The sequence below is a fragment of the Silurus aristotelis genome (assembly GCF_946808225.1).
Source record: "Silurus aristotelis genome assembly, chromosome: 12".
NCBI lineage: Eukaryota > Metazoa > Chordata > Actinopteri > Siluriformes > Siluridae > Silurus > Silurus aristotelis.
Window position 1 is genome coordinate 10,244,372 of NC_139585.1, and position 59,661 is coordinate 10,304,032.

The 59,661-nt window shown below is 37.7% G+C and overlaps 2 protein-coding genes across 3 annotated transcripts in view; both read right to left on the reverse strand.

The window, feature by feature from the left end:
• Window positions 1–11,896, reverse strand: part of six3b (SIX homeobox 3b) — a 34,516-nt gene extending 22,620 nt beyond the window's left edge. Inside the window, exons 1-2 of the mRNA XM_083555842.1 lie at window positions 10,431–11,896; window positions 9,802–10,337 (exon numbers count right to left, since the gene is read on the reverse strand). The gene's annotated coding sequence lies outside the window, so the exon portion shown is untranslated. The remainder of the gene's footprint in view (window positions 1–9,801; window positions 10,338–10,430) is intronic.
• Window positions 11,897–21,642: 9,746 nt separating this feature from the next.
• ppm1bb (protein phosphatase, Mg2+/Mn2+ dependent, 1Bb) lies at window positions 21,643–41,125 on the reverse strand. 2 transcript variants are annotated; one of them, XM_083555846.1, is made up of 6 exons: window positions 40,757–41,125; window positions 28,347–29,191; window positions 26,981–27,098; window positions 26,304–26,415; window positions 26,085–26,142; window positions 21,643–22,943 (listed from the first exon to the last, which is right to left on the reverse strand). In XM_083555846.1, exons 2-6 carry the CDS (start codon window positions 29,175–29,177, stop codon window positions 22,914–22,916), a joined length of 1,149 nt encoding a protein of 382 aa, XP_083411972.1. In that variant the 5' UTR covers window positions 29,178–29,191; window positions 40,757–41,125; the 3' UTR covers window positions 21,643–22,913. The 2 variants fall into 2 exon arrangements, with proteins under 2 accessions (XP_083411972.1, XP_083411971.1); XM_083555845.1 differs by lacking the exon at window positions 21,643–22,943 and adding an exon at window positions 23,719–25,473.
• Between the last annotated feature and the right edge of the window lie 18,536 nt (window positions 41,126–59,661).

A 59,661-nucleotide genomic window follows, 5' to 3' on the forward strand; every position in this document is an offset into this window, starting at 1 on the left:
GCTAACTGGCTCCCAGCTTACAGCTAATGAAATACACTAAAGGCTTTAAATAAATGGTATTGAAACAGCAATGCATATGATGTTGGGGCAGAAGCAGGTGCTAAATATATATAAAGTCAGAGAACTATGAATTGACGGAGAGCATTGCTTTAGGGAAATACGTTTCCCTATAAATGTAGAACTGCTCTTGACAAATAATAATATATGCACTAAATACCTGTAAGATGTGTAACTAATAGGATCATTAAGAGATTAAGAGTTGTTAGGTTACAGGGAAGGTTAGGGCTTAACAAAATGCATTTAAAAATTTTTTTAAACCTATAGTAATGAAATTGGCTAATGGTTTCTTTTAACCTGAAGCGATCAGATTTGATGTTGCTTTTGTAGGTCAGGCAAATTTTCTAACAGCTGCTGAGAGATGATTTTATTTTTTATTTTTTGTTATCATGTAATCACTCCAAAAATGGCATTTCAAGCAAATAAAAATATTTTGAATAAAGTCAGATTTTTCTAGTATTTCCAATCTAAGATCATAACCCAAATATAAGATTAGATAACCTATTTTTTTTTTTAGACATTTTTATAACTAAATTTAAGTTTTAACATTTTCCTAATTACATGGTCGGATTTTGCATCTTTCTAGAAATGCATGCATAAAATTAGAAGTGATCTGGCAAAAAGACAAGATTATTTATTCAATCTTACAAATAGCATCAATAATCATATACTGTTTTATTCTAATGTTAAAATTGAAAATACTAGTTATATTTGATTGAAGATATTTTGATAAATATATCTTTGCAGTGTTTTCAGGGCAAACAGAATCAGCTTCATCTTAACAGGCTTAACATTGCACTCAACAACGTCTAAAGGAAGATAAGGGGAACGATTCAATCAGAGACTAATCCTCACCTGCCCATTCCAGTCCACCCATATACATATGCATACCAAACCTCAGACCTTCTACATGTTCTACTTCCTGCTGCTAAGGATTTAGTTTTCTTTTTTGTAAGAAATGAATGGATGGAGTGAGTAAAGTGATGAATATGTTTGCAAGTATGTGAAAAGAGATGGACAGAGAGGTGTGACAGCTTGACTAAGACCACTAGCTGACCGATGCATGACCTGAGCACAGCTTCTCAAATCTGGAGTGGAGAGCAGGTAACTCTACCTGGGCACTTAATCCTACACTTTAATTTTGCCCGAAACTCGACCTGCTTGCCTGATCCTAGCCCTTAATTGGAGGGTAACTCCACCTGACTTACTGATCCTGTATTCTAATTGGAGGGTAACCCTAGCTGGCCAGTTAATCTGGAGTTTTTTGATGCAACCTAAGTGCCACAAATTGTGCCAAGTGTCACAAAAATATCTATCAGTACTGTGCTTGATGGTATTTAGTTTCAGCCTATTCAGAACTGATGATTTGAACACAGACTCTCTCACAACTCTTGCATGCCCCTGCCTGCACTTTCTCCTCCCTCCATTGTATTGCCAAATCTTGTACTGCCGCTTACTTTGAAAAGAGAGAAGTGATCAGGAATGAGAGGCAGTTGAGGATCAGCTCACTCAAAAGGTGGTGGATTTTTTTTTGTGTTTGTGAGGTGTAGAAATACATTAGATTTTCTTCATCAAACATTCAAAACACAGTGCAACTATCAGCAAAAACTAAACATTTTCAAACGATGGCTAAAGGAATCATACTCTCTCTCTCACACACTTATACATATAATACAGCAAACTCCAATAATAAAAAAAGATTATAGTAAAGTATAATTCAAGCATGATGACAAGAAAGGTTCATGAATGCATATATAATTGTTACATAATTGTAATACTTGCACTGGGCAATAAATTGCACAGAAAAAAAAAAACTTTTACTGGGGTTTTCTGAGTGCACAGTTATTAAAGATAATGGCAAGGTCTGGGAGAAGATATACAAAGAAAAAAATGAGTCATAGCATAGAAAAAAAGCCTCATGCCAACATAATAATAATAATAATAATAATAATAATAATAATAATAATAATAATAATAATAATAATACAAAATCAATGTCTGTTTAGAAAAGATTGGGGGAATTTATATTGACTGCAAATAAAAGTCATATACTCATAACCAATGTAATATACTCTGAATTAATAAAATGTTCCTTGTTAAATAAAATGCATGATATAAGCTCAAATGTCTTATTTAATTTTTGGATATATTAATGCAATCAATAAAACATTTCTTTCTTTCTTTCTTTCTTTCTTTCTTTATTTATTCATTCATTCATTCATTCATTCATTTATTCATTCATTCATTCAAATCTGGGCCAATCAAGGACAGATCCAAAGCTCAACTATTAAGAGGATTAGCCTAAAGTACCACATTTACCATATTCTAATACTGTTATTATTGCTGTTTTTAATTAAAAAGTGACAAACACAGAGAGCACCAACATTACAAAAATATTAAACATCTGGCTCCTGTGCAATACCACAGCTGTTTCTCATGCCCTTTATATTAGTTAGTCATACAGCCTTTCATCATTTTCACAAAACCCAGGCCATCAGACCGGGTCTTTGTTATACCCGTAATATCCTCTGGACTGGAAACAGGTTTCCTATCTAATGCTTTCTACATAGATTTCCATAATAAACATGCACACATTGAATCCTGAAACATATGAAGGACACAGCCTTTTCTCCAGAACACCCTCGCAAATATATTCAATATATGAACCTAATTTCAAGGTGGAAAAAAATGACTAGGTAAATGAGGATGGAGTCTCTTGCTCCTCCTATTTCCTATCTTAGTAAATGTGTGTGCATGTGTGTGTTTCTGCTTGCAGCCAACCATCTCTGAAAAAAGGTTACAAATGAGCCACATCCCCCCAGAGAGTATTCAATTTGCTCCTTATTTTCGCAGTCAAACGTGTCTCTTTATCAAAGTGAATAGTCCGACCCTGTGCAGATAAACAATAATCTCATTCAGTGGTTAATGTTTTCCCCCTGCTCTGCACTAAGCACAGCCATGCCTTATCTTTCAGCCTGGGAGCTGAGGGGGCTCTGCTTAGATTAGCCAAAGGCATCAGACTGATAAGGACAATAAATCCAAATTGCATATGAAAAATATTAAAGCATTATTATGCTTTATTAATCTGGTCATTGCATTATTTACACTAATCAAGGGTTTGACTTTTTGGGTAGCAAACAAGGCAGGCATCATGTTTAAAAAAATAAAAAATAAAACCTGTCGTGTGACAGAACAGCTTGCGGAATTTAAAGACCGAAATAAAGTTATTTAATTTAGCAACAAACAAAAAACTTCATTTTGCTGTCTTCTTATGACTGTAAAATATATGTTTTATAACAATACTGACTAGACTTCATAGCCCATGCTTTAAAAAAAAATATATATTTGCATTTTATATATTTTAATAATAATAATATATATATATATATATATATATATATATATATATATATATATAGCTAATATATAATTTTTCTTTATTATATTTTTTTTCTTCCTATGAAGTCTAGTGTGTGTGTGTGTGTGTATGTATATATATATATATATATATATATATATATATATATATTGTACATTTATTTATATAGGGTGCAGCTACATGAAATCTCTTCATTCACAAATATATATATATATACACATATACATACATCTCAAAAGGTAGATGTTTTAAGATTTAAAGCTAGTCATTAAAAGAACACCATACTGAAGGTGCAGCATGGTGGTGGCAGCATCATGTTTTTAAACTGCTTTTCTGTAGCCACAACTGGGGCTTTTATCAACCTAGAGGGAATCATGAATAGATACAAATACCAGTCAATTTCAGCGCAAAATCTTCAGGTGTGTGCCAGTAAGCAGATGATGAAAAGGATTTTCACCTTTCAGCATGACAATGACCCAAAGCATACATCCAAATCGACAAAGGAATAGCTTAACCAAAAGAAGATCAATGTTTTTGATTGACCTAGCCAGATACCAGAACTAAATCCTACTAGGAATCTGTAGGGTGACCTGAACTCAGAAGATGCCCTTACAAACTGATGGATATAGAAGGTTTTTTAAAAACAAAAGTGGAGAAATATTGCCAAGTCAAGAAGTGCTATGATGATAGACTCTTACACGAAAACAGAATGGTGTATAAAAGTAAAAAAAAAGAAATAAAAGATGGTTTGAAAAAAGTATTAGTTTAGTGGTGCTTTTTCTTTCCTTTTTCCCCCCTGTAGATACATTTCTCCTGGGACATTCTTGAAGAACTGTTTGTTGGGGTCTTGATAAAATAAGGGCAGATATACTGTAGGTGCCAAGTCATCTTCATCCAACACATTGACCTCATATCTCATTATAATCTGCTTAAACCTCACCCATGTTCACCTCATTTGGACAATGAAACCAAAGTGATAGTCTGCAAAATTGGGAGAGCACTACATTTGCTAAATTACTCCGCTAAAATCATATGGTGTCGCTTAGAGATGCTTATCCTAATCACTCCTTACTTGGCGATTAAATATTTAGTGGTATGTGTGTCCATGTGGAAGTGATTGGGAGGGCGGGTGGGGGGTCCGAGTACCTATTTTGTTGTTTATTTATTACATTGAATACAGTTTACCAATTTATTGTGTGTTTTAAGGTAAGGTAAATTAAGGAACACTTATACTACTGCACATTGCACATGGACATGTGATTAGGTTACAGGTGAGTCAGAATAAATTCATTCTGGAGATGACCTATTTAACAGATTAATGCATGCATAATGCAAATAGATCATTCTCATATATGTATGTCCTATTTTAAAGTTATTAGTGGATTAAAATGTAATGCCTATTATTAAACAGTAAAAATAAATAAATAAATTCATAAAGAGTTGCGTTCATGTAATATACACAGTATTAAAAAGTCAATATAAATATTTTCCATATTATTCAAAAGGTTTTGCAATAAAATGTCAAAAATGTAATATTTCTTCTTTTAATTGCTACTGAGTTTTAAAGAATGGCATACAAATATCAATATAAGTTCTCCACTGTAGTCAAAATGGCATGCATAAAACATGCATAAGTATTATCATTTTCTGTACACTTCAAGATATGTATCAGTAAAAGAGTTTTTATATCAATATCAGGATTTGTTTGTTCGTGCATATATGTGCTTTCCAAGTGGTAACAAGATAAAGGATGCAGGATGATGGGTACAAATACAGTACAATCACAAGTGAATAAATATTACAAAATTTTATAAATATGTAAAATCTGATAAATACAAAAAAACGTATCAAAATTAACCAATTTTTTCATTTGAATTAATGCAGGATGTATGGAAAGTGTGTGGGTGTGTGGGTGTATAGGTAAATATAAATATATTAAACTCTACATTATTAAATAATAATACATGTTATAAGGAGATCAAATAAAAGTAAGATAACTGCCATCAACATGCCACCCAGATTACAGATTTTTGCAGTCCTTGGCATCATGCAAATCGAGAGACATAAAACCATTCAACACATCCCAGTCTTCACTTTTTCCTAATCTCCATTTCCATTATAATTATTTTCCTTTTTTCCCCTCTGCCATACTGTATTTCTTTTTATCCGTTGCACAGTGATGCAAAAAAAGATGTTGAATGCTGTGCATCAAGCCAAAGTGATGTGATACAATATCCTGTGTGGCAGGGACCATCTGATCCACATCTTTCCTCAGGGATGGAAGCTAAAAGAGGTGGCAGATGGCCCGAGATGGCACTTCAGTCCTGACCTTTAGCACTAGCCACTCACTATTTCTGAAATCCAAAATATATCTATTTTCCCAGAATGCTTTATTGAGTTATATAGGAGTTATATAGTCAAGTATGTATATATGGGAGTTATATAGTCAAGTATGAAATCCCTGATCTCCGAGTGAAGAGGCCGTGCTCACACTGGCAGGCTCTGATTAATAATCACTCATTATTCACACCCACTACACTAAAATTACTCCTGAGGGGGAAACAGTATTTGTTCCCCCGGCAGGGTGCCCAATCCAGTCTCCCCCCCCACTCACCCCCTATAGCCAATCACGAAGCAGAGCCCAACCCCTTCCAACTACACGCTGGGAAGGTGCTTCTAATCTACAAAGAAAACAATGGAGACTAAATAACACGTTTATGTCTGCAATCTCGTCTCTGAGTGTAAATACACCACAAGGAGGCACGGCAGGAAGGACAAGGGGTGTTCCAACAGTCCAATGTCAAAAGCACTCAAAAGGACACTAATGAGTACACTTATCTTCAAAGACATACCTGGACCTTGAATTAAAGTTATAGTTAATAACTATTTGAATGTAAAAACTAAATAAATCCAGTGTGCCAGGGTCTAGAGCAAAAACGTCACGCACAAAAAAAATTACATATTTAAAAATTTGCATATACCTCATAGTCTTTCCATAGTTCTTCCCTTTTGTTGTTTTTCCTCATTCTAATCATTAACTCGGATCAGTCAATAGCTTTATTATCTGGTAGCCTGGGAGCCTCTATCTTGCTATCGCCCTGTAGAGTAATTGCATTGTGACAGGGGATGATGGGGCCTGAAGAGCCTTTTATTTGCAGGTTAGCATTTATCAGTCAGAGCCATCACGCAGCTCTGTCACTCTGCCATGGGCTTACTTGTCATGTTTACCTCATGTCCTTCATATAACTTTGTGCTATGGCATTTTCACATTTTGGCCTCTTAAATATCACCATGAATCTCCATGATCATGGAATATAAAAAAAGGCAACCCTAGCAAATACAAAGCAAATAATAATGTTTGAAAAGTTATCAGACATCTCAAATAGTCAAGGCACATATTCACTAAGCATCCACTTTCACAATGTTAAAAAACATTGTCTTTCCTATTCAGTTTGAAACCTAGCTGCTTACAATCCTTAGTGATTGAGGATCAGTGAAACAGGGGTATAACTCGGTACAGCTTGTGTGTGAATGAGGCACTGTGACTTATTTGACATTAACACTACTAAATAAGCATCCAAAACCTTCTCAAAATGCTTGAATTGCAAGTATAGAATTCTGAAGTAAATGGACTATACACTGGCATCTGGTTGACACACATTGCTGGAAATGCCTGGATTCAATTAAAACTCAATGACATTATATAGACTGGATTTCCCCTTCTTTTACTCTGTTCCTGGGAGAAGGACAATATGTAGCCACAAGTGCAAGTGAAAAGATTTGATTTTGTGGGATTCAATCTTTTGACAGTAGTTAATTCTAGGGCTTATGAAGAGAAGTAATTGATTTCCGGACTTCCACCTGTGTGCATCTTTCCCTTCTGTGAATCCCTTCGATAGCCTACACTTCTTTTTTGTATTAGTGCCCTTTAACTGTGCCAGGGTTCAAAAGAATTAACCTTGATTGGGATAATTGAGCCCAGGCCAGAGTGGATTGATTATGTTTTATAAACCTATTCTTGTCCTGTCAGCACCCTCCCCTTGCCCATCCTCAGCCTTTCTCTCCATCTCTCCCCTGCCGACAGTTTCACTGCCCCCCTCTTCCACGGTCATCAATGTTCCTTACATTTCGGCTCCTTTCTTTTTCTTTGCATACAGTTGGAACAATTCAGTGGCAACTGCAGCAGTTGTAAAAGAAGACATCACTGTTAATATGGATCAGGCTCCTGGTTAGGGTTAGGGTTACAGGTATCCACTTGATTTAACGGTAAGGATAATATCAATACTGTAGAATAACACCTCCAACACAAGCCGAATTACCAAAGTGCTCAGCTGACTGCCAGCTGATAGCATTAATCAATAGTCAATGCAGTTCACTTGACGCCATAAGAGAAGAGAGCAAGCTCTCTCAACCCTCTTAACTTCGAGGCACTCTGTCGAAGGGTTGGGGGGGACAGATTGCCTCATGAGGAAGGTTTTAAGGGTGTGTGTGTGTGTGTGTGTGTGTGTGTGTGTGTGTGTGTGCACCCATCAGCAGCTGAGCCACACTGAAAAGGAGAGGAGGCAAGCAGTCAATATCATAAGCGGCTTACAAGGAGGCGTCCACTGCTTCTCACAACAGATAGAGACTGACTTGTATAGCAGCCCTCTCTGTCAGCTCAAGATTAGCTGCAGCGAGAGGGATTTCATCACCTTTATTCAGAGCGGAAAAAGGACGGGAAGATTGCCACTCGGGAAATGTGCATGCACAAGCTACTGTAACACCCGAGAAAAACTGCAGGCTTTTCAACACTCTGGCCCTATCCTTCCTCCACAGAAGCTGATGATTGCTCCACACTCCACTGGACTCGGTGTGTGTGTTAAAGCCGACGGCACAATAACCTCCAGCAGATACATTAAAGGCCCTCTAACATGGCACAGGTGACTGCCGGATGAGTCTCTGATAGCAGAGAGAGGAAATGGGTGAAGACAACTTTACTGCATATATGTGATTACGACACTCGCCGCCTACCTCAGACACACTTACAAAGCTTCGAGAGGTCTGGAGTGATTTGGATTACAGATGGCGTCGAGGCACAGTTATAAACAGTATCCACGACACACAACATTAAAATCAAGGTCAACAAAAAGAGAGGGTGGTCAGCTTTATAAAATATAAGTAGCATAAAAATGTAAATGTTTTTTTTTTTTGCCTGGTTGAGGGGGAAGAAAAAAAAAACTTAGCCTTTGAAAAACTTCATCCAGTCTGCTTGGCAAAGCACATCCTCAAACACTGGCAGCTGAAATCATTTCAGCTTTGATAAGCTACACACTTGCACGCATGCAAACACACACACACACACACACACACACACACACACACACACACATCACAACTGAGAGAAGCCAAAGGGATTGTTCACATCAGCTTGGGTTAAAGCAGCGAGGTGTGAGTGTGTGAGGCCTGGAGCTCTCTGTGCTAAACACAGACACGTCCCTAAGTGTACTAGAGCTGACGGCCACCATGTGCACAGCTGCCCCCGTCTTCTCAAGCCTCCACTTTCACCGTCTTCACAACAACACACTCTAATCTACACTAAGTTCCCCAGCCCTGCAGGTTCCAATTTCTACCAACCGCTTTGTCCACTCATTTAACAGTGCTAATCTTCTTAAAAGGTTAAAATGGCGAAACATTTTATAACACGTTACCGGATCGCACAGAACACAATCTCTATCCGAAGGGGAAAAAAATGAGAGAAAAAATAATTATAATAAAAAAAATAATAATAATTTCTTGGACCTCTGCGGTTGGACCATGCCCTGATATTCCGAACATTTGAAGGCAAAGGGGCAAAGATCAGCATATTCAAATGGGATACGTTCTATTCATAAACCCAGTCATGTCCTGTCTCCTCCATTCTCTTCTTTTCCATTCAGGTTAATTTCTTGTTAACCCTCCACTTACTGTAATTACTGTCCCCAATTACCTTTTAAAAACAGTGTAGGGTAATTTGGCGAGAACATCTTTTGCGTTTATTCTCCACTTTTGACTTTTGTCTGACAAACGTTGCCACACAGCTCATAGCACACTGGCAGCTTAATTTTTGTGGTAAAATAGTTATTAAAAGCTGCATATTAAAAAACGATTCACAGCTGGACATTCAGTGAAGGATATTCTTCATGGTTTAAACAAAAGAAACAATACATATTACTAGTAATCCACATTATTCTATGGCTACACTAGTTATATACTACAGTCTATAATAAAAGTATGGATTATGTATACATATGTTTCAAGATTCAATATGCTTTTTAAAAAACTTCCAGGCAATACTACAGTATGTACAATACAATACAAAACCCTCATGTTCATGTGTGCTGCATCACCTGACTCGATTTGTTCTTTACTGTAGGTACACCTCGATGTGGCCTTGATGTCTTTCTGTGCTTTTTATAATAAAGCAAAACTCAAAGCAGAAGGCAGGAGCACTAAGGGAAAAAATGAGAGCTGTGGTATTAAAAACATCATCATGTGAAGCCGCGTTGAGACCAGAGAACATATAAACACACATGCATACAGACAGACACATATAGACTGTAAACTAAAACAAAAATATGCTCTTTTTTGTATTATTTGTAAAACTACTATAAAATGAGAGACCCCGAAGCACTTTACCCTATCCTCGCCACTATTCCCTACAGACTCCTGCCACTTCTGTTTGACAGCACCAACTATTACAATCTCCCACCCACATTATTTCAAATTATTGCAGAAAAAAAAACATTAAAAAGCCTTAAAGGAATAGTCTAGCAATTGTTTTAAACAGAATTTAAGTTGACTGAATCTTAAGCACACTGGACATGCAATTACTACAGACCATAACTTGACACATTTTGGCATTCTTTGAAAAGAACAAAAATACCTGCTTTCTCCAAAGTAGTTGTTGAACATTGTCAATAAGATATATAGATATATATATATTTTATAACTTCATTGGTCAATGAAATTTTGAAACTATCATCTTTCCTTTTTGTGACTACTTGTGGTTATTGAGTACAGTTTAAAAGTTCTAGTAGTATGGATTTGCTATTTTTATATTGTATAATGTGCATTCATGGATTTAACAGCTGCCCCTCGACTTCTATCATAAGTAATTTACCAGTGACGAGATTTGCGACTCTTCTCAATTCAGAGCAATCAAAATGATTGTAATAATACAAATGCTATAAAGTGGTGTACTGACATTACCATGGAAAAAGTTTGAGTCACTGATCTTTTAATTTGTAAAGGTTTATGGCACAACTTAAAGTACAGAATTTATTTAATTTAATTAAACACATTCAGGATATTTTACAGTCTAATGCAGCTGAATTTCATAATTAACACAGTGGACTGTGTGGCATAAATGTAAACTGCCAAACTCTGTCAAATATTGCATGTAAAAAATGTATATACTGCCTGTACAATCATTATTTACATACATAAAAACTTTACTAAAGGAAACACTTCCAGATGTGGTCAAAGAGCAATTTCTTGCGAGGGATTTGTGTTTTCTGATTCTTTCCCATGTTTTTCCCTTTGTTTGGTGTTTATAGCTTTTGTAACAGTTCTTATTGTGTTATTTAATTTATATTTGAAAAATATTATTGACAAGAAATGGATTTGGGATCAGTTTAGGATGTGCTAAAATAGGGGGGAAAAAAAAAATTTCACTCAGGGTTTTGACAAAAACAACTACATCTACGGCTTTCAATCAATTGGGATGCTATATATTTTGCTTTAATCTTATATTTCTAACAGTTATAGTTTATTTGTATAATTTTTTTATTAATAACAGAGTTAAACGTCCCTGACAGTGTCCATTACAGTGCTTCAACATTTATATTTTGTATAGTGTAACACTGCAGAGAACAGGGGCGGCTTGTTTCCTTACATAGCTGTAGAATGTAATTTTTATTCATATTTCCAGGCTGTCTTTATGCCATAGTAAAAAAGATTACAATAAACTGGCTGGACTAAATACCAAAAAGCATTTCTGGTACCAGCCACTGCATGTCATACTCTTTTAGAGTGTATAATGGCCACAGAGGAACAAATCATATTTAACTTGTTCCTTAGTTGAAGATTCTCTATTATTAGATTTTGGATTCATGGCCAAATAGCATTTGCCAATACCTCACACAAGGTTAATGGAGTTGTATTTATCTGACCCTCTTAACAAGACCCTCCTATTGCCAACAGTTTATCAAGTCAACTGCTGATGCAGTTCGGCTTTTACCAGACCAGAGATCTATGTACTCAATAGCCTTCTCCTTTTGGTCTTCGGTGACTTTTAGCTGCCTCAAATTGCTGCCTCTTTATCCATATGCATTTTATGCTGGCAAGAATTGAAAGACTGGTGCTCTCCATCAAATGCATTGCAGTGCTTTTTTTTTTACCCTCAGAGCTGAATGTGTCTAGTGTAAAAATAAAAAAATAAAAGCACTGCGAGAAAAAGAGGCACATTGCTAACAGGTTTCCTTTAATTCCATAGCTGCTTGGTGCGAGTTAGTTCTTCAGACCGAATTCTCAGTCCATGAATACATATCTCTCGTCGTGATAGGAAGAAAAGAAACCCTAAAGCTAGTGAATGACCATATGCACATGTCATCTGTGACACACATGCACACAGATACATACACAGAGACGCACACAAAATCTGCAATCAACATCCAGCAGCTTTGTGTTCCCTCCCTCCCAGTTCAAAAGCAATTGCTCCTGCAGTGGTGAATATGAAAAACAAACAAACACTCAAATCACTTCCAGCAGTAAATTACCTGTGTCCCGATTACATCTGACCCTTAACCCCACCTGTCAGCACTTAATTATAAACCCTCTCATTGCTATGTGTGCTCCTCAGAGATTGGCCGGTAAGCACCAGTCCCCTGGATTTACAAAATGTAAGAGTGTTGCTTGAACAAGGTAGGGACTCCTAGTGCTGGTATCTTCTCAAGCGATCAAAAGAACTGTTCTGACTGAGGCCAATGTATGTGGTGATAAGTCCTACAGCCGGTATTTTAATGCACTCAATGCAATCATATGTCAGTGGTCATATCTACTTTATTACCACTGACTTCATGCGACTTATCAGTAAAACAAAACAATTAACCTCCTCAACATCTCCACCTCCACCCCCCATCACCCTCTGGCACTAAAGTGGTGCATTAATCATCTTAAGTCTCTGGTCAATATTCAGACGGCGAGGAAAGCAGCTCAGCACTCTGCTTATTTAACGGCTCACTGCTTTCGCACCTCTGTGGATTAGAGAACAACCTGCATTTACGTATTTATTCCCTCCGCCGAGACCTGCTCATCCGCCACTCTCCACTATCAGACAGACCGAGACAGAGAGAGAAAGAGAGTGGGAGCGAGAGGAGAGCGACCTCGCTGGTCTTCCGTCTCCACCTGGAAACCATGTCCCCCTTGCTTCAATGCACCTGTGCATGTTTGTATATACACTTCAATTGATACCAATGGAGAAGTCAGTGGATTGAAACCTCGCACTGTATTAAAGTGCTCGGCTATGAAATTGCCGTAAAAAACCCATAAGATGAGCAGCTAAGCAGGAGACATAATAGCAGATTGATGGACAGCACAGCTCTTAAAACATAAGAGGCACTTAAGAGAAATAACCGAGTAATGTCTTCAAGACTTCGTCTTTTTGATGAGCTTCAACTGGCACATCACTTTAACAATGCGGGGAACTTTTTTGCATGACAGCTTCATTTTCTAATTGGATGACACTTTATTACTTTATTGTCCACATTGCAGCAACCAGGAATGATTTCTAAGTGATGAATTTAGAAGATGCCTTAAACTCCACACATAATGATGGTCACATTATGTTTTAAACAGTAGCACATCAGCCATGCTTTAAACCAAAGTGGGCCCGAGTTAGAAATCTTCTCTCAAATCCTAGAATTTTTTTGTGTTCTGAAAAAATAAAATAAATAGACTATACAATGTATACGTGTGGACTGTCACATTCATGTTGGTGCTGGGTCATTGGGAGGTTATAAAATGGGAAGATAAAGGTGTTATTCCAATTGGAGCATAAAAAGGACTGAGGTCAGCTTTCAGACTTGTGGGCTGACCCCCAGAGTTCAATTCCAACCAGGAAAATGGACCAGTTGAGGCAGTGAAGGCCAGAGAAGATAGAGGCTGATGGGTACAATATTGGGCATTGCAAAGAGCTCTAGGCTGAATGGTGGGGTCAGTTACTGGGGCCATTTCTCCAAATAGAGCTGCCATAGAGACTGCCATGAACGGTGAATGGCAGGGGAAAAGCTGGCACAGAAAACCAGATGAGGCACAATCACCAACAAGAATTGACATAAGGTTCTGTCAAGGGCCATTTTAATGATCACAGTCACAATTCCAAGCTTATATGTTCCAGAGAGAAAAGCAGAATAGAATGGACCTGCTAAATTCTTTTCATAAAAGGTCAAGATTTCAATGCAATTTCAATGTTTTTCTTTCTTTTACTTAGTTTGAGTGCCCAGAAAGTACAGGAGCTCAATCAGAAGCTCTAAACAGTCTGGTGAATAATGAACAATATTGGTGCTCTCCAAATTAAAACCCCATTACTTGCATGTAATATTCAGAGGCTCTAATCCAGGCTTTTAGCAAGTGGCTAGATGGCTTTGTACGTTCATGGGGCACCCCAGGCCAGGAGAAATCTGTCAGAGGGAAGACAGAGACAAGCACTACTTTAAATCTATCCCAAGTGTCTAAACGCATCAGCCAGGTGCATAATAATCATCATTCTCGTCATCATTTGTTGTGTTACAACACATACAGAGATGATTATATAAATCATTCTGGTAGCAGGGTCTGTGAACATTGTGTGGAAAAATTGTAAGTTATATATAGTTTAATGGGATGACTTGTATTAAACGTGAACACATACGGTAGTTCACTCTGCCAGTGACCAGAGTTGGAGATTTGCTTAATCCTGCCCCATTAAAATATGAAATTAATCAGAAAAAAGGATGCAATTATATCAGTATAGTCTTTTTGTCATTAAAAGGGGCCACACCTGCTGCAAACCTACCCAGGGTGACCTACGGAAATAGACCAGTCCTTCATCACCAAATTATACTGAAAATAATGGGCGGCAGCAACAATAATAGCATAATCTCTAAATCCACAATACTGATTGAGAACACCTTTCAGTCATGATTGCATTATGATGGACAGGCTGGCAGTAAGCTTATGAAGACATAAGTTTAAATATATCGCCATATAAGGACATTATTTTCCTGGTCAATCTATTCAACCGGGTTTCTACTAACAAATGCGTCTGTCACTAAAGAATGTCTAACATCCTGACCCTTGCCCTCACTGTATGCTTGATTTGTGTCCTTGATCGGACCAAAAAAAAAAAAAACACAGCTAGATACACCCCCCACTTAAATTAAAAGCTACATCCGATCACCAGAAAATCAGGGATAATCCTATAAAACCATACCAACCTAGCCAGGCCTACGATTATACAATGAGGTGGATAGCAAAAGATTTCCGAAGGACCTGAGGTGTTCGAGTTATGAGAAGGTGATGGAAAAAAGGGAAGAGGGAACAGACCCTTTCTTCTGTTTCTATTATCCACAAAGCAGTGGTATAAATAAAGTGTATGAAAAATAGGCCTTGTGTGAGTGCTACTATTCACTTATGCATTAGTTCCCATCTTCTGTGCCACACTCATTACAGTCATTACAGTCATTAATGTCAGACATGAACTACTGCAGAACTACTGCACTCACGTATACACACACATTACATTAATCACATCCACTGCTTCCAGCACGCTCACCTTTCACCTCAAAGTCTTTTGTGTTTGGAGACTCAAGTGCTTCTAAAGCAACTGTTTTTACTTTTGTTCTTTGAACTGATTGCTCTGGATTCAAAGCTACAGGAGACATCGGAGCCGTTCGGTCCATCTAAAATTAGAGTATTGCGTGGTTACACAGCTGAACTTCAGCTTCAAAGGAGTCAAAGGACAAATAGAAGGATGCCACATGAAAAGTGTGGAGATTGCTGCCACCCACTGGCAAGATCCCACTCCACCAAGTTCTGCTTATGTTCCTGCTTGCTTTCCTTCATTAACAAAACGGCTCAGTGGCTTCTCTTCGAGTTGTTGAAAACGTTTCACAGCCACAGAAATTAAAATTATTTTGCATGACTGCTCAGTCAAGATCAAGGTCAGTGGTTGTTTTTCAGTTTTCATTTCAAGGCATTCTATTTAATTTGATATTCGTATAATGTTTTAAACAATTGACACAGTCACAAAAGATTTAGATACCTGATGAACAAGCCAGAAACGGTAGAAAAAGAACTTCCCTCAGATGAATAAAGGAGAAACCTTGGGACCTTACAAATTGTATGGAAAAAGTCCAGCGAGATAAAATACATTAGAAATACACAGATTTAGGTACATGCATATTAGAAAATCATGAAAGAGTCAAATATTTGTGCAACAGAATAAAATGTCAACAATTCAGATTACATGTTAAACAACTTTTAATCTTTCCTTAAACTTAATTAGAAAACCTTTTTATAATCATAAGAATTATAGTCAATCTTTTTTTAATCATATAGAAATATATTTTTTTCCCCTATATCATCCACTACTATTTACCATTAGTTTCAGGTCTATTTAAACCAATATAAAGTTATATCAGTTCTCCACACTTCTCCAGGTAAGAAAACCCTACCAATCACCTTGAATAAGAGCTTACTGATGTCAATGACAACAACAACAACAAGACACATGTAAAAGGAATGCTCGTGACCTTGGAATGAACCTGGCACTTGTACTTGACTTGCTCTGATGCTGGTAAAATTAGTGTTATATAAATGTAAATTTGCATCAAATTTATCCTGTGGTTTACACAGCATCCTTTCCTTTTATATGCAGCCATATCTACAAGGCTCATTGGGTGCATGTCTGCAAGCGTTCAGCAGCAGCTCAAAGAACATCTTGGAGACCCTATAGCATTCTCTCCTAGACCCTCATCTACCACACTCCCAATGACACCAATGCGCTGCTGCAATCTCTCCCTAGACACCCTGCCCCCCCCCCCCCCCACACACACACACACACACTACTATCAACCACCGCTTAAATAAGCTAAACGGCCTTGTCTCGACGCTCGACTGTTGGCGTCTAAATCATACAGCTCACAGAAGATAGGCTGCATTGTGCTTTACAACGACTACCCAAAGGAGCACACATTGAGTCCAGATAATGCACATACACAATTGGGCAATGTGCAATACAACAGTGGATTAGGAGTATTCACAGAAGTGGCCTGAGGGGAGCTCCAGAATTAAATGCTTCACTAGATCTGAATCAAAACTATTCTCATACCCCTGACCTTGTGTTTTTCCTCTCTTCAGCTGGGTGCAATCAAAATGATTTGAGCTCAAGTCATAGCACTTTTGATAAACATGAATATCACACCAAAAACTAATCCCAGAGATCTGTCAGTGGAGATGAACTATTTTAGCCTAAATTCTTCAGGAAGCTTGTGTGTTTGTGTGTGGCAGTGTGTTGTCCTAGGCCACATTGATCCAGTGGTAATCTGCTCCACTCAGCAGAGAGAGAGTGATACAGGGAGAGGTGGCCCCAAGCTGTGATTACTCCACTTAATTCAACAAGGTTTCTGAGGCATGAAACATGCTCAGGCCGTAAATGACTTCTTCCACTCCTCTCCTGCACTTTACTTCACTCTGCCACGTTGCCTGGAGTCTCAGGATCCTGCACCTGATCCCAGCCCACTCACTTTTCTTGCTTACAAAAGAAAAGCTATAATCTGGGGAGAGATATTAGGATAGCACGAGTCTATATGCTCCAGGGAACGCACTTCTGTTAAAGGGAATGTGAATGAGAGAATCTTTATGATCAGGAGCCCATATATAAAACCACCCAACAAAAAACTGCTAAAAGATTCTGAAGTATATAAACATGTCCTTTGGACAAAAAAGTTAAACTACTAAACTTATCGTACTTATTGCATGCATTGGGTTTCATTTGTTCCCCAAAGAATTACAAAAGAACTTATAATTACAACAAAATTGCTGACAAACCTGAAAAGCTAGACATGCTGAGGTACAAAGCCGCATGTTATTAGGCAGGCTTGTAATTGAAGCCTGCTATACATGTAGAGCTTAACCTGAAGTCCTGAACCCCAAAGCCCAGCCATGGCCTCCTGGGGGCTCTGAGGTGTCATGTTCTTAGCCGTTCACACAGACATTCCTGCTCTTTTCACTCGACTTGACAGTGTTTTGTAGTGAATCGCATAATTAACACAAAGATCTCCAGAATTCAGTGACTAAACATAATTACTTCTCCCCTCCTCTCCTCCTTTAATTCCTTCCTGTGTCCAGGCCTTTCGGCCTGGCTGCACAAACACAAAGAGCCATCATGTCAGGACAGCACCGGCTGGTGGGCTGGTGGCTAAGAGGGAGGGGATGTTCAGGGATGACGTCTCGCACAGAGAAATGTGACTTGCACACAATTGCATAATTAAAATGAAGTGTTAATTTAGAGGTCTATAATAGGATTGGGGCTGCAGAACGCAAACAGTTAAATCTGTTCAAATTGAATTTACCTAATGCTCAAAGAAAATGTAAAATATATATAAATCACAAGTTTGCTACAAACCAAATACCACAATTTGAGAATGCATAACTAAGTGCAAATCCTGACCAATGAGAAGAAAAAGTGGGTAGGAAAGCATGCAGGTCAGTTGGTGTTGGTGTTTAATTAGAGATGAATTACCTGACTTTAGGTCCCCTGCTCTGTCCTCTCATTTCCTCCATAATCCTGCCACTCAGGCTGTGCTTAAGCTCTGGCCCCCAGGACGCACAGCCATGCCACCCGTGTGCATTCTTTCAGCAGCTCATTTAATTCTGCAGTGTAACCAAGGTTTTGCAAAGGGGAGTAAATCCCTGCCCCCTGCACAGAATACCTGCTAATCAGACGACAACGACTGCCACTTCCACATTCACTAAAGGAGAGATTTTAAAAACTGTAAAAACTACTCCAAACCAGAAAGTTACACTCTTATGAGTTACATTCATATAGCATTCACTAAAGTTTTCTAAAACAGTTTCAAAAGAAAAATGAATAAGTCGCTTTTACCCACAGATTAAGATTATCTCTTATTTGTTTTAGATAAACAGCTTGTTTCACTGAACATCTGCAGCACATTGTTGAAGTGTTTGCGTCTCTTTTAAAAGCTTTTTCCAAGAGCTTATAGACAGAATGCATAAAGCATCACAAGAGCTGAGATCATTCTTTAAAGCTCAGTGTCAAAATCCAGACAAATCTTACAAAAATAAAGGGCTGATCATTCTTGGTAATGTCATTTACAATAGTGTCCCCTTCAGAAAGTCAATAGAAATTAACGATTAATAGAGTCATGCAGTGGCTATATGGCAATTTTAGGCAATCAGCAAGAATTTATCACACTTCATTATCCTCCTATTTTACAAAGCATTATGCAGTGTTCAAAGTTTATCGATCCAATCCACAAACTTGTGCAATCTGGTCAGTTCCCCCCTACCGTTCCATCCTAAAAAGTGATTATTACTTTAATCCACACATTTGCTATCCTGATCTAAGTAAAATAAGACTGCTAGGACAGAAGGTTTTTTTTTTTTTTTTTTTTTTTTTTAAAGGACAGCTTGGCTTGACCATTAGCAGGATTTGGCCTTTGCTGGGGTGGGGGATCTATAATGAGAAGCAGAAGTCCATATTTATAAAAAAATAAATAAAACAAAAACAAAAAATTACTGGACCTGGATGTACTGGCTCACTAATGTGACGTATAGCAGAACAACCTGATTTTTATTTTTATTTATTTATTATATAAAAAAACCTCCTATCAGATAAGACACATGAACTGTCAATAGGTAATGCACTAATAGAATTACCCATTAAACCAACTAACAGAAAAAAAAAAATAAATAAATAAAATTCTAAAAATCTTGCTCAGATTTACTTTTGCCATTTACTTGCATACCTGAAACATACCACTGAACAGTTGGGTTCCTCAGGCACACACTGAGGAGTTTATGCTAAAGCTTAAACAACTCTCAGTGCAGTTACAGTACCCTCTTGTGTCTCACAACTGACATAACACACTGGAACGTAAGGCCCAAATCTTAAACCTTTTACACTTTGGAATTTGATGGTCATCAATTTTTTAAAACGATAATAAAAAAAATATGTATATCTTTAAAATAATATATACATAAAGTATTTTCAAAAAACAACCCATACAAATCAGACTTAAATTATAAAAACTTTTTAAAACAAAACAAAAAAAATGCAGCCATAGTATTAACAAACCTTTTACAATCCTTTATTGATAACAGATCATGTTCACTGTATCCTAATGTAACACAACATTGTACTGGGGACTATAATTACACGGATGTCAGCAGGTGGATAGAGGGGGTCGGAGAGATGGAGTAAGGGAGGTAGAGAGAATGTGGGAGCAAGAAAGAGTGCACAAGATTAATAGACTGGAGGAAAAAAGAAAAAAATATATATATTATACCAACAGTGAGGCAGCCCTCCACCACAATCTCCAAAACAGATTGGGCCAGCAATCTCCCCCCCTCCCAACTCCTCTCAATCCCTCCTCCCTCTCACAAAGCACATCTCATAAAGCCACATCTGAATAAATAACATCTGTTGCGAGAATCAATCTAGTCAATTATTGTAGATATACAAAAAAAAAAAAAAATAATTAAAAATAAAATTCAGGTGCATGTCCATGAGCACCCATAGCACAAAATATATATCATTTGCCATTTTGCTTTAATTAGCACATTTATTTTCTAGTTTAAACCATCATAAAATTAAACTTTCCAGCATATGGCTATAATTTTTCTGTACCAGTGGGAAATAATTAATATATATCACAAAAATGTATAATAATCTCAAATTGAACAACACACATTTTAAAGCTGCACACCAGATCAGGTGAGGTCAGTTAAAAATCAGTAGGGAGGGGAAAGAAAAGCCTCAAATACAAATTATAGCTTGAGTGGAAAAAACTGAGTTAAAATTAAAGCATATTTTTTTATTATATATATATTATATATTATATATATATATATATATATATATATATATATATATATATATATATATATATATATATATATATATATATATATATAATCAACTGTGCACCAAGATAGCCTGATTATTACACAGAACGGTGACAAATTAAAGGGAAAGCATTTTCAGGCGTGTTGGGCCACCATGATATGCCAAAACACCTTTAATCTGCCTTGGCAAATAATCTCAGTGTCTCTGAAACTGTACTCAAGTGATGATCAACATTCCTACAAAATATAATTACCTCGGTCAGCACTTTGATGATGGTGGTGGTGGTACAGAAGAGTGATGTCTAGCACATGACTCCAGTTTAGATCGGGTTGTGAAAGCCAAGAGCATGAGATTTGCAAAGTTCACGTTCACTCTGATTCTGTGTGCCTTTTAGCTGGGAGCAAAGTCATACCTGAATTAACCACTCCCATTAGAACAGAAATGTTACATCTTTCATGCTAGACTGCCACAGCACAACAGACATACTGATTTCCTTTAAATCCGTCATCTGTGTGTAATATTTTACTATATATAATCAGGCTACTTTGATACTTACATACATGACCGTACATAAGTACATAGGCATGACAGGCATGAGCAACATAAAAGTTGTTCAACACTATACATGCATGTTTGTGTGTATGTGTAAACAAGGGGTACATTCATCCACAGCCAAGTGTCCTGCAAATAAACTCCAAACGCCTAGGATCTTCCAGTCACTCTCACAGGCAGGTTAACATGTCAAACCAAAAATACTGTTAAATTAAAGAACAGTCAACCCAAAGAGAAAAATGCAAGGAAAAAAAAAAGAGGGGTGGAGTAGATTGTGGGGCAATGAAATACCCATGAAACATTTCAGTATGCACTGGAGATCTACTGGAAGATTGTTTGCTTGTCGTTGTCCTGGCAAACATCAAAATATTATATGCATGCATGCAGTTCAGTGTTGTTGCTTTAGAAATACTTTACCAACCATAACCCTCCCTCTCAATTACTTTATTCAAAGTCATGCTATTCCCCTGTAACCAAAACTAACTGCAAATAATAATTACACCACTGATCATAATGAACAAAAAAAGCTTTAATAAAAAAAGCTTTAAAATTCAGAATTGCTTAAAAATTAAGTTAAAATGTTTTGTGTTAAATGGTTTTGTATAGTACACTGTTTTTGAGAAAGAAAAAAAAATATCAGAAGGCAAGCCACAAGTCAGGACAAGAAGAGAAATGAGAAACCGAGCAAAAGGATAAGATCTGGAGGTTTTATAGGATAATTTTTTGAAGCCAGTTCTTCTGGAGCCCCAATTATTCTAGTTTTTCTACTGCACAAAAATAGATTTTACTTATTAAAACAGATTTAAATCAAAGGCTGCAGAATGTGATAAATGCTGAATTCAGCTCAGGGTCCTTTAGAACTGGATTGTGAAGATCTGTTTCATCATGAGCACCACAGGAAGTGGAAGGTCAGCACTCAAGGCCACCTAAAACTCAAAAGCTCACCATATATACACTCCCTACAGAAGTTCATTTTCCCTCAAGATGCTGAATGCACATGTCCTATTTAACGCTTGTTCTAATGAGTGCTACTACTTTTTTTGTTTGACTGCAAACACCAAAACTAGTATCTGACAAAATATAACTGCTAACAAAATGCAAAAGGATATATAAGGATCTTCAAGCAGCAGGATGACAAACGAGAGAAAATCAGAGAAGAGTGTAAATGCAGGGTTTGAGAAGAGTTGGTGACATTTGGCGGCTGAACATGGTGAACGCTCTGAAATAAGTAATGGCTATCGGTCAGGTCTCTGGAAAGCTGTGCATGCGTAAATAGAGGGGTAGAGCCTTGACAGTGAGACAGTGGAAGAAGTGCAGGGGAAGCTCATCATGCTAGAGCACCCTGCAACATAGACAGAGGTTCAAACACCTCGCCTCTCCCTTTTAGAGCTCTCGCTGGTGCTGAAAATTGTCCACCAGCCGTCAAGACCAGAGTCTCTCCTACAGCTCAAGAAGCAACAAATCCTCAGTCTCGTCATTACTCTTAACTTACAGTGGGAAGGGGGGAAAAAGTTTGGAACAAGAAGTGAAATTATTTTACTCTTTACCATACAATGGTGTAGTTCCAAAAAAAAAAATAAAAATAAAAAATTTCTTGCCATTTCTGTAGATTCCTCATGTCGAAAGAAGTGTTTTGATGCGTTTCTGTTTTCGGTCCTGGCTTTGAATACTTCCTATGAATCTCTCGGAATCAAAACCAAAAAATGTGAGTAAAGATTTTCTTTTTGTGTGAACTGAGGACATTCCTGTGTGAAGACTGCAGTCATGGGTGTCCTCTGGCTACCACGGGTCGTCCAGGTCACCTCCACTCTGCGACAAGAAGAAAACAAGAGAGGAGAAGAAATAAGAGATCCAAAAAAAAAAAAAAAGAAAAAAAAAATTACAGTGGTTGAAGTGCCTAAGAGGAAGCAAGGAAACAGCAGTAAGGGCAAAGCACGTGGATTGGAGAAAAAAAAAACTAACTTATTATTATCCAAAATGCAAAATGGAAGTTATGCAACTTAAGCAAGGGGTATATTTCAAAGCATTCTGATCATTCTGGCAGATGACTTATAAAGCCTCCTCAACTGAATACCCAATCAGAAGACTATTTTATCAGGGACATATAATATTAAGAAACATGGTGTAAATAAAATACAAAACAAACAAACAAAAAAATAACCTGAAACTGCCCAGGCATATTCTCAATACAAGAAGATACCTCATAGGAAATGTGACAGAACCTGCTTCAGTGGAAACAAGGTGGAAAGAGAAACAGATTTGGTTATACTGGAACAGAAGAATAAAGAAAAATTATTCTTCCTTAAAAATTGTAAAATGCATGAGGGAACACAGCTGTGAATAGCAAAATATCTGAAAATAAAGCACCAATAGTTCAAGTGCAATTATATTTTTCAGAGTTGTAATTTATAAGTTAGATGTCCAAATGTTCCATAAATGTATTTAATTATTAACATACCTACCTGCCCAATGAAAGCATTAAGAAACTACTGCTAATAGAGCTTTTACAACCACTTACCATATAGGAGTTTTTTTTTTTTTTTTTTACCAAGAAACCAAGCAACAACAAACCAGCATACAGATCAATTGTTCAATGCAATTTATTTAGAAAATAACTGCAGAATCAAACAAACTGAAATAGCACAGACTTGCTAGATCACAAACCCAAACCATAAAAATAAGTGTATTGATTACCGAGAGCTAATAAGTCAAAAGGGGGGAAATTATACATTATACATGCAGCTCTGCTCTTATTCAGGAGTAATACAGCATAAAATATGCATTTAGTTTAATAATCAATGAACTTAAACATCACTATTGAAAATAATTTCTACATCCCTTTTACATGGGAGAAAAAAAAAAAAAAAAAAAAAAAAAAAAAAACACGAAGGTAATATTTTTGCTCACTTAAATTTTGTGAACATGATCACAAAATATCCAGTTCACATACTGACAGATAAGCAATCATGTGCAAATGATGCAAAGACATATCTTTGTGATAGTAACGCTCTGTCAATTACCCTGAGGATTGTGATGTGATGATGAAGAGAGGCCTAGAAGGCCAGTCATCAGTTGTTAAAGTAAAGCGATTATGCATTTTATTTAAACGAGATAAGGTTCCATTATTATTTTATTAAGAACTTTAATAGTGTGACTGCATTTACATATATGTGCTTTCAGTGACGACTCCCTGGTGAGTTCTTATTCCTCCCCAGACATTTTGAGACAACAGCAAACAAATATGAGACTTTGATCATACACATAAGTAAGCAATGAAAGTCACACATACTCAACTCAATACTTTGATAAGTCATTAATATACTGTTCAAAACCAAATAAATGTCCATATTTGTATTGTTTTTCGCCTTTTACTAGACAGATTTTAAACCCCACTTCCAGCATCACAATGATGCAAAACATGATTTCTAACACAAACACACATCCTACAACCAAAATGCAACATGCACATGCAGTGCATTGCAAGCTGCATGTGCTGTTTCGAACAAGAACAAGAAGCGACCAATGTCCTTGGCAAGCTCCAGTTTGTTTAATCCATTTTCATCTTTGTCGAAATAGTGTAAACACAGAAATAACATCCAAAAGGGTCATTTACCTCCACCCTCACCACCACCCATTTATATTGCAAAAGGTCAATTCCATGGCACCACTGAAATTCTCACTTATGACTAAATATAGATTCTACAAGGTCAAATTGAAATCAATTCTAAGTGCTTCACATGAGAAAAGTGCTGACTTGTAGACAGTATTGGAATATGCCAAGGATATTATTTACAGTTACTGGGCAGGTTTTCACTTACAGGAATAGTGATCTAACGTTTCTCTTTATTGACATTCCTGCTGAGGAATGACTGACCCTGATTTTGGGCCACCAAATTCTCTCCTCGTTTTTACATACACACAACCAAGTAATTAACTAAAAACCTGCACGGGAACTGTGCTGGAAGGAAGGCGTGCCATGGGGTTTTCAGGAAACCGACTAGTGCTCTGAGCCAGGGAGGAAGGAAGAAAATTTAGGGTCTGAAAATGACTAAATTGGGAACAAGGGTCATGCGACAGGAGGATTGGAAAGCTCGTCAAGTGCTGATGTCATGGCTGCCTCCTCTGCGCTGTCCTCAGAGTTTAGAGACTCGCTGGCAGTGGACGGTGGGTGTGAGGGACGCTCCTCCTGAGCACTGGACAGCCGGTAGGTGGAGAGGGCTTGTTCCAGCACATGGTGATACTCGCCCCGGTGACTGAGGCGGAACTGTCGCAGAGCCTCCAGTAGATGGGCAGCAGCACTGCTCTTTTCATCATCTCCGGCCGCACCTCCCTGGTCGTCCTGGTGCAAGACGCCAGCGTCAGTGGACAGAGCAGGTTAAGAGAATTGGACCTGATTAGCACAGGTCACCTGCCCAAGATCTTACACTGCCCTCATCTTGGCTCATTTTAAATGACTCAGAATAGGGTTCAGCAACAAAGACCCAATTCTGAGAAAGCTGCAGTATGTGTGCGAGTGTAGGAGTGCGAGGATACATACTGAACACAACATGTGCAAGCCTCTGATCAATAACAAAAAACAAACTCTCAAAATGTCAGGCAATGCAACTTTCCTGGCATTCTTAATTTAAACCAGGTGTCTAACAGAGATGAAATGCACAAACAAAACATTATAAGCAACACAAGTATACTCAAATAAAACCAAGAGACAAGAAAAAATACAAGGATTGTCAGGGAGGACATTACATATTCAAACTACTTTTAATCAGCCTGCCTTAAAGAGGTGTATGCTTGACTTTTCATAAAACATACTCCTGTTTTGAAAACATCCCATCACCAGACCCTCACTGCAAATGAATTTGACCGATACCATATCTGGATTTACAGTTCTTGTGTGCAGGTGCTTTAGACGTGGCTATGTGTTTACAATTTGAGACTAAGAGAGTTACTCACCCCATCATCTTCTCTATGGGGGTTAAGCCTGTTGTATACGGCCTCAATTAAACTGCGCCTGGTAAGTGAAAAACAATTGTGCTTAAAAAATGTCATAGAAAAGTTCTCAGATAATCACCACTGATTTGAAAATTTAAATTTATACATTCAATGTTCACCCCTGTAAACTGTGGCAAGATGCATAATATCGTGCAACACTATTATTTGAAGTTCTCCTACTTGCTCGCAAGACCACCTCCTGGTGGCAAGTTTGAGACGTTCTCGGCAGAGAGACTGCGCATGACACAAGCCAGGTCCGGAACACCTTCCTCTCCTGACTTCTCCATGATCTCTGAAGGGTAAGACAGGCAACAAGAATGTTACACAGACAGGCACGACCAGTGACCCATAACAACAGATCATTTTATACACACAGAATGGAAACACCCGGATGCATCATTCCTGCAGACACAGCACTTGACATTTACATGTTTCCAGTGTTGTGTTATGAGAGCTGAGAATGACAGAAAACTGCTTCTAATAGAACAGAGTGACAAATATAATGCATTACTGTTTCTCCACTAATGTCTCTAATGTCTGGGCAACATCTGTGAAATGATATTGCACTGATGACAGGTTCATAAACCTTCACATCCACGAGACTTATGACTTCTGGGGTAACTCAAAATTTTAAAAAGTGAGAACAGTGAGAACAGGGAAAGACACGTGTCCTATAAAAGGAGCGCAAGCCAAACTAATTTACACAGAACACCAGAGGAAGCTTGTAAATGTTTAAAATACCAGTCGATGAAGAATTGTGCTGGAGCCTACATTACTATGTGAACTTTCCATACATTTTTTACTTCCACACATCTAAACAGTTTTAACATGATAAAATCGTGACCAGTTTCTTTTACCCTCAACACGAGACTCCAGAAACTTGTCCAGCTCTGCCTCCTTCTTCACTGCCTCCTCCGATACCTTGGGTGCATTTGGCAAACACACTAGCACAACACTCATGTTGTCACGACTGCCCTGGATTGGGGGGGAAGCAAAACAAAAAAAATAAATAAATAAAAATACAAGTTGTAATTACTATAAATCTCTGCATGGAAATGCAAGACATGTATTTATACTGAGACACTAACCAGAAAATTAAGCAATAACTGAAATGAATAAGGGAAAAAATAACCATTGATCTTGCATCAGACAGACATAATAGAAGGAACACTTGCAGTATTGCCAAATATTTTTAGAAAATGACAAACGAAAGAGGAACAGCTAAACATTAGATAAACTAATACATCTATGAAATTCTCAAGTCACACACTGCAAACATTCTTTGGGTGGCATACCAGGGCATTCAAGTCAAACCGGGGCTTTTGTGTTTATTAAATAAATTAACAAATTTCAAGGAGCGGAAACTGCATTTATTTTTTGCCATATTTTTCCCTGCTACATTTATACACTCATCCTAGTGTTGAACTAATGCCTGGAAAGATTTGGCATGGAAAGATTTGTCAGTACGCCTGAACCATCCTAGAACAGCCTGCTTCACTTCATCATCAGTGTTTAAATGCGGTCCTCCGAGGAACTGTCCAGGATCAGACTCATAACCTGATTGTGACAAGAGAGGCTTTAGAAAACTGACATTTTTGACATTGCCGCAACGTTTCAAAAAACCGAAAAATAAATAAACAACAGTGGGAAATGACACAGGTCAAAGTGTCGTACATTTTGCTCATGCACAGTACGAGGATGTAAGCGTTTTCAAATGTTTCAGCTTGGATAAGCAACTTTTGGGAAAAGAAATTGTGGAACGTTTTTAGATTTTCAATTTTAAATAAAAAAATAAATAAAACAAACAAACGGGGCAATAGCATTGAAACATTTACTGTGTTCTTTTTTTCATACTAATACAGACCTGGTAATCACTCAAATTAAATTCCATACTTTTTAAAAATGCGTAAGAAACCTGACAAGAAACTTCATCACCACATGCTGTTCCATCCACACGATGTTACCTGCCATCTTAATTAACTGTCACTGGAATATCAGTAATAGGAAAAACTAGCCACTTACTACTATATGTAGTTTCGCCACGCTAGCATTCATTTTGATACCTGTAATACTGAAAAGGCCAGTTTTACTTGAACGCCCCTCGTAAAACAATTTCTTATGCACTATTTATGTAATAGCTTGGTTTACAAAACACAGATACCTTGTAAAAATGTCAATTTAATTAAAAATAAATAAAAAAATGACAAAATAATTCACTCTTACTTTGTGTAGACACGTGTCCACCACAGAGTTACAGACTTTCTCCAGATCATCGCACACCTCCAGACGAGAACGCACAAATTCACACAGCTCTTCGTTGCTCATGACATCCCAGATGCCGTCGCAAGCCAGAACCACGAACTCATCCTCATCAGGAACACGAGGAATCTCAAACACCTCTGGCTCAGGTGACACCAGCTGCTCTGTGGGTCCCTTGCCGTCCACACACTTGTAGTCATAATCACCGAGGGCACGCGACACTGCGAGGGAGCCGTTGACACGCTGGATCATAACGGAGCCACCGGCATTCTGGATGCGCTCCTTTTCACGGGGGTTGCAGGGCTTGTGGTCCTGAGTAGAGAAGCGTACCTGACCAGCACGGCTTAACACGGCACGAGAATCGCCACAGTTGATGAAATAGAGGTGCTCAGGCGAAAGCAGCACGCCCACAGCTGTTGAGCCACTACGGTCCATGCCATTACGCAGCTCAGAAAAGTTGCGCATGTACTCGTCTATCTTCAGAAAACCAGAGCGAATTCCACTTTTCACATCTTCCACCGAGTCTCGACCAGGACGGAAATCCTCACTACTGCTTATAATGTGCTCCAGCAGATGTTTTGAGCAGTAGTTGGCCACACGTGAACCTGCATGCCCGTCGTAAACGGCAAAGAAGGACCAGTCATCCAGGCCATGAGGAAGGCCCACCACTGCTGTGTGAGCGTCCTCCATTTCTACCCGCCATCCCTGCATACTGCTCAGACCAAAACGCAGGCCATTACCTGCACCGTGGGCATTATGCTTCTCTGTTTTGGGCTTGTCCAAAAATGCCCCCATGCTTAGGACACAATCTGCAAATAAGAAAAGAATAGATTATGATTATTTCTTGTTTAAAGGAAATTTCATTAAATGACAATACAATTTTTATATTTCAAACAAATAATTTGCATTTAAATTCGAATAAATTTGCTCCTAATATTTTTGTTACTTTACACATGAGGCATTACACAGACCTTACATACTGTACATATTAAATTAAGTTTGGCAATATAGCAACATTTCCAATCTAATTTATTTAGAACTCAAGCATTTCTGACTGAATCATTTGGAATCAACAGGATCACAATGTGTATAAATTGACGGATGATCCGCTGTGGCGACCCCCTAACGGGAGCAGCCAAAAGAAGATGAACAACAACAGTTAAATAAACAATGCTAAAATACACTGCAATGTAAATAGATAATGATTTAGCATTTCTACAGCAGGGTTCTCCAAACAGAATTTGATTACATAATTTACAAATTTGAAATGTTGCTTCGATATTAACAAGGGCACTTGCTAACGTATAGTAATCCCCCGTTTATCGCGGTAGTTACGTTCCAAAACCGCCCGTGATATACAAAAAAACATGAAAAAGCCGACGCCACCCTAAAAACGCTCTTTTGTGTATACAGTACTGTACTAGCATTTTACTTCATTTTTATAATTAATTATATTTATTAATAAATTATATTATTTCAACATAGAACTCCATAAAAACAATTCCCTATAATGCAAATGCAATTCTGCGATAAACCTGGGGTGCAAGATTTGAACCGTGGTAAAGGGGGGCTAACATGATGAAAAATTTAAACCTGAATGCATTATGTATTTTGAAACATCAAAGGGAAAGCTGTTTCATGTTATTTGCATATTTTTATATTTTTATATATATATATATATATATATATATATATATATATATATATATATATATATATATATATATATGCATTGCTAAATAAATACCCAATAGTCAAAACCAGTCCAAAGCTGTAATTCACTAATACGCAAGGGTTTTTTTTTTTTTTTTTTTCCTTATGAGTTTGATCCCCAACCTAAACTTGGTATTAAAGATTAGAGTAGCTTTAAGCTGCTTTCAGCATACATAACCCCTAAGTCCATTACATGCCTCCACAAATAGCTACTGAAATATATTACTAAGCCATTAGACAAATGGCCCTGAGGCTGGAGCATGAGCTATGCAATCACTGCTCTAAGTATTGCCACAGCAGCCAAACACATTGTATCATCTGATCTTTCTATGTAATTCATGGAATAGATATTTTTTGGCACTGATTTACTCAGTGTGCCTCTCTAGATGCTTTACACAAGCCATTGCGGCTGCTTATATCAGCAAGAGGAAAAAAAAAGAAAGTAAAAAAGTAAATAGTCAGCATGATCTAGTTTACTGGAGTTCCAAATTATTGGCTGTGACTAACTGGAGATTCAAGTTATTAGTTAACAGCTACAATCAGTGACTGCAGTCTCCAAGGGCAAGCCCAAAATTGCACAGAAGACTGGCTGGCTGATGCTACCATTGCTCTCTGCTATGCAACACCAAGCATGGTATGCATGCATCCAAAAAAGGCTGTTAAGTGCAGCAGTACATGATCAAGGCTGGCTCTCTGGAGAACGTAGTGATTGTTGTGCATCGTCATGGCTGAAACTGCCAAGGCTGTCTGCTTGGCCATCCCACCTGTTTAGAGGACCACACTATTTATAAGCCCTACAAATGTAGCTTGGGTTACAAACAGCAGCAGTCGAATGGGGGCAGGATGATGCACTAGGAATGGGCAAGACCTAAAAGTAATTCTTTTTTATAAATAAACAAAGCAAACAGAACTGGGATGCCACAAACCAGTTTAGTCATTCTTCTAACATATTTGTATGCCTGAAATATTTACAAAAAATTTACTTTAAATGCAAAAAAAGGGTAGTGAAAATACAAACTATTTCAAACGTGTGACCTTGCTGTGATCTTGACCATATTTTAATAATTTAGTGTGCTGGTTTACAATTAACTGCAAGGAATGAACAAATATACAACCACTGTTTCCTAAAATGTCGCTCCAAAAAAGAGCAGACAGAAAAATGAACGGACAACCAAAAAATATTTGGCCACCACCTAGTGGCAAAGGCTAAATAAATTTATTTATTTATTTATATTACATCACCTCTGAACTGCCCCACATGCACATACCCAACCCCTATGTGCTAGCATGTTTACAGATGTGAGATGTGTGTGTGTATGCATCGATATCTACACAAAAAAAAAAAACACAAAATTGTGTTAAAAGGAGTTTGTGAAGCCCTGGCCATACGACTATTGGTTTGAATATCCCATTTAGAGCTGTAACGATTTCTCAAGTAACTCTATTACAATAATTAATTTGCATCGATGCTTTGTTTAGTCCATTTACCTAAACACCGAGCACCGTGTTTCCCACAGACCATTATTACTGACGCAAACTCTGGAGTAGAGACTTGCACGCCCGCGGGACCCAAACTGATGCGGCGCGGGACGAGATTTAATGAGTGAATGTGGGTGCGGGCGGTAAAATACTTGTGTGTGCGTGGGTGTGTTTGTGGGTTTGCGAAGAATAAAATCATTTACAGGACTCCCGAAAAATGGTCTTTAATATATATTTTAAAAAAATACATTACATTACTAAAAACAAAGTTAAGTATCTACCGTATAAATGCAACAATGGCAACTAAAATAACTTACAGGCACGAAGTTAAAAGCAAACCCTCGCATGGTTCATGTGCGGTAGAATACTAGAACACACCGAGGCAAAATGTCTGCAGCGCGAGACAGATGTGAATCGCTGAGCGCTACAGAGATCACTTCATTATTAAAGAAAGGGACATCAACAAAACCTAGGCCTGTTTTTTTTTTTTTTTTTTTTAATAGGATATCGTTTCAGTAGATGTTCTGAAAAGTTCCTTGTTCATGTTCATAGTTTAAACGAAAAGTCAAACTCAAATAAAATGAAAAGTTTATTTTTAGTATTTTCATTTATATTTAAAAGGGAAGCAAGTAAAACTAAAAAGCTAAAGTAGCAAGAACAAGCAGTCAGTGCACTGAAAAGAAATGGCCCTGTGGACTTTTGCGGGACAAAACTTAAATATTGCAGGCGGGAGAGTGAAAAATATAACATTTTAGTGAAGCACGTTTTTAAAGGTAGCGATAAACACACGGATTTAGCTCGTGAAAAATTTCAAGCAACTTTTCCCGAAACAAGAATATCACATTACTTGTTCATTTTAAGAGACCTGTCTTATTTTCTCTCTCTTAGTGTTGCACTTGATGAAGAAACAGTACTTATTATCCAATAACTTGATAGAATAATCGTTAGATAACTCGATTACTAAAATAATCGAAAGCGGCAGCCCAAATCCCATCACATTTAGTAACTGTTTGCTGATAATAACCTGCACTCTTCTGAAAAGATTTTCCACTAGATTTTGGAGTAAATTTGTGGAGATTTGTGCTGATTCAGCCAAGTGAGGAGACCCAGAGTACAGTCAGTGTTCCAATTAATCCCGAAGGTGTAAACCATATCTTGAAGAAGCTGGTGTTGCGCATCGGGTACTGTGAAGCTGGAAAAGATTTGTGTCTCTTAAATTAAGTGAAGGAAAAATCACTGCATCCAAGGACATCCGATACAACTGTGTGCCCAACTTGGTGGTATCATTTCCTGATACATTTGTCCATATAGTGTACGTTATATATGTAATAGTATCTCCTGTTAAAGTGTAAATTTTATGTTTGTGTACATTTCAGAAATTCACTGCATGGCCAAATGTTTGTAGACACCAATCATACCCACTTTTGCGTGAAACAACCCATTTCAGATTCAATCCCCTTCTCCAAAAAGTTATAAGAGTCACAACAAACTTCTCGGAAGCTTTCCACTAGGTTTTACAGTGTGGCTGTCAGGATTTGTCCAGTTAGCTAGAAAAGCATTCATGAGGTCAAATACTGATGTCTGGTGTAGAGGGCTGGAGTGCAGTTGGTGTTACAGCTAATCCTAAGAATTTTCAAATGGGTTGAGGTCAGTGCCCTGTTCAAAACACTGGAGTTCTTCCACTACAATCTTGGCAAAACAGATCCACTGAATGAAACCTGTAACCCTACAGCATACATACATTCAATACAATTTATGTTTTATGGCAACAGTTTGAAGAAGAACCGCATTTGGATGTGAAGGGCACAAGCCAATGAAGATTTATCCATAGAAAAACTGTAGGAAACAAGCTATTACAAACTGTTACTTTCATTATATGCCAAAAACGATCACAAAATCCCCACAGTAACATGGTGCAACAGTAAACAGAAAAAAGAAAAAAGAGAGAGGGGAAAATTGCACAACACATTATCAACATAATACTTTACTGTGCATTATCTTTAAAGTTTTAAATCTGACAGCTTGCTGCAGAACTGGTTAATATATTTATAATATATAAAATTTTGATGACTATTTTATTGATCGATTGATCTTTTCTGCAACATTCATAATTAAAACTTTCTTTCGGCTTCTCCGGTTAGGGGTCACCACAGCGGATCAACCGCATGTTTGATTTGGCACATGTTTTTACGCTGGATGCCCTTCCTAACGCAATCCTCCCCATTTATCCGGGCTTGGGACCGGCACTAAGAGTGGCTGGGGTTGGTTCCCTGACCGGAGATCGAACCCGGGCCGCAGCGGTGAGAGCGCCGCATCCTAACCACTAGACCACCAGGGACCCTGCAACATTCATAATTAATATCTTTAATTGTTGTTAATTATTTGTTCAGTTCATATTAATGAACATAAAACAAATCCAAATATGAACAGGTGAAAAAAATGAGGAAAGGGGGAGAGTTTCCTGCTAGTGTCAGTTTAAAGCAAAGTTTTCAATATAACTCCACAACTCCTAAGCTGAAGGATTGTGGGCAGCCTCTTTTTAAAACTGACAATCTTTTCTTTTTAACATAATATTGTATCACTGGGCTACAACATGCAAGAAGCATCCTATCAATCTTGTAATTCAATTCCTTAATAAGATTACAGGAAGAGAATTGCAATCTCTACTGGATACATGTCTTTAGGCATGTTGAATACAATGCAAGAAAGAATAGTCATTGACATTCTCACTCCAGGCCGCACCTTCAGGTAGCATGCAATGTGTTGAATCACCTAGGCATCAAAACATAAAATGAACATGGCTCTTTATTTCAAGACAACTGCTCCTATTGGCTGAGTAAATACAGCTCGTTGCCTCAGCCCAGTTTTTACACTTAATGCTTCTTACTACACCTTGCACTAGAATTTCAAGTCAACACTCATGAGTGCACAAGGCTACACAACAAACGCCCACCCAGCCACCAATCATACACAAAACCATAAAACCGTTCTGCCCCTGAAACCTGTGTCACTGACCAGTCATTCAATGCAAACCACAGAGTGAAACCAGATATGTAGGTCTGCAGTGCAAACATGCTGCCAAGAAACACAGTATCTGTGAAAAAGGGAAGTGAATGCTATACTTAAAGATTTTGAGTTTCAATACTCTCCCAAATAAGGTCCCCTGGTGGTCTAGTGGTTAGGATGCAGCGCTCTCACCACTGCGACCCGGGTTCGATCCCCGGTCAGGGAACCATCCCCAGCCATTCTAAGTGCCGGTCCCAGCCCGGATAAATTGGGGAGGGTTGCGTTAGGAAGGGCATCCAGCGTAAAAACATGTACCAAATCAAAACGTGCGGAGGATCCGCTGTGGCGACCCCTAACGGGAGAAGCCGAAAGAAAGTTTAATACACTCCCAAATAAGAGATTCACATCACTTAAAACAGTCTTCTTGATATTTGAGCACAGAATCAATAGTCTATTCCAGGCCATACTAATTACAGCAGAATAGGCAAAACCTTAGAGTGCATGTGTCAAAAAGTGCAGATAATTATCAGTTTATCAATATTAGCAATGATCTTCTGTAAACTGTCTAAAACTTACACACAGTCTGTAACTGCGTGTTACTTTCTGACTTTCTACAGTTTGCTTCTGATCACTGCACTCCGCAACATCGTTTATCTGTAATAAATGGACATTCGGTGCAACCCAGATGAGTTTGGGTTTCCTCTTGAGTCTGGTTCTTCTCAAGGTTTCTTCCGTATGCCATCTTGGGGAGTTTTTCCATGGCACAGTCGCCACTGGCTCTATCATTAGGGACAAACTTACACTTAAAAATGAATAAGATGTAATTTATATCTATATATAAAATCGATATATATGAGACAATGTTCATTGTTAAAAGCGCTATACAAATAAAAGAATGTATTGAATTAAAGTCAAGACTGTACAAATTAAATTATTAGCTGCAAACTGTAGCTGTAATATAAGCAACATTAACAATCTCAATTCATGGCAGCATGGATAAGGTAGATTAAAATATTATAATGTAGCAAAGAATAAAAATTTGCCACTCTGCCCTTAAGTCAGAAAGCAGAATTATATAGAGATGATTTTTATGAGTCACAAAACTATTGCAATCGTTCCAAACCCTTTTCAGCTACCATGCCTGTGTGTCTAATCACCAAGTCCATGTGTAATATTTATAGCTCATAGCCAATGTGTGAATGATTCAGTGCTGTGAAATAAAAAGATTTTCTTTTTTTGTGCAAACTGCATATTGTATAGAGGCTAAATGTTTTGTTGTTTCATGCATGGTTGCCCCAATTTCTGCCAAATCAATACTTTCGACTGTTTTGAACTTAAGATAAATCTGCGAAATGAAGAATGCCTATCCATTAGGCAGCAAACCTTTTCAGACGGCACTGAATTTTTAATTTCTGCTAAATTAATAATGGCACTCAATAAAGGTTAAGCTGTCCATTAGTGAATGTCCATTACTGCTTTATTACAAACAATTGGACAGTTTGCTTCTGTTATAGAAAACTTGGTCAAGTCAATATACAAAAACAGAATTAGTAAGAGAGACTACTTTCAAGAAAAAAAAAAAGGTAACTACTAGGGGTGTAACGGTACACTTATACTATTTAAACCAAGCAAGCATTTCATTTAAAATTGTTTTAAAATGTAGACTGTTCAAATGTTAATCACAAATGTTAATAATAATAAACTGTTAATAAAAAACTAAAGCAATTTTGTGTTTTGCATTTCTTCCCCCTAACCGTACTGAAATTTAACCGAACCGTGACTTAAAAACCAAGGTATGTACCGAACCATGAATTCTGTGTACCGTCACACCCCTAGTAATCACAATTTTGAGGCAATATACTTGTCACAATAAGACATGCATCCTAATACAGGATTCACAAGACAATATATTACAAAATAATATAAAATGTTATATATTAAAGATATTAAAAAAATTATTTATATTAGATTTAGTTGGTAACCAATAAACAAACTGTCCCACTTCAATAGCATTGGCCTATAATAAAAGTAGATCAAGATGTCCAGATATTACTCACATAATTAAAATGTATTTCATTCTTTTTCATGTTATTGAAATAAAAAGACTGATCCAACCTTTATACACCTCCAAGTACACAAGCACAGCACACCAAACAATTTAATTGCACAAATGGGAATATATACTAAATAGAAATATTTAGTATATTGCCTCATACATCTGCAGCACAACTCAAAACATGTTTCTGAACGCAAGTGTGAATTGCATCAAGTGCAACAAACAGAAATGGATTTTAGACTGCAAATCTGACTGAAGTCAAGCCAGCTGTGGTAGTCAAGCCAGCTGTGTTAGCAACAGGATTGTACATTTATATGGTGATTTATGATAACTACTTTCGAATGACTATGCTACTTTTGCTGTTAATTCTGGATGGTGTGAAAATGTTACGCAATAGAGTTTTATGAGTCGTTCCAGTGTCGTTATTTCCAGCTCAGGCAGGTTAAAATGAAACAAAGCTGCATGCTAGACCTTGTTTTTTGGGTTCTGCTCAAACAACACATCACATGGAAGATCATTAAATTGGTTAATTACATAATGAGAAAAGCACACTTTGAAAATTTTCATCACATCTGAGAAAAATTAATGTTTCCCCAGCTCTGACCTTTTTTTTTTTTAACCGGGAAAAGGGGTCCTTGGGATCGTCCATGGAACGAATTATTTTCAAAATGATTTTCAAAATATATGCCAAGAGCAGTGTTTCCCAAACCATCTAGGAAGGTACTCATTTATTTTCTATCCAACAACAAACCTGTTCCAGTTAATCAGGTTCTTGTCTGGTTAGTGTTGGCATAACGAAAGCTGTGAGAAAGACAGAGCAGGTAATTAAATGAAAGTTTAAAAAAAGTATGAGATGCCCTAGACTGCACGCTCTCATTTGTTTGTTATACAATCTGGATATGATTAATTTAATAATAATAACACACAGTGGCCCTTGAGTCCTAAAGGTTTTATGGGGAAGCAGCAGCAACGAGTCAAATTAGAGACACCTGTTTCAGCCATGTTGCTTTGGTGATGGATTAGGGGTGTTCCAGATTTAAAATGTAATGGTATGTCAACCTTTTCTAAATATAAATCACATATAAAAGATTGAATCCCTTAATTATTGTGAGCACAAGTGGTATGCTGAGCCATTGGGAAAAAGAATAAACCCTGCTCAGCCGTGTGCAGAACCAAAAATAGGCCATTTAGTGCTGTTAGGGTCAGGATCTGCCATCTACTTGTGTTTATGATAGCCATCATGTGTGACAGCAGAGTTAGCAATTTAGTATTTGTACTACTACAACAACAGATTAAACATCAAAAGTCTAGGAAGAAACAACGATCCACAAGCCTCAGGTGCTACAATTAAACAATTATGCCCATCTTTAATTAGGAGCATGTGTCACTGAGACTAGATAAAACCCACAGCTTTGTTAACCGCTGACAGGACTCACACTGACACTTTGGTATATAGCAATGTTAACCATGGCACGTCAATCACCAATGAGAGGGAATTCATACAGTATGCTGAGAACCTTGCAGCCATTGATTCATTCTCCTTTTCATGTTGTTCACGCAGGCAAAAATTTACCTGTTGCAGATGTCCTTTAAATTTGTTTAACTATCTACTGCAGAGGCTCACCAACATCAAGAACCATTGATAATTTCTCCACTAACTTTCTTGGCAACAACTGCTATTGCTAATACTGAATCTTTGTACATGCTCTTTCTTGGCTCAGATCAAAGATAACTCACCGATAAAGATTGCTGACACTTTAGCAACCCTTATCCATTAGCATGCAGCACAAGTCAGCAGTTTGCAAAGAACCACTGCCTGCTTTAGAGGTCAAAGGTTTTGCAGACTGGTCACAGTCAAACATGACTTTATGACTTATGCTAGTCCAACCAAAAATTACCAGACCTTATCTGATATCTATTAAGTAATACAGATAGCATTGATTCTTCCCAGTTCAATCATGAGCTTGCATTACTGTGTACCAAGTTGTCCATGTGTCAGTTTCTTCTTGGTTCTCAGGTATGCTCCCATGCCAGTAGATGATAAACTGACTATACAAAATTGCTCCTAGGTGTGCATGAAGACTGCAGACCCACCAAGGGTGTGTTCCCACCCCATGCCCAATGTTCTTGAGACCTAAATCAACCCTGATCAGAATAAACAGTTACTGAAGATAAAGAAATAGGCTGTGCATATTTAGCTAGTACCTGACCTGCACAATTTGTCTGCATAAAATATAAACCAAATGGGAATACGACTCATTCAAAAACAATGATCAAAGCCAAACACTAATAAACAAAGTAATTTATACACAAAAATTAACACACAGGAACATGGACTGTAAACTACTGTGTAGTGTAGAAGCAATATTGGCAGCAGTGTTGTGTCAAAGTCTGCTGCCATAAATATAAGGTCAGGATGGTAAAAGTATATCACCTTATACTGTAGCTTGAGTATGATTAAAACTGGATTCCGACTATAACTACATGTTCAAGTGCAAACTATTTGGTCAATAGAGCATGATGCTTTTTACAAAACAAACAAAAAATAGAAAACAGACGTATTCGAATAAGACAGAACTAAGCTGAAAACTGCTGATTTAGTGCAAAACAGTACAGGAGGATAGAGAAACATTCTTACAATGCAGACGCAGATAGACCACCTGTAATTGTAAATCACCCCAGGACCCTACAGACCCAGGAGCTACAGACAACACTTCATCTTCTGAGCATGGCTAAAATATGCTTCCTTACATTCAACAATGATGTCACACAGTGGCACTACACACTCAGAGATAAGCACTATCTGCCCTCTTCCACATACACAGATACCCATTATTGGATGGGTTCACTACAATGTACAAGGTGAAGTTAACATGCGGCTCAGCCCAGTGAGTAAGCATCATCTGTAAGGTGGATTATTTTCTGTTGCACCACTCTAAATGCTCCCTAGTTTGTTTTTTAATATCTAGGAGGTTGTTTTAAAGTAAAAAAAAAAAAAAAAAAAAAAAAAAAAAAAAAAAAAAAAAAAAAAGGAATCTATTATAGGACTGATTTTAAGTATGCTTATAACAGGGTTATCGCAGTGGCAAATGAGAATAAAAACTCCAATCACAACCGACTCGTATGATTTTATATTTATCGCAGTCTCTGTTTAATACAATTAAATCATACAGGTGAGGAAAGGTATCTAAAAGTTTTGAGGGATATACCATACTATACTATACCACACCACAATTACACTATACCATAATACACCACACTACTCTATTACAATACACTTTACTATACTACACGTGGTCTTAGTGTTGAAGTGAAATGATGGTATGCACGTAAAGAACTGAATGTCTGAGGACTGTGTAAAAGCAGTGCGCGGATCAGGGAGTGAAGGCCTCACAGGCCTGGTCAGAAGCACGGATTATTCTTACTTCAAAACGTCTGCTAAACATAAAAAAAAAAAATTTTATTTTAATAAATGTACTTCCAAAACAATGCAACACAGATACAGCTAAAGTGAGCCCATAAGTCAGATATGAACAGAATATGAAGAATTAGCTAACTAGCCAAGCGCCATAACATAAATGTGTTTTTATAAAAGGAAATAAAACCAGGCTGGTTTGATATCTAGGGTTAAAAACAAATACATGGCAGGTTGTTTGGGAAAACACGCACACTTTATTGGTAAACAGTCCCGAAAAAAATTAAATGAACGTTCAGTTTTTAGAAGTTTGATATACGACGGATGCCCGACAACAATCACCGCGATCAATAGAATAACGTGTTTTATTACACAGAAAACGTGTAAGGCACGTGTAGATAGATAAAGTGTTGAATATAGACCCGAAAACACGACAGTAAACGAGATGGGCCCCCGTCAAGAGACGCTGTTACACAACACCGCCACCTCCTCCACACCACCGGTGAGAGAGAGAGAGAGAGAGCGCACAGTGCGCTTGCGCGTGTGCGCGCTAGCGCCTTAGCTAACTGGCTAACCTGTTTAGGTAACGATGAAAGCCCAGGCCGTGTTAGCGTCGGCGCTAACGAACCTGACAGAGCCACGGCTAGCGTTCAGACTAGCTAAACGAGCTAACCGAGTCGCGGACGGCTAGCTCGAGTTACTCACCTTATAAAATTCCGCAGGTACACAGACTCCGTTCCGACTTCTGCTCTATAATCGGCGGTCAGTTTATCCCCAAATTAGCTTCTTCTTCTTAAAAAAAATCACAATCAAACGGATATATGACTTTACATGAGAGCCGATAATTCCGTTTTCAGTGTTTCACAGCGTAAATTCTTTTGCATTTTAGAGCCAGTTTTTTTCCGCCCTAAAACAATTCACCGTCTTAAATCAGAAAATGATTGAAATTCTGACATGAGTAAAGGTTCCCGGGGTAAAATAAAGAACTGTGCGGACACTGAAAATGATCTTTCTCCCATAGAGAGGGCCAAGCTCTTCATCGGGTCAGAGTCTTGTGAAGGGGAGGGCTCTCACGACGGATTGGCTGAGCGTCTTCAAACTAACCCCTCTGATTGGATAGCATTACTGACAAACAGCGCGCATGATGGGAAATCGTGGAATCCTATTGGCTCATCACTTGTCATTTGTCTGAATTTTCACAAATCAAATTTGTATCATGTAATTCAGGGATTCTGAAACTTTACACACCCAGAGCTTTCGCCAGTGTTCAAAGATTTAATATGCAGGATTTATTTCATGGATACAATCTAAATATTTAAATCTTACTATTTATGTACCATCACAATGTTTATTGAAGGCATTTGAGCTATTTATTACTGATCTTTGCTACCACTGACTCAATCCTGTTCAAATATAGGTAACTATGTTTTTATTATTGTTTTCTTAACTTTTAACTAATAGTTCTTACCTAGTGCTTATTCAAGATTCACTTTCATTGTATGGTGTAACCGATTGTTTCCTTTACATATGACAATCAACTCTTGAATCTATTATTTAATTCAATCAGCCATTGGATACTGGATATTTTCTGTTTGATTTTCTTACCATGGGGAAATCAGCATTGGCAGGTGTTGCTGTTTGAAAAGTTGCACAGTCTTGTTTTGAACAGTCGTTTCTACATCACAAAGATACCAAATAAAGTTGACACTGGGTAGGTGATTGAAAGTTGTTTCTTATGTGTGTGAAACTACTGGGAACTGTAATCCTACATAAATTCGCTGTTCTGTTACAACAGTCAGTATGGATTCTGGGAATAAACTATGAAGATAAGAGTACAAAATTGATAACCTATTATTTGTTCAGGTTTGCACAGTTTTCTTTGGGTTCTTTCTTTTTCTCCTAACTTTCAAAACGGGTGGGCAACTTAAAGTTGTCTAATTTTTATACCACTGAGCATTTAAATTATAAGGGCCTTGATCAGGGGCCTAGCAGTGGAAGCTGGGGGTTACTGAGATTTGAGCCCACAACTTTTAAATAAAAAAATAAATAGAAATTCAACCACTTAACCACTGCTCTACAAATTCCCTACCTACATGAGTAGGTGGATTACCTGTAGCAATTGACAAATCAATAAAATGCTCATATTCATTGTCTTATTGTGAAACTATATAAATAGGGACTTAAATAATTACAGCCTGAATATAAAATGAGGTTAAATCTCTTTTACTAATAAAAAGTCAGAGAACTGAGTGGGCAGTCATTGACTGCTTGACAGCACCATCAAGTGGTCACCAGTAGTTCAGAAAAGTCAGTTCTAAAAGCCACACTACACTGAATTGATTGAACACTTGAAAGGTATTTACTGTCTAGTAAAATGTTTAGATCACTTTTATTGATTCTGATGTTATGTTACATTATGTGTATCAGTTACAGTTCAGTCAGTTGCAACATATCAATAAAATGAGCAATGACTGACCAAAGGCACCCACTAATAGGCAAAACTGGACTACTTTTAACTTGGCCAATGTCTTTGGCCTACTTTCGGCCATGGAATTCCTTGCATTCTACAATATTTATACATACAACTATACAGATATACTATTATATATTACACACACATGTAATGTATACATGTATACATTACATATATATATATGTATCACAAATGAGAATTTCATACCGGATCGGTCGAGGCCCGGGTTAACAACGACCGCCACAGGTATCGTTAGCCGACAGGGTACCGGTGGAAATTGGGCTACTGTTGGCCGAAGGAGGAGAAGGAGAGGAGGAAGACGTCTACAGAGACGGCAGGAAAAGGAGCAGTGTAGGAGAGTAGAGGTTCGGGTTGGTACTTTAAATGTTGGTACTATGACGGGTAAAGGGAGAGAGATAGCTGATATGATGGAGAGGAGAAAGGTAGATGTGTTGTGTGTTCAGGAGACCAAGTGGAAAGGGAGTAAGGCCAGGAACATTGGAGGTGGGTTTAAACTGTTTTATCATGGTGTGGATGGGAAGAGAAATGGTGTAGGGGTGATTCTGAAGGAAGCGTACAGTAAGAGTGTAGTGGAGGTGAAGAGAGTTTCTGATAGGGTGATGATCGTGAAGGTGGAAGTTGAAGGGATGATGATAAATGTCATTAGTGCCTATGCTCCACAAGTTGGCTGTGAGATGGAGGAGAAAGAAAGATTCTGGAGTGAATTAGATGAAGTGGTAGATGGTGTACCTAGGAAAGAACGATTGGTGATTGGGGCAGACTTTAATGGGCATGTAGGTGAAGGGAACAGAGGTGATGAGGAGGTGATGGGTAGGTATGGTTTTAAGGAGAGGAATGTGGAAGGGCAGATGGTGGTAGATTTTGCTAAAAGGATGGAAATGGCAGTGGTGAACACGTATTTTAAGAAGAAGGAGGATCATAGGGTGACGTATAAGAGTGGAGGAAGGGGCACACAGGTGGATTATCTTCTGTGTAGGAGATGCAACCTGAAGGAGATTGGAGACTGTAAGGTGTTGGCGGGGGACAGTGTAGCTAGACAGCATCGGATGGTGGTCTGTAGGATGGTTTTGGAGGCGAAGAAGAAGAGGAGGAAAGTAAGGTTTGAAAGAAGAATAAGATGGTGGAAACTGAAGGAGGAAGAGTGTAGTGTGAGGTTCAGGGAAGAGGTCAGACAGGGGCTTGGTGGTGGTGAAGAGGTGCCGGATGATTGGGCAACTACTGCAGGAGTGATGAGGGAGGCAGCTAGAAAAGTACTGGGTGTGACATCTGGAAATAGAAAGCAAGACAAGGAGACGTGGTGGTGGAATGAGGAAGTGCAGGAGAGCATTAGGGGAAAGAGATTGGCAAAACAGAAGTGGGATCGACAGAGTGATGAGAAAAGTAGGCAGGAGTACAAGGAGATGCGGCAGCAGGTTAAAAGGGATGTGGCGAAAGCCAAGGAAAAGGCATATGAGGAACTGTATAAGAGGTTGGACACTAAGGAAGGAGAAAAGAATTTATACCGATTGGCCAAGCAGAGGGACCGAGCTGGGAAGGATGTACTGCAAGTTAGAGCAATAAAGGATGGAGAGGGAAATGTGTTGACTAGTGAGGAGAGTGTGTTGAGAAGATGGAGGGAGTATTTTGAGCAGCTGATGAATGAGGAAAATCAGAGAGAGAGAAGGTTGGAGGATGTGGAGTTGGTGAAGCAGGATGTAGATAGGATTAGTAAGGAGGAAGTGAGAGCAGCGATTAAGAGGATGAAGAATGGAAAGTCGGTTGGACCAGATGACATACCGGTAGAAGCGTGGAGATGTTTAGGAGAGATGGCAGTGGAGTTTTTAACCAGATTGTTTAACAGGATTCTGGAAGGGGAAAGGATGCCTGAGGAATGGAGAAGGAGTGTGCTGGTACCGATCTTTAAGCATAAGGGAGATGTGCAGACCTGCAGTAACTACAGGGGAATTAAGTTGATCAGTCACACCATGAAGTTATGGGAAAGAGTAGTGGAAGCCAGGCTGAGAGAAGAGGTGACCATCTGTGAGCAACAGTATGGTTTCATGCCGAGGAAGAGCACCACAGATGCCTTATTTGCTTTGAGGATGTTAATGGAGAAGTATAGAGAAGGACAGAAGGAGCTGCATTGTGTATTTGTGGATTTAGAGAAAGCGTACGACAGGGTGCCGAGAGAGGAGTTGTGGTATTGTATGAGTAAGTCAGGTGTGTCAGAGAAGTATGTGAGGGTGGTGCAGGACATGTATGAGGACAGTGTAACGGCAGTAAAGTGTGCAGTAGGTACGACAGACTGGTTCAGGGTGAAGGTTGGACTGCATCAAGGATCGGCCCTGAGCCCTTTCCTGTTTGCAGTGGTGATGGACAGGTTGACGGACGGGGTCAGACAGGAGTCTCCCTGGACTATGATGTTTGCAGATGATATTGTGATTTGTGGTGAGAGTAGAGAGCAGGTTGAGAAGAGCCTGGAGAGGTGGAGATATGCGCTGGAGAGAAGGGGAATGAAAGTCAGTAGGAGTAAGACAGAGTACATGTGTGTGAATGAGAGGGAGGGCAGTGGAGTGATGCGGTTGCAGGGAGAAGAGGTGAAGAAGGTGGAGGAGTTCAGGTACCTGGGGTCAACAGTGCAAAGTAATGGAGAGTGTGTTAGGGAAGTAAAGAAAAGAGTGCAGGCAGGGTGGAGTGGGTGGAGAAGAGTGACAGGAGTGATTTGTGATAGAAGAGTATCTGCAAGAATGAAAGGAAAAGTTTATAGGACTGTGGTGAGACCTGCGATGTTGTATGGATTAGAGACAGTGGCATTGAGTAAAAGACAGGAGGTGGAGCTGGAGGTAGCAGAGCTGAAGATGTTGAGGTTTTCGTTGGGAGTGACGAAGATGGACAAGATTAGAAATGAGTTTATTAGAGGGACAGCACATGTAGGATGTTTTGGTGACAAGGTGAGGGAGGCGAGATTGAGATGGTTTGGACATGTGCAGAGAAGGGACATGAATTATATTGGTAGAAAAATGCTGAAGATGGAGCCACCAGGTAGGAGGAAAAGAGGAAGGCCAAGGAGGAGGTTCATGGATGTGGTGAGGGAAGACATGCAGGTAGTTGGTGTAAAAGAGGCAGATATAGAGGACAGGGTGGTATGGAGACGGATGATCCGCTGTGGCGACCCCTAATGGGAGCAGCCGAAAGAAGAAGAAGAAGAAGAAGAAGATATATTCATTCATTCATTCATTTTCTCCCGCTTATCCGTAATTCGGGTCGCGGGGGCAGCAGTCTAAGCAGGCCCCCGCCTTCGACTGCTGCCCAATCCTCACAGCACCGTCCCTTACGGTCCCTCCTGCAGGTGGTGAGCCCACTGGAAGAAGAAGATATATATATATAATATATATATATATATATATATATATATATATATATATATATATATATATATATATATATATACATACAGTGGAACCTCAATACTCGCTATCTTGACACTCGATAGTTCACAACTTTTCATTTGGTACCGGACTAAGAGTAACTTGCAAAAAATCTTAAAGTTCGCGAGAAGTTCGAAGTAACATTTCAAAACATAGTTTGTACAAATTAATTACATAAAAGTAAAAAAAAAAAATTAATTATTGTATTATTCATTAAAAGTAGTAAATAAAACATTTATGACAAGTAATTCACAATTGTTGTTGAGTTTGTTGAGTACATGTTCAATTCCCCTTGAAAAAGAAACCATCAAAAGACCTTGCGATTTTTTGTTACTCGTGAGGGGTCATAAAACGTATCCCCTGCGAGTATCGAGGTTGCACTGTATTACATTCATATTTACATTTATGGCATTTAGCAGACACATTTCAGCCACCATTTTAGTATATATTCACCAGAATTCACCAGAGCTGCACAGGTTGATGCTGGGATCCTGTTCCACACCTACATAATGAGATCATGAGCTGCTGGATGTTAGACACATGGTGCTTCTCCAACTTCCGCTTGAGGATATCCTACAGGTGCGTAATACGGTTCAGGTCTGGAGACATACCTGGCCATTCCATCACCTTCAGCAAGGCAGTTGTTATCTTGGTGTTGTGTTTGGGGTCGTTATTATGTCGGGAAACTGCCTTTCAGCCCGGTTTCATGCATCATGTGTTGCTATCAGAATATTCAGAATTTTTTTTTTTATTATAATTTTTTTTTTAACTTTTAGTTTGTTTAATCTCCGTCTCGCTCTCAGCACATTTAAATGTAAAAATTGTTTTACTTGAAAACATACACAACAATGCCAGGGGTATAAAAACTAGAGTTAGCGCAGTGTCACTGTGCCTACTCACGTACCGGAAATAAAATTTGTTTTGCGCATGCTTTAGAACGTTGAAGAATCGATTTACCAGGAGGCGGGTAGCACTATGGATTCAAGACTCAATATTTATTAAAATAATTTATTATTTGTCACAAACATAGTTACATACACGATACAACTTGCAGTTAAAAAGAAAGAAAAAAATGAGAAAAATCTTAAATCTATAGGGCTAGCGTTACTGGTTACTGGTTAACGGCTAACACTAGCGCTATTGATTCATAAAAATTTTTTTTTTTTATATAACTTTTTGTTTTATTGTTAGTTGTATCCTGCATGTGTCCAACTTAAAAATCCTGATAAGTCTGCATATTGAGGGAGTGAATGAATGAAAGATGGAAAGAATTTGTTTATGCATGCTAAAATAAGTAGAACAGTTAATTAGATCATGCAATTTTGCAACAATGCAACAATTATATATATATATATATGTGTGTGTATTACCCAAATAGTGCCTAAAAAATGTAAACTATTTACTTTGTTCCATTTATTAAATTTTCTTTAATAAAAAATCAAAAGTAAAATGTAATAAATAGAAAAAAAATAAACAATTTAATTTGTGCTAATTTAATTAATTACTCAGTTTAATTATTATAATAAAAAAGTGTATTGCAATAATTTGATTTATTTTATTTCTTTATAAAATATTATTGAATATATTATTTAACCAGGCAGGCATTTTTATTTAAAATTGTTTTAAAAATGTAAAATGTTTGAATGATGAACACAAATATTAATAGTAATAAACTTTGCTAATAAACAATGACAAGCAATTTTATTAAAACATTTCCTCTGACTAAAATATAGATGTCCAACTAATATTTACAAAGGCGTCTTTTTAACAATTTTGGATGTCTTTCTGGTGGCTGGGATTAGATTACTGATGTCCTTCTTATAATGATATGATCTTGCTAAGATGTTACTTGCCAGAAATAATATTAAATGAATAAATTCTAGTAAAGCAGATGTAATAATCTTACGTTTGTTCACTTGATCATGCAAATAACACTCATAACATATGCATAAAATCCATAACCTACTTTTTAAATATTGAAAACTGTAACATTCATTCACATTATATATATATATATATATATATATATATATATATATATATATATATATATATATATATATATATATATATATATATATATATATATACAGTATAGACCAAAAGTTTGGACACACCTTCTCATTCAAAGAGTTTTCTTTATTTTCATGACTATGAAAATTGTAGAGTCACACTGAAGGCATCAAAACTATGAATGAACACGTGGAATTATATATGGAATTATATACATGACAAAAAAGTGTGAAACAGCTGAAAAATGTCATATTCTAGGTTCTTCAAAGTAGCCACCTTTTGCTTTGATTACTGCTTTGCACACTCTTGGCATTCTCTTGATGAGCTTCAAGAGGTAGTCACCTGAAATGGTCTTCCAACAGTCTTGAAGGAGTTCTCCGAGAGATGCTTGGCACTTGTTGGCCCTTTTGCCTTCACTCTGCGGTCCAGTTTACCCCTAAACCATCTCGATTGGGTTCAGGTCCGGTGACTGTGGAGGCCAGGTCATCAGGTCACAACAAAGTTGTATTTGTGCATGTTTTTATCCTGTTTAAATTTGCCGTGTATCCTATTATTGCTTCCATTTTTACATACAACAATATTTAGATTAAACATACATACTTTTATAAAGCATTCAAAGCATTTTTTTTCCATGCAGATATGAGATTATAAATATATATATCAATTGTAAAAACAGCCCAAACATGTAACCAACCAACCAACATTAAACAACAAGGTATCAAAAATTTTACAATTTCTACTCATTTTAAATTGCAAAACAATTATATAAAAATCTTTTTTGAGGTGACTGACTGGAACACACTCTGTGAGACTAATGGAAAGGACATTGATGGTCTTACTGATTGTGTAACAGAATCATTAATTTCTGTGTTATCCCAACAAGAACTGTACATTGTTACTTAAATAACAAACCGTGGGTAACAAGGGATACAATGGACATTTTAAATATCAAGAAGAGGGCTTTTTATAACGGGTAAAAAGGAGAAACTAAAAAAGATCCAGAAAGACCTAACGGTGACAATCAGGGATGCTAAGAAGAAGTACAGTAGGAAATTGTAATGAAAACTCCATCAAAACAACGTAAGAGAGGTCTGGAGTGGAATGAGAACCATCACAGGTTACAGAACAGCGAGCAGTGGAGCTGATGGTGGAGTGGATAAGGCTTGTGAACTGAAGCTGTTTTTTAACAGGTTCAATTTATTGACCTCCATATTGCCTTACTCAGGCTTACCTGAGAGCTGCAGAATACCCCCCCTCCCCCCTCCTATCTCCTTCAGTGGGGGTTCCACTTAACAAGCTCAGAAACATTATGATGCTGTAAAGCAGTTCACAGTAGACCAGGTGACAAAACAGCTAAAGGGACTGCAGGAAATGCTGCTGGGCCTTATGGTGTCAGTCACAGGGTCAGTCAAGAGCTGTGAGAACTAGGAGGCGTCCCTTAGCAGATGTTTAACATGAGGCTGGAACTTAAAAGGGTCCCTGTGTTGTGGAAAACATATTGCCTTGTTCCTGTGCCAAAAACACCTCGACCTAGTGGCTCCAAATATTACAGATCAGTGGCTCTAATTTCCCACATGAAGACCCTGGAGAAACTCGTCCTCCAACATCAGGTTATGATTAGCCCACATATTGATCCACTCCAGTTTGCAAACCAACAATGACTGGGAGTTGAAGACGCCATTATCTACCTGCTAAACCGTACGTACTGACACCTGGATAAACTGGCGAGTACTGTGGTGGTCATGTTCTTTGATTTCTCCAGTGCTTTTTACACTATCAAGCTGTCTATCAGTGACTCTTGCGGGTGATCAGTTGAGTGAGGACCAAATGCAGGATGCGAGCAGGAGTTAGGTGAAAACAGGCTTTAATGAAATAGCACACTGAGCAATGGGGCAAAGGCGCAAAAACAGTCCAAAAACAGTCCAGGGTCAGAAACACAGGCAAACAATCCAAAAACCAGCAAACAGAACTATGAAGGGCAGAGCAGAAACAAAAACCAAAAACCAGTCCAGAATTCAAAACCAGAGGTAGGGCAGAACAGGGGTCAGGAACCGGAACAGAATCCAGAGCAGGCAGGGTGGCAAGAATATTCCCAGGGACTTTAGGAAGCCGGTGAGATAATCTGGCCCTGAGCTTAAGTCTTTGGTTTCCTTAAATACCAGGAGGCACGGGAAAACGCCAAGATGGCCGCCAACCCGGAAGTGCACGCCGCGAAACCGGAAGATCCTGACAATGGCATGTCTGGGTGAGAAGCTGACAGAGATGCAGGTTGAAGTTGCTCAACTTATATCTTGGATAATAGACTACCTGACTGGAAGACCACAGTTTGTACGTTTACAACACTATCAAAAAAGCGATTAGCAATATTGGGGCCCCACAGGGGACAGTGCTATCTCCCTTCCTCTTTACTGTCTACACCATTAACTTCAACTACCAGACAGAGTCTTGCCATCTTCAGAAGTTCTCAGATGACTCTGCAGTAGTGGGATGTATCAGTGACAGTGATGAGAAGAAGTACAGAACAGTAGTGGAGATTTTTGTCACATGGTGTGAGGAAAACTTGCTCCAGCTTAATTTGGCCAAAGCAAAAGAGCTGGTTGTGGACCTGACAAAGAAGAAGGCACCTGTGACTCCTGACTTTATTCGTGGCGTTGGTGAGGAGATGGTAATGGATTACAAATAACTGGAGTGTACATAGACAATAAACTAGAATGGACCAAGAACACTACAGGAACGGCCAGAGCCACCTCTATTTTTAAAGAAAGTGAGGTCCTTCAACATCTGCAGGACAGTGCTGAGTACACAACAAACTGATCTGCATGGCCAGCGATTGTTGGGGTGTACATTCCATCCTGGATATCTCCTCCCATTCACTAAATAAAACACTGGTCAGTCTGAGGATTACATTCAGTGACAGACTCATGCAACCACGATGCACCACCGAGCACCACAGGAAATCATTTCTGCCTGCAACCATTAAACTATGTAACTCTGAGGATTAAACAGCTTCTCTACCATATAGATGTTATTCAATATAGATAATATAGATATAGCTATATTTATATAGTTTCATGCCACATTTATATATTGTTAATATCTTGGGCAATTGTGTCTAATAATCTCAGTGCAATAATAATGATCAGTTACATGTGCAATAACATTTATAACTCTTAGTGTAGTCTGACTTTTTTTCCATGTGTTTTTCACTGCTGCTACAAATTTCATTTATGTGGGTAGACATTTCTTTTTTCTTAATATATACCTTAATATGTATATTTATTTTTATTTATTTTTTTTATTTTTACTTTAATCTCATTGCTAAATGCTTGCTTAATGATGAACAGGGCTAAAACAATGTTGTCAGTTATAATCTGCCATCTATTTTATATTCATATTCATCCTCATCCTTGCCAAATTGTTGAATGGATATACTTGAGCCCCATTGTTCTGCTCATTTTATTTTCTGCTACAGTTTGTTGCATGATACTTCTGTTCTTCTCAAGGATAATTCAATGTTGGCCTTTATTCCTAAAAAAAGAGGAGGTGTTCATTAGAGCATCCTCGACCCGAACAACCTAGCATCTGCAGTGAAAATGCTCTTTTGTTCTAGGGCTTCTCTTATTTCTCTTAAATGTTTTTGAAATGATTTAGGTACTGTGTGTGTGTGTGTGTGTGTGTGTGTGTGTGTGTGTGTGTGTGTGTGTGTGTGTGTGTGTGTCCATTGTGTAAGTGTATCTATACTCATATTCAAATGCTGTGTGCAGAAATAGTGTGATGTTTTTAAGATGAAGGAGAAAACTCAATAATTATCTGTTGTATATGTAGCTGTCCCTGTCTGTAGCAGGTGAAAGCAAGTGTGTCACTTTATTTCCTATCCCTGTTAGGACATAATGAGAGCTGTGGATTTATGAGCATCCAGATCCCCTTTAGGATTAGAAAAATAAACATCTGGGATCGAGAGGCAGATTTAAGAACATGCACCACTTGCACTTGGTAATTTTGGTCAAAGAAGATTAGACATGACAATTTTTAATTTGTCTCTGGAGCTATGCTATAAGACGATAATACCACCACTGTTTTTTTTTTATATAAGGAGCTCTAATATTTTTTTAAGAGCCACAAGCAAATCAGATTTTAAGCAATCAGAAAAAGAAAAATCAGTAAAGGATAAGGATCAGCACTTTACAAAATGAAACTGATAGAAATTATGAAACCTTATGTAGTTCTCTGTATGTCTGTTATTCAAATAAAATCCTCAGATCAACAAAGAATCAGCAATTTATTCATTCGTCTGAATTTATTCATTACACTACATATACATACTGTACATACAAAGGTTAAAGTTCTTCAACCTGCATGGTTTACTGTTTAACCAACAAGAACTGTACTGAGAAACATGTATGATAGAGACATTGTTCAATCCTCTTGTGCAAGTGTGTGTCACACTGACCTAAGACAGCCGAATCTTGTAACTAGAATATCGGATCCATGCAGAGAGCATTATTATAGGCTTGCATATACTTATGCAAACCTTTTGCCCATTTGCCCTCAGTCTCATAAACATCTATTATCCGATGAGAGCTTGAACTGCCATCTGATGAGTTTTTCATAAGTCTGGACTTATCAGACAGCAAACTAGAACACAAAAACAACAAGAGTAATCATATTTCAATAAAGATATGTGCAGTAATCCAGATACAAGGCAGTCCCCATCCTCGCACACTGTCTGTAAGAGCACACACACAAAGTATGCAAAGGCCTATGTATGCAAATCTATAGAGGTTAATTCATAACCTTTAGCATACCAAATCCTCCTCTATCATAATTTATAACCTTCAGCAGAGGCAGAAATATTTGTCTTTGTGTCCCTTTTCTGTGGACAGAGCCAAGTATATCACTAAGGGTACCCTGATATCTGTCTAGGTATGTATGTGTATGGCTATATTTATATTTGTAATGGACATCAGTATTGGAACTATGCTACTATAAATTCATAGTATCAGCTGGAGATAATTAACTGAAGTGAATGCGGCCTTTTATCTCAAGTCCATAAATGTGCAATAATGTTTTGGAGGCAAGTGATAAAATGTGTGAGTTTAAAAGTATCATAGACCCTATAAAGATAGAAAAGCTTTAGATTCTGTCTTTCCAACTCTATTGTAGGTGTTATGCTGGCAATTTACAACTCCTAATCATCACTGTTAAGATCACTCTCACCAGGGTTGAGCTTGAAACTGTAACAGAGACTGGAAACTGTAACAGAGATTGGAAACTGCACAGTTCCCAAAGCCTTAATACTGCACAGAATCTGATTAAACTTCTGTTTACCAGGTACATTAAAGCCCTAATTGGATTTAGTTTGGCACAAACAGCAAATCAGTCACATCACACCCTGTAGTCTGCTGCTATGTTATGTTGTGTAATCAAGATGAGCAACAGTCAAGCAATGTTTTGTTCCTCATGATACTTTGTTTGTTTTCCATAGTTTTGTGTAGGGGCTGCCTAAAAGACATGCCAAGCCATTCATTTCTCCTTTCACAATCATGATTTGAGACTGAAAACAGGGGTATCAATACAGTGGGAATAGTGGAACACTTTATACAGTATAAGTGTGTGTGTGTGTGTGTGTGGGGGGGGGGGGGGTTGCGACGACTTCTTTCAAGGACTTCTCTTTGTTTAAACCTTGGCATTGTTTAGTTATCCCGGAATAGTCATTATACAGTAAAGTAGAGCACCCGAGCACCTTCGGACAATCAGACCTCGGTGTGCTTTGCATAGATTCATCTGGAGCAAGCAGTAACAAATTGAGATCAACACAGAGAACAGTAGCGAGAATTGCATCACGCACTGTGACCCAAGCCTTTTAGCTAATTATTTGATCACACTGTATTGGCTGACAGTGAGAGAGTCTGACATTATGAGACAGCAAAAGTGTTACTTGTAAAAAAAAAAATAAAAAAAAAAAAGACAGATTTACACCACTAACCCTCCACCTGGAAGAATGCATTCCTGTGAAATGCTGATCATACATGTACAACATGTATGATCAACAAAGAATGTTCAAGAGGACATCCTGCTGGTAGGCAGATAGACTATAGAAAATGAAATGCTTCATATGATTTATGTCTGACTAGAGAGAGAGCGAGAGAGAGAGAGAGAGAGCGAGAGAGAAAGAGAGAGAGAGAGAGAGAGAGAGAGAGAGAGAGAGAGAGAGAGAGAGAGAGAGAGAGAGCGAGAGAGAGAGAGAGACAGAGAGAGAGAGAGAGAGAGAGAGAGAGAGAGAGTGTTAAGGCCAGTTAAGATTCTTAAAAATTGTGCTACACTGATACATCAGAAACATGCTATTAATGGTTTATATGTCAGAGGTGACAAGAGAATTTGAATGCAAAGATTAGAAGATGTGACTCTTTCTCATTAATCCATGTGTCAATAGCAAAATGATTCCTTTACACACAATACACTAAAAATTATTATTATAATACTAGTATTATCTTGTTTGAAAGATGAATGACTAATTATATCAATTATCTCCTAAGGATAAGCAGAGAAGGAACAGTGAACAAACCACTAAGAAGTGATGAGAAGTGTCAGTACACTTTGTGCTAACTCAGTGACAGCTTCTGACATCTTGCAACCTAAATAAGGGATTTACAGTTAGCCAGAAAGGCAATGCACCTAAAAAAGTCAACTTTTATTAAAATAATAATAATTATTATTATTATTATAGAGAAATTGGGCTGTGTATCTATGCATTTACTGCATTCTGTACCCTGTAAAATTCCAGCATTTTATTATCTCTTGAAAAGGCAAATGGTTTCTTTCCCAGGGTCTTTCCATAGGTCATGTATATTTGCAAACATGTATGTGTGTGACTTACCTTCTTCTGTCCAGTATGTTTCAATAATCATTTTTGTTACTGGTCATTTCTTCAGGATTTATATTATATTTATACTGTACTTGTTAGATCCTAAAACATACATTTCAAAGAAATTCTGTATTAATGGAGTTATGAGTTTGATGAAATAGCATATATTTCATAAAATAGAGCATTTACACTTACAATTATGGCATTTGGCAGATGCTCTTATACAGAGCTACTTACAACTAATCAGTTGTGGGTTAAGGGCCTTGTTCAAGGGCCCAGCAGTGGTAGCTGGGATTTAAAATTTTGATCTTCTGATCTAGTCCATTGCCTTAACCACTGAGCTACCACCCCCATAGCATCAGACTCATGCATATTCAGTGATTATCTTGACTACACTAAACCATTTTGCATTATTTTTTTATCCCAATCATTTAATTATAAGACACAATTTGTTATATCATCCATTAGAGAGAAATTAGCATTATGAACATTCTCATAATAGTTATAAGCATAATGTATGCTAATGATCTTCACAGCAATCAACTCCAAACCTTTACCTTCTCACATTATTAAAAACACACAGTGGGTTTGAATCTAAATTGGTCCATCAGTATTCATGCATGAAACACATTTATTATATAAGCCTCAGGGTAAGTAGAGTAACCTCCCAGGCTAAGAAATGAGCTTGACCATGTCTTCATTAGAACACGGGCACTCTTGTTCACTTCATTAAGCCCTTTTTGGTTGAAGACTGGATTGGTACTATAGCTTGGAAGGCCATCATCAGCTCAGAACTGGACCAGGACCAGCTCTGAATAGACTGAATACAGAAACAAATGAGGAGCTGTACTGAATTCAACATTAAAGAGCTTTCAGTATAGCCTGCTTATTCAATCCAAACCTCATCAAAATGCATTTTCCAAGTCACCATGCTCCAGCTGCCAACTCCACCTGTGGGGGAAATAATTATTCCGACAAAACAGCTCCGCCACTTAATATTTAATGCTGTGTAGGTCAGCCAGCATGATTAATTTGAAGTGAACCCCCTCCAAGCACTCACATTTACAAGGCCTTGCATCACTGCTCATCTATTAAACCAGACTACAGAACAAGATGCAATAGTTTTTGTCTTTTAAATGGTAAAAAGCATGGTATTTATAATACACAATAAAAACCCACATATTTTATGATAATAAATACAATCAAGACATTTCTTTTTGTGGGTAATTGACCATATCTAATGCCTTATCATAAATACACACATTCTTTCAAGCATTGTTCAATAAAAAATTGCACACTTTAGTATTTCATGTAATACATGAGCTGCAATGTGTTACAATAAAGTAATAATAATAATACACAGATTGTCTACTTTTTAGTTTCATTAATACCTTAGAGCATTCTGTTTAATAAAACTGTATTCCCTAAAGATATTGTGTTCAGAAGCCCAAACATGTGCCATAGTCTCAGTGTTTTCATTTTCATTTATACACTTTAATCACTGCAAAACCATACAGCTTATACTGGTTTCATTTTTGTTACCCATGCACTCAGTTTTTGTTTCTGATTTCAGTGCATATGCTTACTTGCATTTGTGCAGTTTTTTTTTTGCATACGGTTTGACCTTTCACTCACGTACATGTTAAGTTTTTTCTGTTGTCATAGTGACAGCTTCCTTTTTGCGGTTAAAGTTGTGAGATTCAGCCTCGTCTGCTGCTCCTCTGGCTGTGTTTTGTGCACTTTGTGTCATACTTAACTTGACTTACACTTGTGTCAGAAAATACATATAATTGTTTCATATGTGTGCTTCATCACTTCTAGGCATTTTTCAGTTACATTTACAGTCAAACCCAGAGAAACTGAGAATAAACGTTGAGATTTGGCCCTGAGATTTGTTAATGTTTTGGCTGCTCAGTATGGTATAGTTTGGACATTGGTATATCCTTGTCATTTCATTTGTACAAAACTTTGAGGACCCCTTGCCAAATTACCCAACTTGATTATTTAAATAAATAAAAATAATAATAAATTATAATAATAATCTTCTAAAATAATTTCTGTATATATGATGATTAATACTTAAAAAGTGTTTACAATGTATGCGAAAGAACACCCCATTAAGTCAGGACATAGTACATTCGTATAATGTTAATTGTAATAAAGTTGTTCATGTAATTCAACTGATTGAATGACAGTTCACCTTAATATTAAGCATTATCACTGTATTATTATTTTATACCTAATTCTTGAAATGTAAAAATAACAATTTAACTGCAAGTACTGTACCATGTTTGAAAATTTCTAAATTTGAATTCTGAACTAGTGTGTTTATGCAAGTCAGTCATGTCAGTCGTGAATAATTTACTTATTTCTGATGAGTATCTGACCCCCTGTGTATGAGCAGATGTTTGTCTGTGTAATATGTATCACAGGGTCACCCTCTGCTTATGTAGCAGGGAAATCATGATTGATCTTTTATTTATATATATTAAATAGATGTTGTACAATTAAGCAGTGATGATTAATCAAGTAAAATCAAGTCAATAGTTTTAATTAAGTGCATTTTTTAGGTGCTTTAACTTGAAGTTTTTGTTGTTGTTCCAAAATCTGAGCAGCAAACAGTGGTTTATTGTGCACCAGTGGCCAGCAAGGCCTTCTCTGCTGCCCTAGAGTCAGAATCACTGACTTGCATTTGAATATATTTTTGTCTATGAATATGTGTTAAATTATTTCCAATATTCTCTTCTCTTCATTTCATAGCTTTTCTCTTTAAGAACATTACTCATAATATTACATTCCAGTGCTCGTGTTAGTTCTCACTCTCCAGTGTTCTGTATTGTTTAAAGACTATAATCACACTCTTGATGTCACCCAAATGAGGATGGGTTCCCTTTTGAGTCTGGATCCTCTCAAGGTTTCTTCCTCGTAACGTCTAAGGGAGTTTTTCCTTGCCAAAGTCACCATGGCTGCTTATCAGGGATAAATACACATCGTTCACCTTTACTCTCAAAATTCTATAAAGCTGCTTTGAGACAATGTCTGTTGTGGAAAGCGCTATAGAAATATACTTTAAACTTGACTTATTCTCTTAAGTTTACGTTATAGTTTTATCCAATTCAATTTCAACCGTCACATCATGTGTTGTCGGAGTGAAAGTGAACTGCAATAAGTCCTTCACAGTCATCACCTATGGATGCTTTTTGCGTAAAATTTGTGTTGTTTAAAGCTGTTGGTTTAACCAATCAGTTTGAGATTTGGCCACTCCGAGGCCCTCTAGAAGGCATCCAGTCACCTTGGCATTTTCATATCCTTTGATTGGATGGTCAGAGAGTGCACTAGTCAGAGCTCGCAAACCGCATCTGTAGCAAACTGCTACTTTCAAATCTATTCTTGTGGATTTAATAGCTGTTTTTTTATTATTATTTCACAATAGTTGACTAATGAGAAGAAAGTGATTTGGATACGATATAATGACATGGACATTTACCAGAAAAACCTTTCAATATGATCTTGAGGAAAGAGCAGTCAAAACAGAACAAAACAGTTGTTTACATTTTTATGAACCATTTAAACTTTTGTGTTTTTTTCCTGTAAAATTTGCACAAAAACACACAATTTGCCCAGATTTCAAACCCCAAGGAAAACTGTAATACACAGAATAAATACACAGAAAACCCATTTTATTAGGTTAATCTTGATGCTTCTGCTAGATATGTATGTGGGTGCCACAGCTGTTTCATTGGGTCACTTGCTTCAGTAATGGCATTCATTCTCACTGCATGAGATACCATTTCTATCAGAGAATAAGGCAGAAAATATATGGTTAGGGTAAGGGTATTTTGTATTTTGTATTTTGTATTCTGACTGAAAGGAACCACTGACGATGGTTCATAATATAGCAAATAGCTTACATAATATAAAGCAATAAAAACTAAGATAAAATCTCCTGCTTAAATGTTGAGTAATAGTGCTTGAATTAAAAAAAATCAATAACAAACGAGAAAAAAACAATGCAGCGTCTGTGGTATCCAGTGGCAAAAAGATAACTTTGGCAAAGGCACCAAAAATACTTCTTATTAAAATGCATTACATAGAAAGTCGTCCTTAGTGACACGAAAAAAGAGAGAAAAACCTTTTCACACTTCCTGTCAGGTTCAGTGCAGTTGTTAATCATATGTGTTATTGTTATGAGTGTTTATCTGAATTGTTTACTAGTGGCTGCTATTAATGGCCCAGCCTCAGCTTTCCTCTAGTCAGGTTTCCCTTCTTCAGCATGTCTTGCCCTGCTGTCACAGCCACTTTGGCACAGATGGGGATCAGGGTTCACTCTCATTTGTAACTTATTTGGTTGCCAATCAAGTGAGAACAACGTTTTTCCCTCCTAGATGTCAGTGCCAACAAGCCTTTCACACCTCCTGCATTAATCCACCCAGCAGTCTTAACATTCTACATAAATGTTTCTGAATTCTCTTGTACCTTTTTTCATTACTGTTGGAAATATAAAAGCTTAGCTCAGCAAGAAATTAAATGACAGATTTGTGGTATTTACCCTTTGTGTGTCACTTTTCTCTGATTGAAGTTTCAGACAGTTCAGAACTTTGCGGTATTTACCAGGTCATACTTTGGCTTGCATCTTATTTCTGCATTGATTGTAAAGCCCTGATTACACTTATAGAGCCTGGGCTAGCTCCGGACTATCTTGCCTATCTTTTGAAACAGTGTAACCCAACCCAAGCACATCACTCAGCTCTGTGCCGTGTTCCAGAGAATATAAGGAAGGTGTGGCTTTGAATGCAGATTACATTCTTATTTAACTTGATCTATCTACACA

Excerpts from the sequence above, each read along its gene's own strand:
- ppm1bb (XM_083555845.1), bottom strand. The coding sequence starts at position 29,177 with ATGGGGGCATTTTTGGACAAGCCCAAAACAGAGAAGCATAATGCCCAC. Across the intron at positions 26,416-26,980 it reads TCTGGAGTCTCGTGTTGAGG|AGATCATGGAGAAGTCAGGA; the intron begins GTAAAAGAAACT and ends CTTACCCTTCAG. Across the intron at positions 26,143-26,303 it reads GGAGGTGGTCTTGCGAGCAA|GCGCAGTTTAATTGAGGCCG; the intron begins GTAGGAGAACTT and ends TTCACTTACCAG.